Source organism: Hypanus sabinus, unplaced genomic scaffold, assembly GCF_030144855.1.
Source record: "Hypanus sabinus isolate sHypSab1 unplaced genomic scaffold, sHypSab1.hap1 scaffold_1269, whole genome shotgun sequence".
In the NCBI taxonomy this organism is placed as follows: Eukaryota; Metazoa; Chordata; class Chondrichthyes; order Myliobatiformes; family Dasyatidae; genus Hypanus; species Hypanus sabinus.
Window position 1 is genome coordinate 45778 of NW_026779335.1, and position 72089 is coordinate 117866.

Genomic DNA, 72089 nt, shown 5'->3' on the forward strand with positions numbered 1-72089 from the left:
CCTTACCTGCTGACTTCTGTTGGTCAGGAAGCTGTAAACCCAATCGCAGATGTCAAGTAGCACAGTGAGGTGAGATAATTTGGAGCAAAAAGTATGAGGGTATTATTCTTCAATAATACCGTGCAGTAGTTTACCCGCTACAGATGTAAGACTCCCTGGTCTATAAGTTCCAAAAACCACCCCTATTATCTTTCATGAACAATTGAATAACATTTTTCACCCTTCAATCATCTAGTTCTAATTCCGTGGCCAGCGAAGACACAGATATCCTGTCCAAAAGCGCAGCAATGTCTTCGCTCGCCTTGCAAATTACCTGGAATATACCCTTTCCGGGAGCGGGGAATCATCTATTACAATGGCTATATCCCTTCCGATATCCGGGAATCATCTATTCCCTGCGCTATATCCGTTCGGGCTTCGGGGAATCATCTATGACCTGCACTATATCCGTTCCGGTATCGGGGAATCATCTAAGACCTGCACTATATCCGTTCCGTATCGGGGAATCATCTATGACCTGCACTATATCCGTTCCGGTATCGGGGAATCATCTATGACCTGCACTATATCCGTTCCGTTAATCGGGGAATCATCTATGACCTGCACTATATCCGTTCCGGTAGCGGGGAATCATCTATGACCTGCACTATATCCGTTCCGGTATCGGGGAATCATCTATGACCTGCACTATATCCGTTCCGGTATCGGGGAATCATCTATGTCCTGCACTATATCCGTTCCGGTATCGGGAATCAGCTATGACCTGGAATATATCCGTTCCGGTATCGGGGAATCATCTATGACCTGCACTATACCCGTTCCGGTATCGGCGAATCATCTATGACCTGCACTATATCCGTTCCGGTATCGGGGAATCATCTATGACCTGCACTATATCCGTTCCGGTATCGGGGAATCATCTATGACCTGCACGGTATCCGTTCCGGTATCGGGAATCAGCTATGACCTGGAATATATCCGTTCCGGTATCGGGGATTCATCTATGACCTGCACTATATCCGTTCCGGTATCGGGAAATCATCTATGACCTGCACTATATCCGTTCCGATATCCGGGAATCATCTATTCCCTGCGCTATATCCGTTCGGGCTTCGGGGAATCATCTATGACCTGCACTATATCCGTTCCGGTATCGGGGAATCATCTAAGACCTGCACTATATCCGTTCCGTATCGGGGAATCATCTATGACCTGCACTATATCCGTTCCGGTATCGGGGAATCATCTATGACCTGCACTATATCCGTTCCGTTAATCGGGGAATCATCTATGACCTGCACTATATCCGTTCCGGTATCGGGGAATCATCTATGACCTGCACTATATCCGTTCCGGTATCGGGGAATCATCTATGACCTGCACTATATCCGTTCCGGTATCGGGGAATCATCTATGTCCTGCACTATATCCGTTCCGGTATCGGGAATCAGCTATGACCTGGAATATAACCGTTCCGGTATCGGGGAATCATCTATGATCTGCACTATACCCGTTCCGGTATCGGCGAATCATCTATGACCTGCACTAAATCCGTTCCGGTATCGGGGAATCATCTATGACCTGCACTATATCCGTTCCGGTATCGGGGAATCAACTATGACCTGCACTATATCCGTTCCGGTATCTGGGAATCATCTATGACCTGCACTATACCCGTTCCGGTATCGGGGAATCATCTATGACCTGCACGGTATCCGTTCCGGTATCGGGAATCAGCTATGACCTGGAATATATCCGTTCCGGTATCGGGGAATCATCTATGACCTGCACTATATCCGTTCCGGTATCGGGGAATCAACTATGACCTGCACTATATCCGTTCCGGTATCTGGGAATCATCTATGACCAGCACTATACCCGTTCCGGTATCGGGGAATCATCTATGACCTGCACGGTATCCGTTCCGGTATCGGGAATCAGCTATAACCTGGAATATATCCGTTCCGGTATCGGGACATCATCTATGACCTGCACTATATCCGCTCCGGTATCGGAGAATCATCTATGACCTGCACTATATCCGTTCCGCTATCGGGAAATCATCTATGACCTGCCCTATATCCGTTCCGTTATCGGGAAATCAACTATGACCTGCACTATATCCGTTCCGGTATCGGGAAATCATCTATGACCTGCACTATTTCCGTCCGGTACCGGGGAATCATCTATGACCTGCACTATATCCGTTGCGGTATCGGGAAATCATCTATGACCTCCACAATACCCGTTCCGGTATCGGGAAATCATCTATGACCTGCACTATATCCGTTCCGGTATCGGGAAATCACCTATGACCTCCACAATATCCGTTCCGGTATCGGGGAATCATCTATGACCTGCACTATATCCGTTCCGGTATCGGGGAATCATCTATGACCTGCACTATATCATTTCCGGTATCGGTAAATCATCTATGACCTGCACTATATCCGTTCCGGTATCGGGAATCATCTATGACCTGCACTATATCCGCTCCGGTATCGGGGAATCATCTATGACCTGCACTATTTCCGTCCGGTACCGGGGAATCATCTATGACCTGCACTATATCCGTTGCGGTATCGGGAAATCATCTATGACCTCCACAATATCCGTTCCGGTATCGGGAAATCATCTATGACCTGCACTATATCCGTTCCGGTATCGGGAAATCACCTATGACCTGCACAATATCCGTTCCGGTATCGGGGAATCATCTATGACCTGCACTATATCCGTTCCGGTATCGGGGAATCATCTATGACCTGCACTATATCATTTCCGGTATCGGTAAATCATCTGTGACCTGCACTATATCCGTTCCGGTATCGGGAATCATCTATGACCTGCACTATATCCGTTCCGGTATCGGGAAATCATCTATGACCTGCACTATTTCCGTCCGGTACCGGGGAATCATCTATGACCTGCACTATATCCGTTCCGCAATCGGGAAATCATCTATGACCTGCACTATATCCGTTACGTTATCGGGAAATCATCTATGACCTGCACTATATCCGTTCCGGTATCGGGAAATCATCTATGACCTGCACTATTTCCGTCCGGTACCGGGGAATCATCTATGACCTGCACTATATCCGTTGCGGTATCGGGAAATCATCTATGACCTCCACAATATCCGTTCCGGTATCGGGAAATCATCTATGACCTGCACTATATCCGTTCCGGTATCGGGAATCATCTATGACCTGCACTATATCCGTTCCGGTATCGGGGAATCATCTATGACCTGCACTATATCATTTCCGGTATCGGTAAATCATCTATGACCTGCACTATATCCGTTCCGCTATCGGGAAATCATCTATGACCTGCACTATATCCGTTCCGGTATCGGGAAATCATCTATGACCTGCACTATTTCCGTCCGGTACCGGGGAATCATCTATGACCTGCACTATATCCGTTGCGGTATCGTTAAATCATCTATGACCTCCACAATATCCGTTCCGGTATCGGGAAATCATCTATGACCTGCACTATATCCGTTCCGGTATCGGGAAATCACCTATGACCTGCACAATATCTGTTCCGGTATCGGGGAATCATCTATGATCTGCACTATATCCGTTCCGGTACCGGGGAATCATCTATGACCTGCACTATATAATTTCCGGTATCGGTAAATCATCTATGACCTGCACTATATCCGTTCCGGTATCGGGAATCATCTATGACCTGCACTATATCCGTTCCGGTATCGGGAATCATCTATGACCTGCACTATATCCGTTCCGGTATCGGGAAATCATCTATGACCTGCACTATTTCCGTCCGGTACCGGGGAATCATCTATGACCTGCACTATATCCGTTGCGGTATCGGGAAATCATCTATGACCTCCACAATATCCGTTTCGGTATCGGGAAATCATCTATGACCTGCACTATATCCGTTCCGGTATCGGGAAATCACCTATGACCTGCACAATATCCGTTCCGGTATCGGGGAATCATCTATGACCTGCACTATATCCGTTCCTGTATCGGGAATCATCTGCCCTATATCCGTTCCGGTATCTGGAAATCATCTATGACCTGCACTATTTCCGTCCGGTACCGGGGAATCATCTATGACCTGCACTATATCCGTTCCGGTATCGGGGAATCAACTATAACCTGCACTATATCCGTTCCGGTATCTGGGAATCATCTATGACCTGCACTATACCCGTTCCGGTATCGGGGAATCATCTATGACCTGCACGGTATCCGTTCCGGTATCGGGAATCAGCTATGACCTGGAATATATCCGTTCCGGTATCGGGACATCATCTATGACCTGCACTATATCCGCTCCGGTATCGGAGAATCATCTATGACCTGCACTATATCCGTTCCGCTATCGGGAAATCATCTATGACCTGCCCTATATCCGTTCCGTTATCGGGAAATCAACTATGACCTGCACTATATCCGTTCCGGTATCGGGAAATCATCTATGACCTGCACTATTTCCGTCCGGTACCGGGGAATCATCTATGACCTGCACTATATCCGTTGCGGTATCGGGAAATCATCTATGACCTCCACAATACCCGTTCCGGTATCGGGAAATCATCTATGACCTGCACTATATCCGTTCCGGTATCGGGAAATCACCTATGACCTGCACAATATCTGTTCCGGTATCGGGGAATCATCTATGATCTGCACTATATCCGTTCCGGTACCGGGGAATCATCTATGACCTGCACTATATAATTTCCGGTATCGGTAAATCATCTATGACCTGCACTATATCCGTTCCGGTATCGGGAATCATCTATGACCTGCACTATATCCGTTCCGGTATCGGGAAATCATCTATGACCTGCACTATTTCCGTCCGGTACCGGGGAATCATCTATGACCTGCACTATATCCGTTGCGGTATCGGGAAATCATCTATGACCTCCACAATATCCGTTTCGGTATCGGGAAATCATCTATGACCTGCACTATATCCGTTCCGGTATCGGGAAATCACCTATGACCTGCACAATATCCGTTCCGGTATCGGGGAATCATCTATGACCTGCACTATATCCGTTCCTGTATCGGGAATCATCTGCCCTATATCCGTTCCGGTATCTGGAAATCATCTATGACCTGCACTATTTCCGTCCGGTACCGGGGAATCATCTATGACCTGCACTATATCCGTTCCGGTATCGGGGAATCAACTATAACCTGCACTATATCCGTTCCGGTATCTGGGAATCATCTATGACCTGCACTATACCCGTTCCGGTATCGGGGAATCATCTATGACCTGCACGGTATCCGTTCCGGTATCGGGAATCAGCTATGACCTGGAATATATCCGTTCCGGTATCGGGACATCATCTATGACCTGCACTATATCCGCTCCGGTATCGGAGAATCATCTATGACCTGCACTATATCCGTTCCGCTATCGGGAAATCATCTATGACCTGCCCTATATCCGTTCCGTTATCGGGAAATCAACTATGACCTGCACTATATCCGTTCCGGTATCGGGAAATCATCTATGACCTGCACTATTTCCGTCCGGTACCGGGGAATCATCTATGACCTGCACTATATCCGTTGCGGTATCGGGAAATCATCTATGACCTCCACAATACCCGTTCCGGTATCGGGAAATCATCTATGACCTGCACTATATCCGTTCCGGTATCGGGAAATCACCTATGACCTCCACAATATCCGTTCCGGTATCGGGGAATCATCTATGACCTGCACTATATCCGTTCCGGTATCGGGGAATCATCTATGACCTGCACTATATCATTTCCGGTATCGGTAAATCATCTATGACCTGCACTATATCCGTTCCGGTATCGGGAATCATCTATGACCTGCACTATATCCGCTCCGGTATCGGGGAATCATCTATGACCTGCACTATTTCCGTCCGGTACCGGGGAATCATCTATGACCTGCACTATATCCGTTGCGGTATCGGGAAATCATCTATGACCTCCACAATACCCGTTCCGGTATCGGGAAATCATCTATGACCTGCACTATATCCGTTCCGGTATCGGGAAATCACCTATGACCTCCACAATATCCGTTCCGGTATCGGGGAATCATCTATGACCTGCACTATATCCGTTCCGGTATCGGGGAATCATCTATGACCTGCACTATATCATTTCCGGTATCGGTAAATCATCTATGACCTGCACTATATCCGTTCCGGTATCGGGAATCATCTATGACCTGCACTATATCCGCTCCGGTATCGGGGAATCATCTATGACCTGCACTATTTCCGTCCGGTACCGGGGAATCATCTATGACCTGCACTATATCCGTTGCGGTATCGGGAAATCATCTATGACCTCCACAATATCCGTTCCGGTATCGGGAAATCATCTATGACCTGCACTATATCCGTTCCGGTATCGGGGAATCATCTATGACCTGCACTATATCCGTTCCGGTATCGGGAATCATCTATGACCTGCACTATATCCGTTCCGGTATCGGGAAATCATCTATGACCTGCACTATTTCCGTCCGGTACCGGGGAATCATCTATGACCTGCACTATATCCGTTCCGCAATCGGGAAATCATCTATGACCTGCACTATATCCGTTCCGTTATCGGGAAATCATCTATGACCTGCACTATATCCGTTCCGGTATCGGGAAATCATCTATGACCTGCACTATTTCCGTCCGGTACCGGGGAATCATCTATGACCTGCACTATATCCGTTGCGGTATCGGGAAATCATCTATGACCTCCACAATATCCGTTCCGGTATCGGGAAATCATCTATGACCTGCACTATATCCGTTCCGGTATCGGGAATCATCTATGACCTCCACTATATCCGTTCCGGTATCGGGGAATCATCTATGACCTGCACTATATCATTTCCGGTATCGGTAAATCATCTATGACCTGCACTATATCCGTTCCGCTATCGGGAAATCATCTATGACCTGCACTATATCCGTTCCGGTATCGGGAAATCATCTATGACCTGCACTATTTCCGTCCGGTACCGGGGAATCATCTATGACCTGCACTATATCCGTTGCGGTATCGTTAAATCATCTATGACCTCCACAATATCCGTTCCGGTATCGGGAAATCATCTATGACCTGCACTATATACGTTCCGGTATCGGGAAATCACCTATGACCTGCACAATATCTGTTCCGGTATCGGGGAATCATCTATGATCTGCACTATATCCGTTCCGGTACCGGGGAATCATCTATGACCTGCACTATATAATTTCCGGTATCGGTAAATCATCTATGACCTGCACTATATCCGTTCCGGTATCGGGAATCATCTATGACCTGCACTATATCCGTTCCGGTATCGGGAAATCATCTATGACCTGCACTATTTCCGTCCGGTACCGGGGAATCATCTATGACCTGCACTATATCCGTTGCGGTATCGGGAAATCATCTATGACCTCCACAATATCCGTTTCGGTATCGGGAAATCATCTATGACCTGCACTATATCCGTTCCGGTATCGGGAAATCACCTATGACCTGCACAATATCCGTTCCGGTATCGGGGAATCATCTATGACCTGCACTATATCCGTTCCGGTATCGGGAATCATCTGCCCTATATCCGTTCCGGTATCTGGAAATCATCTATGACCTGCACTATTTCCGTCCGGTACCGGGGAATCATCTATGACCTGCACAATATCCGTTCCGGTATCGGGGAATCATCTATGACCTGCACTATATCCGTTCCGTTATCGGGGAATCATCTATGACCTGCACTATATGATTTCCGGTATCGGTAAATCATCTGTGACCTGCACTATATCCGTTCCGGTATCGGGAATCATCTATGACCTGCACTATATCCGTTCCGGTATCGGTAAATCATCTATGACCTGCACTATATCCGTTCCGGTATCGGGAATCATCTATGACCTGCACTATTTCCGTCCGGTACCGGGGAATCATCTATGACCTGCACTATATCCGTTCCGCAATCGGGAAATCATCTATGACCTGCACTATATCCGTTCCGGTATCGGGAAATCATCTATGACCTGCACTATTTCCGTCCGGTACCGGGGAATCATCTATGACATGCACTATATCCGTTGCGGTATCGGGAAATCATCTATGACCTCCACAATATCCGTTCCGGTATCGGGAAATCATCTATGACCTGCACTATATCCGTTCCGGTATCGGGAATCATCTATGACCTGCACTATATCCGTACCGGTATCGGGGAATCATATGTGACCTGCACTATATCCGTTCCAAAATCGGGAAATCATCTATGACCTGCACTATATCATTTCCGGTATCGGTAAATCATCTATGACCTGCACTATATCCGTTCCGGTATCGGGAATCATCTATGACCTGCACTATATCCGTTCCGGTATCGGGAATCATCTATGACCTGCACTATATCCGCTCCGGTATCGGGGAATCATCTATGACCTGCACTATTTCCGTCCGGTACCGGGGAATCATCTATGACCTGCACTATATCCGTTGCGGTATCGGGAAATCATCTATGACCTCCACAATATCCGTTCCGGTATCGGGAAATCATCTATGACCTGCACTATATCCGTTCCGGTATCGGGAATCATCTATGACCTGCACTATATCCGTTCCGGTATCGGGAATCATCTATGACCTGCACTATATCCGTTCCGGTATCGGGAAATCATCTATGACCTGCACTATTTCCGTCCGGTACCGGGGAATCATCTATGACCTGCACTATATCCGTTCCGCAATCGGGAAATCATCTATGACCTGCACTATATCCGTTCCGTTATCGGGAAATCATCTATGACCTGCACTATATCCGTTCCGGTATCGGGAAATCATCTATGACCTGCACTATTTCCGTCCGGTACCGGGGAATCATCTATGACCTGCACTATATCCGTTGCGGTATCGGGAAATCATCTATGACCTCCACAATATCCGTTCCGGTATCGGGAAATCATCTATGACCTGCACTATATCCGTTCCGGTATCGGGAATCATCTATGACCTCCACTATATCCGTTCCGGTATCGGGGAATCATCTATGACCTGCACTATATCATTTCCGGTATCGGTAAATCATCTATGACCTGCACTATATCCGTTCCGCTATCGGGAAATCATCTATGACCTGCACTATATCCGTTCCGGTATCGGGAAATCATCTATGACCTGCACTATTTCCGTCCGGTACCGGGGAATCATCTATGACCTGCACTATATCCGTTGCGGTATCGTTAAATCATCTATGACCTCCACAATATCCGTTCCGGTATCGGGAAATCATCTATGACCTGCACTATATACGTTCCGGTATCGGGAAATCACCTATGACCTGCACAATATCTGTTCCGGTATCGGGGAATCATCTATGATCTGCACTATATCCGTTCCGGTACCGGGGAATCATCTATGACCTGCACTATATAATTTCCGGTATCGGTAAATCATCTATGACCTGCACTATATCCGTTCCGGTATCGGGAATCATCTATGACCTGCACTATATCCGTTCCGGTATCGGGAAATCATCTATGACCTGCACTATTTCCGTCCGGTACCGGGGAATCATCTATGACCTGCACTATATCCGTTGCGGTATCGGGAAATCATCTATGACCTCCACAATATCCGTTTCGGTATCGGGAAATCATCTATGACCTGCACTATATCCGTTCCGGTATCGGGAAATCACCTATGACCTGCACAATATCCGTTCCGGTATCGGGGAATCATCTATGACCTGCACTATATCCGTTCCGGTATCGGGAATCATCTGCCCTATATCCGTTCCGGTATCTGGAAATCATCTATGACCTGCACTATTTCCGTCCGGTACCGGGGAATCATCTATGACCTGCACAATATCCGTTCCGGTATCGGGGAATCATCTATGACCTGCACTATATCCGTTCCGTTATCGGGGAATCATCTATGACCTGCACTATATGATTTCCGGTATCGGTAAATCATCTGTGACCTGCACTATATCCGTTCCGGTATCGGGAATCATCTATGACCTGCACTATATCCGTTCCGGTATCGGTAAATCATCTATGACCTGCACTATATCCGTTCCGGTATCGGGAATCATCTATGACCTGCACTATTTCCGTCCGGTACCGGGGAATCATCTATGACCTGCACTATATCCGTTCCGCAATCGGGAAATCATCTATGACCTGCACTATATCCGTTCCGGTATCGGGAAATCATCTATGACCTGCACTATTTCCGTCCGGTACCGGGGAATCATCTATGACATGCACTATATCCGTTGCGGTATCGGGAAATCATCTATGACCTCCACAATATCCGTTCCGGTATCGGGAAATCATCTATGACCTGCACTATATCCGTTCCGGTATCGGGAATCATCTATGACCTGCACTATATCCGTTCCGGTATCGGGGAATCATCTGTGACCTGCACTATATCCGTTCCACAATCGGGAAATCATCTATGACCTGCACTATATCATTTCCGGTATCGGTAAATCATCTATGACCTGCACTATATCCGTTCCGGTATCGGGAATCATCTATGACCTGCACTATATCCGTTCCGGTATCGGGAAATCATCTATGACCTGCACTATTTCCGTCCGGTACCGGGGAATCATCTATGACCTGCACTATATCCGTTCCGTTATCGGGAAATCATCTATGACCTGCACTATATCCGTTCCGGTATCCGGAAATCATCTATGACCTGCACTATTTCCGTCCGGTACCGGGGAATCATCTATGACCTGCACTATATCCGTTGCGGTATCGGGAAATCATCTATGACCTCCACAATATCCGTTCCGGTATCGGGAAATCATCTATGACCTGCACTATATCCGTTCCGATATCGGGAATCATCTATGACCTGCACTATATCCGTTCCGGTATCGGGGAATCATCTATGATGCACTATATCATTTCCGGTATCGGTAAATCATCTATGACCTGCACTATATCCGTTCCGCTATCGGGAAATCATCTATGACCTGCACTATATCCGTTCCGGTATCGGGAAATCATCTATGACCTGCACTATTTCCGTCCGGTACCGGGGAATCATCAATGACCTGCACTATATCCGTGGCGGTATCGGGAAATCGTCTATGACCTCCACAATATCCGTTCCGGTATCGGGAAATCATCTATGACATGCACTATATCCGTTCCGGTATCGGGAAATCACCTATGACCTGCACAATATCTGTTCCGGTATCGGGGAATCATCTATGCTCTGCACTATATCCGTTCCGGTACCGGGGAATCATCTATGACCTGCACTATATCATTTCCGGTATCGGTAAATCATCTATGACCTGCACTATATCCGTTCCGGTATCGGGAATCATCTATGACCTGCTCTATATCCGTTACCGTATCGGGAAATCATCTATGACCTGCACTATTTCCGTCCGGTACCGGGGAATCAACTATGACCTGCACTATATCCGTTGCGGTATCGGGAAATCATCTATGACCTCCACAATATCCGTTTCGGTATCGGGAAATCATCTATGACCTGCACTATATCCGTTCCGGTATCGGGAAATCACCTATGACCTGCACAATATCCGTTCCGGTATCGGGGAATCATCTATGACCTGCACTATATCCGTTCCGGTATCGGGAATCATCTGCACTATATCCGTTCCGGTATCGGGAAATCACCTATGACCTGCACAATATCCGTTCCGGTATCGGGGAATCATCTATGACCTGCACTATAAACGTTCCGGTATCGGGAATCATCTGCACTATATCCGTTCCGCTATCGGGAAATCATCTATGACCTCCACAATATCCGTTCCGGTATCGGGAAATCATCTATGACCTGCACTATATCATTTCCGATATCGGGAAATCACCTATGACCTGCACAATATCCGTTCCGGTATCGGGGAATCATCTATGACCTGCACTATATCCGTTCCGGTATCGGGGAATCATCTATGACCTGCACGATATCATTTCCGGTATCGGTAAATCATCTATGACCTGCACTATATCCGTTCCGGTATCGGGAATCATCTATGACCTGCACTATATCTTTTCCGGTATCGGGAAATCATCTATGACCTGCACTATTTCCGACCGGTACCGGGGAATCATCTATGACCTGCACTATATCCGTTCCGCAATCGGGAAATCATCTATGACCTGCACTATATCCGTTCCGTTATCGGGAAATCATCTATGACCTGCACTATATCCGTTCCGGTATCGGGAAATCATCTATGACCTGCACTATATCCGTTCCGGTATCGGGAAATCACCTATGACCTGCACTATATCCGTTCCGGTATCGGGAATCATCTATGACCTGCACTATATCCGTTCCGGTATCGGGGAATCATCTATGACCTGCACTATATCATTTCCGGTATCGGTAAATCATCTATGACCTGCACTATATCCGTTCCGCTATCGGGAAATCATCTATGACCTGCACTATATCCGTTCCGGTATCGGGAAATCATCTATGACCTGCACTATTTCCGTCCGGTACCGGGGAATCATCAATGACCTGCACTATATCCGTGGCGGTATCGGGAAATCGTCTATGACCTCCACAATATCCGTTCCGGTATCGGGAAATCATCTATGACATGCACTATATCCGTTCCGGTATCGGGAAATCACCTATGACCTGCACAATATCTGTTCCGGTATCGGGGAATCATCTATGATCTGCACTATATCCGTTCCGGTACCGGGGAATCATCTATGACCTGCACTATATCATTTCCGGTATCGGTAAATCATCTATGACCTGCACTATATCCGTTCCGGTATCGGGAATCATCTATGACCTGCACTATATCCGTTACGGTATCGGGAAATCATCTAGGACCTGCACTATTTCCGTCCGGTACCGGGGAATCATCTATGACCTGCACTATATCCGTTGCGGTATCGGGAAATCATCTATGACCTCCACAATATCCGTTTCGGTATCGGGAAATCATCTATGACCTGCACTATATCCGTTCCGGTATCGGGAAATCACCTATGACCTGCACAATATCCGTTCCGGTATCGGGGAATCATCTATGACCTGCACTATATCCGTTCCGGTATCGGGAATCATCTGCACTATATCCGTTCCGGTATCGGGAAATCACCTATGACCTGCACAATATCCGTTCCGGTATCGGGGAATCATCTATGACCTGCACTATATCCGTTCCGGTATCGGGAATCATCTGCACTATATCCGTTCCGCTATCGGGAAATCATCTATGACCTCCACAATATCCGTTCCGGTATCGGGAAATCATCTATGACCTGCACTATATCATTTCCGATATCGGGAAATCACCTATGACCTGCACAATATCCGTTCCGGTATCGGGGAATCATATATGACCTGCACTATATCCGTTCCGGTATCGGGGAATCATCTATGACCTGCACGATATCATTTCCGGTATCGGTAAATCATCTATGACCTGCACTATATCCGTTCCGGTATCGGGAATCATCTATGACCTGCACTATATCTTTTCCGGTATCGGGAAATCATCTATGACCTGCACTATTTCCGACCGGTACCGGGGAATCAGCTATGACCTGCACTATATCCGTTCCGCAATCGGGAAATCATCTATGACCTGCACTATATCCGTTCCGTTATCGGGAAATCATCTATGACCTGCACTATATCCGTTCCGGTATCGGGAAATCATCTATGACCTGCACTATTTCCGTCCGGTACCGGGGAATCATCTATAACATGCACTATATCCGTTGCGGTATCGGGAAATCATCTATGACCTCCACAATATCCGTTCCGGTATCGGGAAATCATCTATGACCTGCACTATATCCGTTCCGTTATCGGGAAATCATCTATGACCTGCACTATATCCGTTCCGGTATCCGGAAATCATCTATGACCTGCACTATTTCCGTCCGGTACCGGGGAATCATCTATGACCTGCACTATATCCGTTGCGGTATCGGGAAATCATCTATGACCTCCACAATATCCGTTCCGGTATCGGGAAATCATCTATGACCTGCACTATATCCGTTCCGGTATCGGGAATCATCTATGACCTGCACTATATCCGTTCCGGTATCGGGGAATCATCTATGACCTGCACTATATCATTTCCGGTATAGGTAAATCATCTATGACCTGCGCTATATCCGTTCCGCTATCGGGAAATCATCTATGACCTGCACTATAACCGTTCCGGTATCGGGAAATCATCTATGAACTGCACTATTTCCGTCCGGTACCGGGGAATCATCAATGACCTGCACTATATCCGTTGCGGTATCGGGAAATCGTCTATGACCTCCACAATATCCGTTCCGGTATCGGGAAATCACCTATGACCTGCACAATATCTGTTCCGGTATCGGGGAATCATCTATGATCTGCACTATATCCGTTCCGGTACCGGGGAATCATCTATGACCTGCACTATATCATTTCCGGTATCGGTAAATCATCTATGACCTGCACTATATCCGTTCCGGTATCGGGAATCATCTATGACCTGCATTATATCCGTTCCGGTATCGGGAAATCATCTATGACCTGCACTATTTCCGTCCGGTACCGGGGAATCATCTATGACCTGCACTATATCCGTTGCGGTATCGGGGAATCATCTATGACCTCCACAATATCCGTTTCGGTATCGGGAAATCATCTATGACCTGCACTATATCCGTTACGGTATCGGGAAATCACCTATGACCTGCACAATATCCGTTCCGGTATCGGGGAATCATCTATGACCTGCACTATATCCGTTCCGGTATCGGGAATCATCTGCACTATATCCGTTCCGGTATCGGGAAATCACCTATGACCTGCACAATATCCGTTCCGGAATCGGGGAATCATCTATGACCTGCACTATATCCGTTCCGGTATCGGGAATCATCTGCACTATATCCGTTCCGCTATCGGGAAATCATCTATGACCTGCACTATATCCGCTCCGGTATCGGGGAATCATCTATGACCTGCACTATTTCCGTCCGGTACCGGGGAATCATCTATGACCTGCACTATATCCGTTGCGGTATCGGGAAATCATCTATGACCTCCACAATATCCGTTCCGGTATCGGGAAATCATCTATGACCTGCACTATATCCGTTCCGGTATCGGGAAATCACCTATGACCTGCACAATATCCGTTCCGGTATCGGGGAATCATCTATGACCTGCACTATATCCGTTCCGGTATCGGGGAATCATCTATGACCTGCACTATATCATTTCCGGTATCGGTAAATCATCTATGACCTGCACTATATCCGTCCGGTACCGGGGAATCATCTATGACCTGCACTATATCCGTTCCGCAATCGGGAAATCATCTATGACCTGCACTATATCCGTTCCGTTATCGGGAAATCATCTATGACCTGCACTATATCCGTTCCGGTATCGGGAAAGCATCTATGACATGCACTATTTCCGTCCGGTACCGGGGAATCATCTATGACATGCACTATTTCCGTTGCGGTATCGGGAAATCATCTATGACCTCCACAATATCCGTTCCGGTATCGGGAAATCATCTATGACCTGCACTATATCCGTTCCGGTATCGGGGAATCATCTATGACCTGCACTATATCATTTCCGGTATCGGTAAATCATCTATGACCTGCACTATATCCGTTCCGCTATCGGGAAATCATCTATGACCTGCACTATATCCGTTCCGGTATCGGGAAATCATCTATGACCTGCACTATTTCCGTCCGGTACCGGGGAATCATCTATGTCCTGCACTATATCCGTTCCGGTATCGGGAAATCATCTATGACCTGCACTATTTCCGTCCGGTACCGGGGAATCATTTATGACCTGCACTATATCCGTTGCGGTATCGGGAAATCATCTATGACCTCCACAATATCCGTTTCGGTATCGGGAAATCATCTATGACCTGCACTATATCCGTTCCGGTATCGGGAAATCACCTATGACCTGCACAATATCCGTTCCGGTATCGGGGAATCATCTATGACCTGCACTATATCCGTTCCGGTATCGGGAATCATCTGCACTATATCCGTTCCGGTATCGGGAAATCACCTATGACCTGCACAATATCCGTTCCGGTATCGGGGAATCATCTATGACCTGCACTATATCCGTTCCGGTATCGGGAATCATCTGCACTATATCCGTTCCGCTATCGGGAAATCATCTATGACCTGCACTATATCCGCTCCGGTATCGGGGAATCATCTATGACCTGCACTATTTCCGTCCGGTACCGGGGAATCATCTATGACCTGCACTATATCCGTTGCGGTATCGGGAAATCATCTATGACCTCCACAATATCCGTTCCGGTATCGGGAAATCATCTATGACCTGCACTATATCATTTCCGATATCGGGAAATCACCTATGACCTGCACAATATCCGTTCCGGTATCGGGGAATCATCTATGACCTGCACTATATCCGTTCCGGTATCAGGGAATCATCTATGACCTGCACGATATCATTTCCGGTATCGGTATATCATCTATGACCTGCACTATATCCGTTGCGGTATCGGGAATCATCTATGACCTGCACTATATCCGTTCCGGTATCGGGAAATCATCTATGACCTGCACTATTTCCGTCCGGTACCGGGGAATCATCTATGACCTGCACTATATCCGTTCCGCAATCGGGAAATAATCTATGACCTGCACTATATCCGTTCCGTTATCGGGAAATCATCTATGACCTGCACTATATCCGTTCCGGTAACGGGAAATCATTTATGACCTGCACTATTTCCGTCCGGTACCGGGGAATCATCTATGACATGCACTATATCCGTTGCGGTATCGGGAAATCATCTATGACCTCCACAATATCCGTTCCGGCATCGGGAAATCATCTATGACCTGCACGATATCCGTTCCGTTATCGGGAAATCATCTATGACCTGCACTATATCCGTTCCGGTATCCGGAAATCATCTATGACCTGCACTATTTCCGTCCGGTACCGGGGAATCATCTGTGACCTGCACTATATCCGTTGCGGTATCGGGAAATCGTCTATGACCTCCACAATATCCGTTCCGGTATCGGGAAATCATCTATGACATGCACTATATCCGTCCGGTACCGGGGAATCATCTATGACATGCACTATATCCGTTCCGGTATCGGGGAATCATCTGTGACCTGCACTATATCATTTCCGGTATCGGTAAATCATCTATGACCTGCACTATATCCGTTCCGGTATCGGGAATCATCTAAGACCTGCACTATATCCGTTCCGGAATCGGGAATTCATCTAAGACCTGCACTATTTCCGTCCGGTACCGGGGAATCATCTATGACCTGCACTATATCCGTTCCGCAATCGGGAAATCATCTATGACCTGCACTATATCCGTTCCGTTATCGGGAAATCATCTATGACCTGCACTATATCCGTTCCGGTATCGGGAAATCATCTATGACCTGCACTATTTCCGTCCGGTACCGGGGAATCATCTATGACATGCACTATTTCCGTTGCGGTATCGGGAAATCATCTATGACCTCCACAATATCCGTTCCGGTATCGGGAAATCATCTATGACCTGCACTATATCCGTTCCGGTATCGGGGAATCATCTATGACCTGCACTATATCATTTCCGGTATCGGTAAATCATCTATGACCTGCACTATATCCGTTCCGCTATCGGGAAATCATCTATGACCTGCACTATATCCGTTCCGGTATCGGGAAATCATCTATGACCTGCACTATTTCCGTCCGGTACCGGGGAATCATCTATGTCCTGCACTATATCCGTTCCTGTATCGGGAAATCATCTATGACCTGCACTATTTCCGTCCGGTACCGGGGAATCATCTATGACCTGCACTATATCCGTTGCGGTATCGGGAAATCATCTATGACCTCCACAATATCCGTTTCGGTATCGGGAAATCATCTATGACCTGCACTATATCCGTTCCGGTATCGGGAAATCACCTATGACCTGCACAATATCCGTTCCGGTATAGGGGAATCATCTATGACCTGCACTATATCCGTTCCGGTATCGGGAATCATCTGCACTATATCCGTTCCGGTATCGGGAAATCACCTATGACCTGCACAATATCCGTTCCGGTATCGGGGAATCATCTATGACCTGCACTATATCCGTTCCGGTATCGGGAATCATCTGCACTATATCCGTTCCGCTATCGGGAAATCATCTATGACCTGCACTATATCCGCTCCGGTATCGGGGAATCATCTATGACCTGCACTATTTCCGTCCGGTACCGGGGAATCATCTATGACCTGCACTATATCCGTTGCGGTATCGGGAAATCATCTATGACCTCCACAATATCCGTTCCGGTATCGGGAAATCATCTATGACCTGCACTATATCATTTCCGATATCGGGAAATCACCTATGACCTGCACAATATCCGTTCCGGTATCGGGGAATCATCTATGACCTGCACTATATCCGTTCCGGTATCGGGGAATCATCTATGACCTGCACGATATCATTTCCGGTATCGTTAAATCATCTATGACCTGCACTATATCCGTTCCGGTATCGGGAATCATCTATGACCTGCACTATATCCGTTCCGGTATCGGGAAATCATCTATGACCTGCACTATTTCCGTCCGGTACCGGGGAATCATCTATGACCTGCACTATATCCGTTCCGCAATCGGGAAATCATCTATGACCTGCACTATATCCGTTCCGTTATCGGGAAATCATCTATGACCTGCACTATATCCGTTCCGGTATCGGGAAATCATCTATGACCTGCACTATTTCCGTCCGGTACCGGGGAATCATCTATGACATGCACTATATCCGTTGCGGTATCGGGAAATCATCTATGACCTCCACAATATCCGTTCCGGCATCGGGAAATCATCTATGACCTGCACGATATCCGTTCCGTTATCGGGAAATCATCTATGACCTGCACTATATCCGTTCCGGTATCCGGAAATCATCTATGACCTGCACTATTTCCGTCCGGTACCGGGGAATCATCTGTGACCTGCACTATATCCGTTGCGGTATCGGGAAATCGTCTATGACCTCCACAATATCCGTTCCGGTATCGGGAAATCATCTATGACATGCACTATATCCGTTCCGGTATCGGGAAATCACCTATGACCTGCACAATATCTGTTCCGGTATCGGGGAATCATCTATGATCTGCACTATATCCGTTCCGGTACCGGGGAATCATCTATGACCTGCACTATATCATTTCCGGTATCGGTAAATCATCTATGACCTGCACTATATCCGTTCCGGTATCGGGAATCATCTATGACCTGCACTATATCCGTTCCGGTATCGGGAAATCATCTATGACCTGCACTATTTCCGTCCGGTACCGGGGAATCATCTATGACCTGCACTATATCCGTTGCGGTATCGGGAAATCATCTATGACCTCCACAATATCCGTTTCGGTATCGGGAAATCATCTATGACCTGCACTATATCCGTTCCGGTATCGGGAAATCACCTATGACCTGCACAATATCCGTTCCGGTATCGGGGAATCATCTATGACCTGCACTATATCCGTTCCGGTATCGGGAATCATCTGCACTATATCCGTTCCGGTATCGGGAAATCACCTATGACCTGCACAATATCCGTTCCGGTATCGGGGAATCATCTATGACCTGCACTATATCCGTTCCGGAATCGGGAATCATCTGCACTATATCCGTTCCGCTATCGGGAAATCATCTATGACCTGCACTATATCCGCTCCGGTATCGGGGAATCATCTATGACCTGCACTATTTCCGTCCGGTACCGGGGAATCATCTATGACCTGCACTATATCCGTTGCGGTATCGGGAAATCATCTATGACCTCCACAATATCCGTTCCGGTATCGGGAAATCATCTATGACCTGCACTATATCCGTTCCGGTATCGGGAAATCACCTATGACCTGCACAATATCCGTTCCGGTATCGGGGAATCATCTATGACCTGCACTATATCCGTTCCGGTATCGGGGAATCATCTATGACCTGCTCTATATCATTTCCGGTATCGGTAAATCATCTATGACCTGCACTATATCCGTTCCGGTATCGGGAATCATCTATGACCTGCACTATATCCGTTCCGGAATCGGGAATTCATCTATGACCTGCACTATTTCCGTCCGGTACCGGGGAATCATCTATGACCTGCACTATATCCGTTCCGCAATTGGGAAATCATCTATGACCTGCACTATATCCGTTCCGTTATCGGGAAATCATCTATGACCTGCACTATATCCGTTCCGGTATCGGTAAATCATCTATGACCTGCACTATTTCCGTCCGGTACCGGGGAATCATCTATGACATGCACTATATCCGTTGCGGTATCGGGAAATCATCTATGACCTCCACAATATCCGTTCCGGTATCGGGAAATCATCTATGACCTGCACTATATCATTTCCGGTATCGGTAAATCATCTATGACCAGCACTATATCCGTTCCGCTATCGGGAAATTATCTATGACCTGCACTATATCCGTTCCGGTATCTGGAAATCATCTATGACCTGCACTATTTCCGTCCGATACCGGGGAATCATCTATGACCTGCACTATATACGTTCCGGTATCGGGAAATCATCTATGACCTGCACTATATCCCTTCCGGTATCGGGAAATCACCTATGACCTGCACAATATCTGTTCCGGTATCGGGCAGTCATCTATGATCTGCACTATATCCGTTCCGGTACCGGGGAATCATCTATGACCTGCACTATATCATTTCCGGTATCGGTAAATCATCTATGACCTGCACTATATCCGTTCCGGTATCGGGAATCATCTATGACCTGCACTATATCCGTTCCGGTATCGGGAAATCATCTATGACCTGCAGTATTTCCGTCCGGTACCGGGGAATCATCTATGACCTGCACTATATCCGTTGCGGTATCGGGAAATCATCTATGACCTCCACAATATCCGTTTCGGTATCGGGAAATCATCTATGACCTGCAATATATCCGTTCCGGTATCGTGAAATCACCTATGACCTGCACAATATCCGTTCCGGTATCGGGTAATCATCTATGACCTGCACTATATCCGTTCCGGTATCGGGAATCATCTGCACTATATCCGTTCCGGTATCGGGAAATCATCTATGACCTGCACTATTTCCGTCCGGTACCGGGGAATCTTCTATGACCTGCACAATATCCGTTCCGGTATCGGAGAATCATCTATGACCTGCACTATATCCGTTCCATTATCGGGGAATCATCTATGACCTGCACTATATCATTTCCGGTATCGGTAAATCATCTATGACCTGCACTATTTCCGTTCCGGTATCGGGAATCATCTGCACTATATCCGTTCCGGTATCGGGAAATCATCTATGACCTGCACTATTTCCGTCCGGTACCGGGGAATCATCTATGACCTGCACAATATCCGTTCCGCAATCGGGAAATCATCTATGACCTGCACTATATCCGTTCCGTTATCGGGAAATCATCTATGACCTGCACTATATCCGTTCCGGTATCGGGAAATCATCTATGACCTGCACTATTTCCGTCCGGTACCGGGGAATCATCTATGACATGCACTATATCCGTTGCGATATCGGGAAATCATCTATGACCTCCACAATATCCGTTCCGGCATCGGGAAATCATCTATGACCTGCACGATATCCGTTCCGTTATCGGGAAATCATCTATGACCTGCACTATATCCGTTCCGGTATCCGGAAATCATCTATGACCTGCACTATTTCCGTCCGGTACCGGGGAATCATCTGTGACCTGCACTATATCCGTTGCGGTATCGGGAAATCGTCTATGACCTCCACAATATCCGTTCCGGTATCGGGAAATCATCTATGACATGCACTATATCCGTTCCGGTATCGGGAAATCACCTATGACCTGCACAATATCTGTTCCGGTATCGGGGAATCATCTATGATCTGCACTATATCCGTTCCGGTACCGGGGAATCATCTATGACCTGCACTATATCATTTCCGGTATCGGTAAATCATCTATGACCTGCACTATATCCGTTCCGGTATCGGGAATCATCTATGACCTGCACTATATCCGTTCCGGTATCGGGAAATCATCTATGACCTGCACTATTTCCGTCCGGTACCGGGGAATCATCTATGACCTGCACTATATCCGTTGCGGTATCGGGAAATCATCTATGACCTCCACAATATCCGTTTCGGTATCGGGAAATCATCTATGACCTGCACTATATCCGTTCCGGTATCGGGAAATCACCTATGACCTGCACAATATCCGTTCTGGTATCGGGGAATCATCTATGACCTGCACTATATCCGTTCCGGTATCGGGAATCATCTGCACTATATCCGTTCCGGTATCGGGAAATCACCTATGACCTGCACAATATCCGTTCCGGTATCGGGGAATCATCTATGACCTGCAATATATCCGTTCCGGTATCGGGAATCATCTGCACTATATCCGTTCCGCTATCGGGAAATCATCTATGACCTGCACTATATCCGCTCCGGTATCGGGGAATCATCTATGACCTGCACTATTTCCGTCCGGTACCGGGGAATCATCTATGACCTGCACTATATCCGTTGCGGTATCGGGAAATCATCTATGACCTCCACAATATCCGTTCCGGTATCGGGAAATCATCTATGACCTGCACTATATCCGTTCCGGTATCGGGAAATCACCTATGACCTGCACAATATCCGTTCCGGTATCGGGGAATCATCTATGACCTGCACTATATCCGTTCCGGTATCGGGGAATCATCTATGACCTGCTCTATATCATTTCTGGTATCGGTAAATCATCTATGACCTGCACTATATCCGTTCCGGTATCGGGAATCATCTATGACCTGCACTATATCCGTTCCGGAATCGGGAATTCATCTATGACCTGCACTATTTCCGTCCGGTACCGGGGAATCATCTATGACCTGCACTATATCCGTTCCGCAATTGGGAAATCATCTATGACCTGCACTATATCCGTTCCGTTATCGGGAAATCATCTATGACCTGCACTATATCCGTTCCGGTATCGGTAAATCATCTATGACCTGCACTATTTCCGTCCGGTACCGGGGAATCATCTATGACATGCACTATATCCGTTGCGGTATCGGGAAATCATCTATGACCTCCACAATATCCGTTCCGGTATCGGGAAATCATCTATGACCTGCACTATATCATTTCCGGTATCGGTAAATCATCTATGACCTGCACTATATCCGTTCCGCTATCGGGAAATCATCTATGACCTGCACTATATCCGTTCCGGTATCGGGAAATCATCTATGACCTGCACTATTTCCGTCCGATACCGGGGAATCATCTATGACCTGCACTATATACGTTGCGGTATCGGGAAATCATCTATGACCTCCACAATATCCGTTCCGGTATCGGGAAATCATCTATGACCTGCACTATATCCCTTCCGGTATCGGGAAATCACCTATGACCTGCACAATATCTGTTCCGGTATCGGGCAGTCATCTATGATCTGCACTATATCCGTTCCGGTACCGGGGAATCATCTATGACCTGCACTATATCATTTCCGGTATCGGTAAATCATCTATGACCTGCACTATATCCGTTCCGGTATCGGGAATCATCTATGACCTGCACTATATCCGTTCCGGTATCGGGAAATCATCTATGACCTGCAGTATTTCCGTCCGGTACCGGGGAATCATCTATGACCTGCACTATATCCGTTGCGGTATCGGGAAATCATCTATGACCTCCACAATATCCGTTTCGGTATCGGGAAATCATCTATGACCTGCAATATATCCGTTCCGGTATCGTGAAATCACCTATGACCTGCACAATATCCGTTCCGGTATCGGGGAATCATCTATGACCTGCACTATATCCATTCCGGTATCGGGAATCATCTGCACTATATCCGTTCCGGTATCGGGAAATCATCTATGACCTGCACTATTTCCGTCCGGTACCGGGGAATCTTCTATGACCTGCACAATATCCGTTCCGGTATCGGAGAATCATCTATGACCTGCACTATATCCGTTCCATTATCGGGGAATCATCTATGACCTGCACTATATCATTTCCGGTATCGGTAAATCATCTATGACCTGCACTATATCCGTTCCGGTATCGGGAATCATCTATGATCTGCACTATATCCATTCCGGTATCGGGGAATCATCTATGACCTGCACTATATCATTTCCGGTATCGGTAAATCATCTATGACCTGCACTATATCCGTTCCGCTATCGGGAAATCATTTATGACCTGCACTATATCCGTTCCGTTATCGCGAAATCATCTATGACCTGCACTATATCCGTTCCGGTATCGGGAAATCATCTATGACCTGCACTATTTCCGTCCGGTACCGGGGAATCATCTATGACCTGCACTATATCCGTTGCGGTATCGGGAAATCATCTATGACCTCCACAATATCCGTTCCGGTATCGGGAAATCATCTATGACCTGCACTGTATCCGTTCCGGTATCGGGAAATCACCTATGACCTGCACAATATCCGTTCCGGTATCGGGGAATCATCTATGACCTGCACTATATCCGTTCCGGTATCGGGGAATCATCTATGACCTGCACTATATAATTTCCGGTATCGGGAATCATCTATGACATGCACTATATCCGCTCCGGTATCGGGGAATCATCTATGACCTGCACTATATCATTTCCGGTATCGGTAAATCATCTATGACCTGCACTATATCCGTTCCGCTATCGGGAAATCATTTATGACCTGCACTATATCCGTTCCGTTATCGCGAAATCATCTATGACCTGCACTATATCCGTTCCGGTATCGGGAAATCATCTATGACCTGCACTATTTCCGTCCGGTACCGGGGAATCATCTATGACCTGCACTATATCCGTTGCGGTATCGGGAAATCATCTATGACCTCCACAATATCCGTTCCGGTATCGGGAAATCATCTATGACCTGCACTGTATCCGTTCCGGTATCGGGAAATCACCTATGACCTGCACAATATCCGTTCCGGTATCGGGGAATCATCTATGACCTGCACTATATCCGTTCCGGTATCGGGGAATCATCTATGACCTGCACTATATAATTTCCGGTATCGGGAATCATCTATGACATGCACTATATCCGCTCCGGTATCGGGGAATCATCTATGACATGCACTATTTCCGTTCCGGTATCGGGAAATCATCTATGACCTGCACTATATCCGTTCCGGTATCGGGAAATCACCTATGACCTGCACAATATCCGTTCCGGTATCGGGGAATCATCTATGACCTGCACTATATCCGTTCCGGTATCGGGGAATCATCTATGACCTGCACTATATCATTTCCGGTATCGGTAAATCATCTATGACCTGCACTATATCCGTTCCGGTATCGGGAATCATCTATGACCTGCACTATATCCGTTCCGGTATCGGGAAATCATCTATGACCTGCACTATTTCCGTCCGGTACCGGGGAATCATCTATGACCTGCACTATATCCGTTCCGCAATCGGGAAATCATCTATGACCTGCACTATATCCGTTCCGTTATCGGGAAATCATCTATGACCTGCACTATATCCGTTCCGGTATCGGGAAATCATCTATGACCTGCACTATTTCCGTCCGGTACCGGGGAATCATCTATGACCTGCACTATATCCGTTGCGGTATCGGGAAATCATCTATGACCTCCACAATATCCGTTCCGGTATCGGGAAATCATCTATGACCTGCACTATATCCGTTCCGCTATCGGGAGATCATCTATGACCTGCACTATATCCGTTCCGTTATCGGGAAATCATCTATGACCTGCACTATATCCGTTCCGGTATCGGGAAATCATCTATGACCTGCACTATTTCCGTCCGGTACCGGGGAATCATTTATTGCTGCACTATATCCGTTGCGGTATCGGGAAATCATCTATGACCTCCACAATATCCGTTCCGGTATCGGGAAATCACCTATGACCTGCACAATATCCGTTCCGGTATCGGGGAATCATCTATGATCTGCACTATATCCGTTCCGGTACCGGGGAATCATCTATGACCTGCACTATATCATTTCCGGTATCGGTAAATCATCTATGACCTGCACTATATCCGTTCCGGTATCGGGAATCATCTATGACCTGCACTATATCCGTTGCGGTATCGGGAAATCATCTATGACCTCCACAATATCCGTTCCGGTATCGGGAAATCATCTATGACCTGCACTATATCCGTTCCGGTATCTGGAAATCATCTATGACCTCCACAATATCCGTTCCGGTATCGGGAAATCATCTATGACCTGCACTATATCCGTTCCGGTATCGGTAAATCACCTATGACCTGCACAATATCCGTTCCGGTATCGGGGAATCATCTATGAACTGCACTATATCCGTTCCTGTATCGGGGAATCATCTATGACCTGCACTATATCCGTTGCGGTATCGGGAAATCATCTATGAACTCCACAATATCCGTTCCGTGATCGGGAATCATCTATGACCTGCACTATATCCGTTCCGGTATCGGGAAATCAACTATGACCTGCACTATTTCCGTCCGGTACCGGGGAATCATCTATGACCTGCACTATATCCGTTGCGGTATCGGGAAATCATCTATGACCTCCACAATATCCGTTCCGGTATCGGGAAATCATCTATGACCTGCACTATATCCGTTCCGGTATCGGGAAATCACCTATGACCTGCACTATATCATTTCCGGTATCGGTAAATCATCTATGACCTGCACTATATCCGTTGCGGTATCGGGAAATCATCTATGACCTCCACAATATCCGTTCCGGTATCGGGAAATCATCTATGACCTGCACTATATCCGTTCCGGTATCGGTAAATCATCTATGACCTGCACTATATCCGTTCCGCTATCGGGAGATCATCTATGACCTGCACTATATCCGTTCCGTTATCGGGAAATCATCTATGACCTGCACTATATCCGTTCCGGTATCGGGAAATCATCTATGACCTGCACTATTTCCGTCCGGTACCGGGGAATCATTTATTGCTGCACTATATCCGTTGCGGTATCGGGAAATCATCTATGACCTCCACAATATCCGTTCCGGTATCGGGAAATCACCTATGACCTGCACAATATCCGTTCCGGTATCGGGGAATCATCTATGATCTGCACTATATCCGTTCCGGTACCGGGGAATCATCTATGACCTGCACTATATCATTTCCGGTATCGGTAAATCATCTATGACCTGCACTATATCCGTTCCGGTATCGGGAATCATCTATGACCTGCACTATTTCCGTCCGGTACCGGGGAATCATCTATGACCTGAAGTATATCTGTTGCGGTATCGGGAAATCATCTATGATCTCCGCAATATCCGTTCCGGTATCGGGAAATCATCTATGACCTGCACTATATCCGTTCCGGTATCGTGAAATCACCTATGACCTGCACTATATCCGTTCCGGTATCGGGGAATCATCTATGACCTGCACTATATCATTTCCGGTATCGGTAAATCATCTATGACCTCCACAATATCCGTTCCGGTATCGGGAAATCATCTATGACCTGCACTATATCCGTTGCGGTATCGGGAAATCATCTATGACCTCCACAATATCCGTTCCGGTATCGGGAAATCATCTATGACCTGCACTATATCCGTTCCGGTATCTGGAAATCATCTATGACCTCCACAATATCCGTTCCGGTATCGGGAAATCATCTATGACCTGCACTATATCCGTTCCGGTATCGGGAAATCACCTATGACCTGCACAATATCCGTTCCGGTATCGGGGAATCATCTATGAACTGCACTATATCCGTTCCTGTATCGGGGAATCATCTATGACCTGCACTATATCCGTTGCGGTATCGGGAAATCATCTATGAACTCCACAATATCCGTTCCGTGATCGGGAATCATCTATGACCTGCACTATATCCGTTCCGGTATCGGGAAATCAACTATGACCTGCACTATTTCCGTCCGGTACCGGGGAATCATCTATGACCTGCACTATATCCGTTGCGGTATCGGGAAATCATCTATGACCTCCACAATATCCGTTCCGGTATCGGGAAATCATCTATGACCTGCACTATATCCGTTCCGGTATCGGGAAATCACCTATGACCTGCACAATATCCGTTCCGGTATCGGGGAATCATCTATGACCTGCACTATATCCGTTCCGGTATCGGTAAATCATCTATGACCTGCACTATATCCGTTCCGGTATCGGGAATCATCTATGACCTGCACTATATCCGTTCCGGTATCGGGAAATCATCTATGACCTGCACTATTTCCGTCCGGTACCGGGGAATCATCTATGACCTGCACTATATCCGTTCCGCAATCGGGAAATCATCTATGACCTGCACTATATCCGTTCCGTTATCGGGAAATCATCTATGACCTGCACTATATCCGTTCCGGTATCGGGAAATCATCTATGACCTGCACTATTTCCGTCCGGTACCGGGGAATCATCTATGACCTGCACTATATCCGTTGCGGTATCGGGAAATCATCTATGACCTCCACAATATCCGTTCCGGTATCGGGAAATCATCTATGACCTGCACTATATCCGTTCCGGTATCGGGAATCATCTATGACCTGCACTATATCATTTCCGGTATCGGTAAATCATCTATGACCTGCACTATATCCGTTCCGCTATCGGGAAATCATCTATGACCTGCACTATATCCGTTCCTGTATCGGGAAATCATCTATGACCTGCACTATTTCCGTCCGGTACCGGGGAATCATCTATGACCTGCACTATATCCGTTGCGGTATCGTTAAATCATCTATGACCTCCACAATATCCGTTCCGGTATCGGGAAATCATCTATGACCTGCACTATATACGTTCCGGTATCGGGAAATCACCTATGACCTGCACAATATCTGTTCCGGTATCGGGGAATCATCTATGATCTGCACTATATCCGTTCCGGTACCGGGGAATCATCTATGACCTGCACTATATAATTTCCGGTATCGGTAAATCATCTATGACCTGCACTATATCCGTTCCGGTATCGGGAATCATCTATGACCTGCACTATATCCGTTCCGGTATCGGGAAATCATCTATGACCTGCACTATTTCCGTCCGGTACCGGGGAATCATCTATGACCTGCACTATATCCGTTGCGGTATCGGGAAATCATCTATGACCTCCACAATATCCGTTTCGGTATCGGGAAATCATCTATGACCTGCACTATATCCGTTCCGGTATCGGGAAATCACCTATGACCTGCACAATATCCGTTCCGGTATCGGGGAATCATCTATGACCTGCACTATATTCGTTCCGGTATCGGGAATCATCTGCCCTATATCCGTTCCGGTATCTGGAAATCATCTATGACCTGCACTATTTCCGTCCGGTACCGGGGAATCATCTATGACCTGCACAATATCCGTTCCGGTATCGGGGAATCATCTATGACCTGCACTATATCCGTTCCGTTATCGGGGAATCATCTATGACCTGCACTATATGATTTCCGGTATCGGTAAATCATCTGTGACCTGCACTATATCCGTTCCGGTATCGGGAATCATCTATGACCTGCACTATATCCGTTCCGGTATCGGTAAATCATCTATGACCTGCACTATATCCGTTCCGGTATCGGGAATCATCTATGACCTGCACTATTTCCGTCCGGTACCGGGGAATCATCTATGACCTGCACTATATCCGTTCCGCAATCGGGAAATCATCTATGACCTGCACTATATCCGTTCCGTTATCGGGAAATCATCTATGACCTGCACTATATCCGTTCCGGTATCGGGAAATCATCTATGACCTGCACTATTTCCGTCCGGTACCGGGGAATCATCTATGACATGCACTATATCCGTTGCGGTATCGGGAAATCATCTATGACCTCCACAATATCCGTTCCGGTATCGGGAAATCATCTATGACCTGCACTATATCCGTTCCGGTATCGGGAATCATCTATGACCTGCACTATATCCGTACCGGTATCGGGGAATCATCTGTGACCTGCACTATATCCGTTCCACAATCGGGAAATCATCTATGACCTGCACTATATCCGTTCCGTTATCGGGAAATCATCTATGACCTGCACTATATCCGTTCCGGTATCCGGAAATCATCTATGACCTGCACTATTTCCGTCCGGTACCGGGGAATCATCTATGACCTGCACTATATCCGTTGCGGTATCGGGAAATCATCTATGACCTCCACAATATCCGTTCCGGTATCGGGAAATCATCTATGACCTGCACTATATCCGTTCCGGTATCGGGAATCATCTATGACCTGCACTATATCCGTTCCGGTATCGGGGAATCATCTATGACCTGCACTATATCATTTCCGGTATCGGTAAATCATCTATGACCTGCACTATATCCGTTCCGCTATCGGGAAATCATCTATGACCTGCACTATATCCGTTCCGGTATCGGGAAATCATCTATGACCTGCACTATTTCCGTCCGGTACCGGGGAATCATCAATGACCTGCACTATATCCGTGGCGGTATCGGGAAATCGTCTATGACCTCCACAATATCCGTTCCGGTATCGGGAAATCATCTATGACATGCACTATATCCGTTCCGGTATCGGGAAATCACCTATGACCTGCACAATATCTGTTCCGGAATCGGGGAATCATCTATGATCTGCACTATATCCGTTCCGGTACCGGGGAATCATCTATGACCTGCACTATATCATTTCCGGTATCGGTAAATCATCTATGACCTGCACTATATCCGTTCCGGTATCGGGAATCATCTATGACCTGCACTATATCCGTTCCGGTATCGGGAAATCATCTATGACCTGCACTATTTCCGTCCGGTACCGGGGAATCATCTATGACCTGCACTATATCCGTTGCGGTATCGGGAAATCATCTATGACCTCCACAATATCCGTTTCGGTATCGGGAAATCATCTATGACCTGCACTATATCCGTTCCGGTATCGGGAAATCACCTATGACCTGCACAATATCCGTTCCGGTATCGGGGAATCATCTATGACCTGCACTATATCCGTTCCGGTATCGGGAATCATCTGCACTATATCCGTTCCGGTATCGGGAAATCACCTATGACATGCACAATATCCGTTCCGGTATCGGGGAATCATCTATGACCTGCACTATATCCGTTCCGGTATCGGGAATCATCTGCACTATATCCGTTCCGCTATCGGGAAATCATCTATGACCTCCACAATATCCGTTCCGGTATCGGGAAATCATCTATGACCTGCACTATATCATTTCCGATATCGGGAAATCACCTATGACCTGCACAATATCCGTTCCGGTATCGGGGAATCATCTATGACCTGCACTATATCCGTTCCGGTATCGGGGAATCATCTATGACCTGCACGATATCATTTCCGGTATCGGTAAATCATCTATGACCTGCACTATATCCGTTCCGGTATCGGGAATCATCTATGACCTGCACTATATCCGTTCCGGTATCGGGAAATCATCTATGACCTGCACTATTTCCGACCGGTACCGGGGAATCATCTATGACCTGCACTATATCCGTTCCGCAATCGGGAAATCATCTATGACCTGCACTATATCCGTTCCGTTATCGGGAAATCATCTATGACCTGCACTATATCCGTTCCGGTATCGGGAAATCATCTATGACCTGCACTATTTCCGTCCGGTACCGGGGAATCATCTATGACATGCACTATATCCGTTGCGGTATCGGGAAATCATCTATGACTTCCACAATATCCGTTCCGGTATCGGGAAATCATCTATGACCTGCACTATATCCGTTCCGTTATCGGGAAATCATCGATGACCTGCACTATATCCGTTCCGGTATCCGGAAATCATCTATGACCTGCACTATTTCCGTCCGGTACCGGGGAATCATCTATGACCTGCACTATATCCGTTGCGGTATCGGGAAATCATCTATGACCTCCACAATATCCGTTCCGGTATCGGGAAATCATCTATGACCTGCACTATATCCGTTCCGGTATCGGGAATCATCTATGACCTGCACTATATCCGTTCCGGTATCGGGGAATCATCTATGACCTGCACTATATCATTTCCGGTATAGGTAAATCATCTATGACCTGCGCTATATCCGTTCCGCTATCGGGAAATCATCTATGACCTGCACTATATCCGTTCCGGTATCGGGGAATCATCTATGACATGCACTATATCCGTTGCGGTATCGGGAAATCATCTTTGACCTCCACAATATCCGTTCCGGTATCGGGGAATCATCTATGACCTGCACTATATCATTTCCGGTATCGGTAAATCATCTATGACCTGCACTATATCCGTTCCGCTATCGGGAAATCATCTATGACCTGCACTATATCCGTTCCGGTATCGGGAAATCATCTATGACCTGCACTATTTCCGTCCGGTACCGGGGAATCATCTATGACCTGCACTATATCCGTTGCGGTATCGTTAAATCATCTATGACCTCCACAATATCCGTTCCGGTATCGGGAAATCATCTATGACCTGCACTATATACGTTCCGGTATCGGGAAATCACCTATGACCTGCACAATATCTGTTCCGGTATCGGGGAATCATCTATGATCTGCACTATATCCGTTCCGGTACCGGGGAATCATCTATGACCTGCACTATATAATTTCCGGTATCGGTAAATCATCTATGACCTGCACTATATCCGTTCCGGTATCGGGAATCATCTATGACCTGCACTATATCCGTTCCGGTATCGGGAAATCATCTATGACCTGCACTATTTCCGTCCGGTACCGGGGAATCATCTATGACCTGCACTATATCCGTTGCGGTATTTGGAAATCATCTATGACCTCCACAATATCCGTTTCGGTATCGGGAAATCATCTATGACCTGCACTATATCCGTTCCGGTATCGGGAAATCACCTATGACCTGCACAATATCCGTTCCGGTATCGGGGAATCATCTATGACCTGCACTATATTCGTTCCGGTATCGGGAATCATCTGCCCTATATCCGTTCCGGTATCTGGAAATCATCTATGACCTGCACTATTTCCGTCCGGTACCGGGGAATCATCTATGACCTGCACAATATCCGCTCCGGTATCGGGGAATCATCTATGACCTGCACTATATCCGTTCCGTTATCGGGGAATCATCTATGACCTGCACTATATGATTTCCGGTATCGGTAAATCATCTGTGACCTGCACTATATCCGTTCCGGTATCGGGAATCATCTATGACCTGCACTATATCCGTTCCGGTATCGGTAAATCATCTATGACCTGCACTATATCCGTTCCGGTATCGGGAATCATCTATGACCTGCACTATTTCCGTCCGGTACCGGGGAATCATCTATGACCTGCACTATATCCGTTCCGCAATCGGGAAATCATCTATGACCTGCACTATATCCGTTCCGTTATCGGGAAATCATCTATGACCTGCACTATATCCGTTCCGGTATCGGGAAATCATCTATGACCTGCACTATTTCCGTCCGGTACCGGGGAATCATCTATGACATGCACTATATCCGTTGCGGTATCGGGAAATCATCTATGACCTCCACAATATCCGTTCCGGTATCGGGAAATAATCTATGACCTGCACTATATCCGTTCCGGTATCGGGAATCATCTATGACCTGCACTATATCCGTACCGGTATCGGGGAATCATCTGTGACCTGCACTATATCCGTTCCACAATCGGGAAATCATCTATGACCTGCACTATATCCGTTCCGTTATCGGGAAATCATCTATGACCTGCACTATATCCGTTCCGGTATCCGGAAATCATCTATGACCTGCACTATTTCCGTCCGGTACCGGGGAATCATCTATGACCTGCACTATACCCGTTGCGGTATCGGGAAATCATCTATGACCTCCACAATATCCGTTCCGGTATCGGGAAATCATCTATGACCTGCACTATATCCGTTCCGGTATCGGGAATCATCTATGACCTGCACTATATCCGTTCCGGTATCGGGGAATCATCTATGACCTGCACTATATCATTTCCGGTATCGGTAAATCATCTATGACCTGCACTATATCCGTTCCGCTATCGGGAAATCATCTATGACCTGCACTATATCCGTTCCGGTATCGGGAAATCATCTATGACCTGCACTATTTCCGTCCGGTACCGGGGAATCATCAATGACCTGCACTATATCCGTGGCGGTATCGGGAAATCGTCTATGACCTCCACAATATCCGTTCCGGTATCGGGAAATCATCTATGACATGCACTATATCCGTTCCGGTATCGGGAAATCACCTATGACCTGCACAATATCTGTTCCGGAATCGGGGAATCATCTATGATCTGCACTATATCCGTTCCGGTACCGGGGAATCATCTATGACCTGCACTATATCATTTCCGGTATCGGTAAATCATCTATGACCTGCACTATATCCGTTCCGGTATCGGGAATCATCTATGACCTGCACTATATCCGTTCCGGTATCGGGAAATCATCTATGACCTGCACTATTTCCGTCCGGTACCGGGGAATCATCTATGACCTGCACTATATCCGTTGCGGTATCGGGAAATCATCTATGACCTCCACAATATCCGTTTCGGTATCGGGAAATCATCTATGACCTGCACTATATCCGTTCCGGTATCGGGAAATCACCTATGACCTGCACAATATCCGTTCCGGTATCGGGGAATCATCTATGACCTGCACTATATCCGTTCCGGTATCGGGAATCATCTGCACTATATCCGTTCCGGTATCGGGAAATCACCTATGACCTGCACAATATCCGTTCCGGTATCGGGGAATCATCTATGACCTGCACTATATCCGTTCCGGTATCGGGAATCATCTGCACTATATCCGTTCCGCTATCGGGAAATCATCTATGACCTCCACAATATCCGTTCCGGTATCGGGAAATCATCTATGACCTGCACTATATCATTTCCGATATCGGGAAATCACCTATGACCTGCACAATATCCGTTCCGGTATCGGGGAATCATCTATGACCTGCACTATATCCGTTCCGGTATCGGGGAATCATCTATGACCTGCACGATATCATTTCCGGTATCGGTAAATCATCTATGACCTGCACTATATCCGTTCCGGTATCGGGAATCATCTATGACCTGCACTATATCCGTTCCGGTATCGGGAAATCATCTATGACCTGCACTATTTCCGACCGGTACCGGGGAATCATCTATGACCTGCACTATATCCGTTCCGCAATCGGGAAATCATCTATGACCTGCACTATATCCGTTCCGTTATCGGGAAATCATCTATGACCTGCACTATATCCGTTCCGGTATCGGGAAATCATCTATGACCTGCACTATTTCCGTCCGGTACCGGGGAATCATCTATGACATGCACTATATCCGTTGCGGTATCGGGAAATCATCTATGACCTCCACAATATCCGTTCCGGTATCGGGAAATCATCTATGACCTGCACTATATCCGTTCCGTTATCGGGAAATCATCTATGACCTGCACTATATCCGTTCCGGTATCCGGAAATCATCTATGACCTGCACTATTTCCGTCCGGTACCGGGGAATCATCTATGACCTGCACTATATCCGTTGCGGTATCGGGAAATCATCTATGACCTCCACAATATCCGTTCCGGTATCGGGAAATCATCTATGACCTGCACTATATCCGTTCCGGTATCGGGAATCATCTATGACCTGCACTATATCCGTTCCGGTATCGGGGAATCATCTATGACCTGCACTATATCATTTCCGGTATAGGTAAATCATCTATGACCTGCGCTATATCCGTTCCGCTATCGGGAAATCATCTATGACCTGCACTATATCCGTTCCGGTATCGGGAAATCATCTATGACCTGCACTATTTCCGTCCGGTACCGGGGAATCATCAATGACCTGCACTATATCCGTTGCGGTATCGGGAAATCGTCTATGACCTCCACAATATCCGTTCCGGTATCGGGAAATCATCTATGACATGCACTATATCCGTTCCGGTATCGGGAAATCACCTATGACCTGCACAATATCTGTTCCGGTATCGGGGAATCATCTATGATCTGCACTATATCCGTTCCGGTACCGGGGAATCATCTATGACCTGCACTATATCATTTCCGGTATCGGTAAATCATCTATGACCTGCACTATATCCGTTCCGGTATCGGGAATCATCTATGACCTGCACTATATCCGTTCCGGTATCGGGAAATCATCTATGACCTGCACTATTTCCGTCCGGTACCGGGGAATCATCTATGACCTGCACTATATCCGTTGCGGTATCGGGAAATCATCTATGACCTCCACAATATCCGTTTCGGTATCGGGAAATCATCTATGACCTGCACTATATCCGTTCCGGTATCGGGAAATCACCTATGACCTGCACAATATCCGTTCCGGTATCGGGGAATCATCTATGACCTGCACTATATCCGTTCCGGTATCGGGAATCATCTGCACTATATCCGTTCCGGTATCGGGAAATCACCTATGACCTGCACAATATCCGTTCCGGTATCGGGGAATCATCTATGACCTGCACTATATCCGTTCCGGTATCGGGAATCATCTGCACTATATCCGTTCCGCTATCGGGAAATCATCTATGACCTGCACTATATCCGCTCCGGTATCGGGGAATCATCTATGACCTGCACTATTTCCGTCCGGTTCCGGGGAATCATCTATGACCTGCACTATATCCGTTGCGGTATCGGGAAATCATCTATGACCTCCACAATATCCGTTCCGGTATCGGGAAATCATCTATGACCTGCACTATATCCGTTCCGGTATCGGGAAATCACCTATGACCTGCACAATATCCGTTCCGGTATCGGGGAATCATCTATGACCTGCACTATATCCGTTCCGGTATCGGGGAATCATCTATGACCTGCACTATATCATTTCCGGTATCGGTAAATCATCTATGACCTGCACTATATCCGTTCCGGTATCGGGAATCATCTATGACCTGCACTATATACGTTCCGGAATCGGGAATTCATCTATGACCAGCACTATTTCCGTCCGGTAGCGGGGAATCATCTATGACCTGCACTATATCCGTTCCGCAATCGGGAAATCATCTATGACCTGCACTATATCCGTTCCGTTATCGGGAAATCATCTATGACCTGCACTATATCCGTTCCGGTATCGGGAAATCATCTATGACCTGCACTATTTCCGTCCGGTACCGGGGAATCATCTATGACATGCACTATTTCCGTTGCGGTATCGGGAAATCATCTATGACCTCCACAATATCCGTTCCGGTATCGGGAAATCATCTATGACCTGCACTATATCCGTTCCGGTATCGGGGAATCATCTATGACCTGCACTATAACATTTCCGGTATCGGTAAATCATCTATGACCTGCACTATATCCGTTCCGCTATCGGGAAATCATCTATGACCTGCACTATATCCGTTCCGGTATCGGGAAATCATCTATGACCTGCACTATTTCCGTCCGGTACCGGGGAATCATCTATGACCTGCACTATATCCGTTGCGGTATCGGGAAATCATCTATGACCTCCACAATATCCGTTTCGGTATCGGGAAATCATCTATGACCTGCACTATATCCGTTCCGGTATCGGGAAATCACCTATGACCTGCACAATATCCGTTCCGGTATCGGGGAATCATCTATGACCTGCACTATATCCGTTCCGGTATCGGGAATCATCTGCACTATATCCGTTCCGGTATCGGGAAATCACCTATGACCTGCACAATATCCGTTCCGGTATCGGGGAATCATCTATGACCTGCACTATATCCGTTCCGGTATCGGGAATCATCTGCACTATATCCGTTCCGCTATCGGGAAATCATCTATGACCTGCACTATATCCGCTCCGGTATCGGGGAATCATCTATGACCTGCACTATTTCCGTCCGGTACCGGGGAATCATCTATGACCTGCACTATATCCGTTGCGGTATCGGGAAATCATCTATGACCTCCACAATATCCGTTCCGGTATCGGGAAATCATCTATGACCTGCACTATATCATTTCCGATATCGGGAAATCACCTATGACCTGCACAATATCCGTTCCGGTATCGGGGAATCATCTATGACCTGCACTATATCCGTTCCGGTATCGGGGAATCATCTATGACCTGCACGATATCATTTCCGGTATCGGTAAATCATCTATGACCTGCACTATATCCGTTCCGGTATCGGGAATCATCTATGACCTGCACTATATCCGTTCCGGTATCGGGAAATCATCTATGACCTGCACTATTTCCGTCCGGTACCGGGGAATCATCTATGACCTGCACTATATCCGTTCCGCAATCGGGAAATCATCTATGACCTGCACTATATCCGTTCCGTTATCGGTAAATCATCTATGACCTGCACTATATCCGTTCCGGTATCGGGAAATCATCTATGACCTCCACTATTTCCGTCCGGTACCGGGGAATCATCTATGACATGCACTATATCCTTTGCGGTATCGGGAAATCATCTATGACCTCCACAATATCCGTTCCGGCATCGGGAAATCATCTATGACCTGCACGATATCCGTTCCGTTATCGGGAAATCATCTATGACCTGCACTATATCCGTTCCGGTATCCGGAAATCATCTATGACCTGCACTATTTCCGTCCGGTACCGGGGAATCATCTGTGACCTGCACTATATCCGTTGCGGTATCGGGAAATCGTCTATGACCTCCACAATATCCGTTCCGGTATCGGGAAAGCATCTATGACATGCACTATATCCGTCCGGTACCGGGGAATCATCTATGACATGCACTATATCCGTTCCGGTATCGGGGAATCATCTATGACCTGCACTATATCATTTCCGGTATCGGTAAATCATCTATGACCTGCACTATATCCGTTCCGGTATCGGGAATCATCTAAGACCTGCACTATATCCGTTCCGGAATCGGGAATTCATCTATGACCTGCACTATTTCCGTCCGGTACCGGGGAATCATCTATGACCTGCACTATATCCGTTCCGCAATCGGGAAATCATCTATGACCTGCACTATATCCGTTCCGTTATCGGGAAATCATCTATGACCTGCACTATATCCGTTCCGGTATCGGGAAATCATCTATGACCTGCACTATTTCCGTCCGGTACCGGGGAATCATCTATGACATGCACTATTTCCGTTGCGGTATCGGGAAATCATCTATGACCTCCACAATATCCGTTCCGGTATCGGGAAATCATCTATGACCTGCACTATATCCGTTCCGGTATCGGGGAATCATCTATGACCTGCACTATATCATTTCCGGTATCGGTAAATCATCTATGACCTGCACTATATCCGTTCCGCTATCGGGAAATCATCTATGACCTGCACTATATCCGTTCCGGTATCGGGAAATCATCTATGACCTGCACTATTTCCGTCCGGTACCGGGGAATCATCTATGTCCTGCACTATATCCGTTCCGGTATCGGGAAATCATCTATGACCTGCACTATTTCCGTCCGGTACCGGGGAATCATCTATGACCTGCACTATATCCGTTGCGGTATCGGGAAATCATCTATGACCTCCACAATATCCGTTTCGGTATCGGGAAATCATCTATGACCTGCACTATATCCGTTCCGGTATCGGGAAATCACCTATGACCTGCACAATATCCGTTCCGGTATCGGGGAATCATCTATGACCTGCACTATATCCGTTCCGGTATCGGGAATCATCTGCACTATATCCGTTCCGGTATCGGGAAATCACCTATGACCTGCACAATATCCGTTCCGGTATCGGGGAATCATCTATGACCTGCACTATATCCGTTCCGGTATCGGGAATCATCTGCACTATATCCGTTCCGCTATCGGGAAATCATCTATGACCTGCACTATATCCGCTCCGGTATCGGGGAATCATCTATGACCTGCACTATTTCCGTCCGGTACCGGGGAATCATCTATGACCTGCACTATATCCGTTGCGGTATCGGGAAATCATCTATGACCTCCACAATATCCGTTCCGGTATCGGGAAATCATCTATGACCTGCACTATATCATTTCCGATATCGGGAAATCACCTATGACCTGCACAATATCCGTTCCGTTATCGGGGAATCATCTATGACCTGCACTATATCCGTTCCGGTATCGGGGAATCATCTATGACCTGCACGATATCATTTCCGGTATCGTTAAATCATCTATGACCTGCACTATATCCGTTCCGGTATCGGGAATCATCTATGACCTGCACTATATCCGTTCCGGTATCGGGAAATCATCTATGACCTGCACTATTTCCGTCCGGTACCGGGGAATCATCTATGACCTGCACTATATCCGTTCCGCAATCGGGAAATCATCTATGACCTGCACTATATCCGTTCCGATATCGGGAAATCATCTATGACCTGCACTATATCCGTTCCGGTATCGGGAAATCATCTATGACCTGCACTATTTCCGTCCGGTACCGGGGAATCATCTATGACATGCACTATATCCGTTGCGGTATCGGGAAATCATCTATGACCTCCACAATATCCGTTCCGGCATCGGGAAATCATCTATGACCTGCACGATATCCGTTCCGTTATCGGGAAATCATCTATGACCTGCACTATATCCGTTCCGGTATCCGGAAATCATCTATGACCTGCACTATTTCCGTCCGGTACCGGGGAATCATCTGTGACCTGCACTATATCCGTTGCGGTATCGGGAAATCGTCTATGACCTCCACAATATCCGTTCCGGTATCGGGAAATCATCTATGACATGCACTATATCCGTTCCGGTATCGGGAAATCACCTATGACCTGCACAATATCTGTTCCGGTATCGGGGAATCATCTATGATCTGCACTATATCCGTTCCGGTACCGGGGAATCATCTATGACCTGCACTATATCATTTCCGGTATCGGTAAATCATCTATGACCTGCACTATATCCGTTCCGGTATCGGGAATCATCTATGACCTGCACTATATCCGTTCCGGTATCGGGAAATCATCTATGACCTGCACTATTTCCGTCCGGTACCGGGGAATCATCTATGACCTGCATTATATCCGTTGCGGTATCGGGAAATCATCTATGACCTCCACAATATCCGTTTCGGTATCGGGAAATCATCTATGACCTGCACTATATCCGTTCCGGTATCGGGAAATCACCTATGACCTGCACAATATCCGTTCCGGTATCGGGGAATCATCTATGACCTGCACTATATCCGTTCCGGTATCGGGAATCATCTGCACTATATCCGTTCCGGTATCGGGAAATCACCTATGACCTGCACAATATCCGTTCCGGTATCGGGGAATCATCTATGACCTGCACTATATCCGTTCCGGTATCGGGAATCATCTGCACTATATCCGTTCCGCTATCGGGAAATCATCTATGACCTGCACTATATCCGCTCCGGTATCGGGGAATCATCTATGACCTGCACTATTTCCGTCCGGTACCGGGGAATCATCTATGACCTGCACTATATCCGTTGCGGTATCGGGAAATCATCTATGACCTCCACAATATCCGTTCCGGTATCGGGAAATCATCTATGACCTGCACTATATCCGTTCCGGTATCGGGAAATCACCTATGAGCTGCACAATATCCGTTCCGGTATCGGGGAATCATCTATGACCTGCACTATATCCGTTCCGGTATCGGGGAATCATCTATGACCTGCACTATATCATTTCCGGTATCGGTAAATCATCTATGACCTGCACTATATCCGTTCCGGTATCGGGAATCATCTATGACCTGCACTATATCCGTTCCGGAATCGGGAATTCATCTATGACCTGCACTATTTCCGTCCGGTACCGGGGAATCATCTATGACCTGCACTATATCCGTTCCGCAATTGGGAAATCATCTATGACCTGCACTATATCCGTTCCGTTATCGGGAAATCATCTATGACCTGCACTATATCCGTTCCGGTATCGGGAAATCATCTATGACCTGCACTATTTCCGTCCGGTACCGGGGAATCATCTATGACATGCATTATATCCGTTGCGGTATCGGGAAATCATCTATGACCTCCACAATATCCGTTCCGGTATCGGGAAATCATCTATGACCTGCACTTTATCATTTCCGGTATCGGTAAATCATCTATGACCTGCACTATATCCGTTCCGCTATCGGGAAATCATCTATGACCTGCACTATATCCGTTCCGGTATCGGGAAATCATCTATGACCTGCACTATTTCCGTCCGATACCGGGGAATCATCTATGACCTGCACTATATACGTTGCGGTATCGGGAAATCATCTATGACATCCACAATATCCGTTCCGGTATCGGGAAATCATCTATGACCTGCACTATATCCGTTCCGGTATCGGGAAATCACCTATGACCTGCACAATATCTGTTCCGGTATCGGGCAGTCATCTATGATCTGCACTATATCCGTTCCGGTACCGGGGAATCATCGATGACCTGCACTATATCCGTTCCGGTATCGGGAATCATCTATGACCTGCACTATATCCGTTCCGGTATCGGGAAATCATCTATGACCTGCAGTATTTCCGTCCGGTAACGGGGAATCATCTATGACCTGCACTATATCCGTTGCGTTATCGGGAAATCATCTATGACCTCCACAATATCCGTTTCGGTATCGGGAAATCATCTATGACCTGCACTATATCCGTTCCGGTATCGTGAAATCACCTATGACCTGCACAATATCCGTTCCGGTATCGGGGAATCATCTATGACCTGCACTATATCCGTTCCGGTATCGGGAATCATCTGCACTATATCCGTTCCGGTATCGGGAAATCATCTATGACCTGCACTATTTCCGGCCGGTACCGGGGAATCTTCTATGACCTGCACAATATCCGTTCCGGTATCGGAGAATCATCTATGACCTGCACTATATCCGTTCCATTATCGGGGAATCATCTATGACCTGCACTATATCATTTCCGGTATCGGTAAATCATCCATGACCTGCACTATATCCGTTCCGGTATCGGGAATCATCTATGACCTGCACTATATCCATTCCGGTATCGGGGAATCATCTATGACCTGCACTATATCATTTCCGGTATCGGTAAATCATCTATGACCTGCACTATATCCGTTCCGCTATCGGGAAATCATTTATGACCTGCACTATATCCGTTCCGTTATCGCGAAATCATCTATGACCTGCACTATATCCGTTCCGGTATCGGGAAATCATCTATGACCTGCACTATTTCCGTCCGGTACCGGGGAATGATCTATGACCTGCACTATATCCGTTGCGGTATCGGGAAATCATCTATGACCTCCACAATATCCGTTCCGGTATCGGGAAATCATCTATGACCTGCACTGTATCCGTTCCGGTATCGGGAAATCACCTATGACCTCCACAATATCCGTTCCGGTATCGGGGAATCATCTATGACCTGCACTATATCCGTTCCGGTATCGGGGAATCATCTATGACCTGCACTATATAATTTCCGGTATCGGGAATCATCTATGACATGCACTATATCCGCTCCGGTATCGGGGAATCATCTATGACATGCACTATTTCCGTCCGGTACCGGGGAATCATCTATGACCTGCACTACATCCGTTGCGGTATCGGGAAATCATCTATGACCTCCACAATATCCGTTCCGGTATCGGGAAATCATCTATGACCTGCACTATATCCGTTCCGGTATCGGGAAATCACCTATGACCTGCACAATATCCGTTCCGGTATCGGGGAATCATCTATGACCTGCACTATATCCGTTCCGGTATCGGGGAATCATCTATGACCTGCACTATATCATTTCCGGTATCGGTAAATCATCTATGACCTGCACTATATCCGTTCCGGTATCGGGAATCATCTATGACCTGCACTATATCCGTTCCGGTATCGGGAAATCATCTATGACCTGCACTATTTCCGTCCGGTACCGGGGAATCATCTATGAGCTGCACTATATCCGTTCCGCAATCGGGAAATCATCTATGACCTGCACTATATCCGTTCCGTTATCGGGAAATCATCTATGACCTGCACTATATCCGTTCCGGTATCGGGAAATCATCTATGACCTGCACTATTTCCGTCCGGTACCGGGGAATCATCTATGACCTGCACTATATCCGTTGCGGTATCGGGAAATCATCTATGACCTCCACAATATCCGTTCCGGTATCGGGAAATCATCTATGACCTGCACTATATCCGTTCCGCTATCGGGAGATCATCTATGACCTGCACTATATCCGTTCCGTTATCGGGAAATCATCTATGACCTGCACTATATCCGTTCCGGTATCGGGAAATCATCTATGACCTGCACTATTTCCGTCCGGTACCGGGGAATCATTTATTGCTGCACTATATCCGTTGCGGTATCGGGAAATCATCTATGACCTCCACAATATCCGTTCCGGTATCGGGAATTCACCTATGACCTGCACAATATCCGTTCCGGTATCGGGGAATCATCTATGATCTGCACTATATCCGTTCCGGTACCGGGGAATCATCTATGACCTGCACTATATCATTTCCGGTATCGGTAAATCATCTATGACCTGCACTATATCCGTTCCGGTATCGGGAATCATCTATGACCTGCACTATATACGCTCCGGTATCGGGGAATCATCTATGACCTGCACTATTTCCGTCCGGTACCGGGGAATCATCTATGACCTGAACTATATCCGTTGCGGTATCGGGAAATGATCTATGATCTCCGCAATATCCATTCCGGTATCGGGAAATCATCTATGACCTGCACTATATCCGTTCCGGTATCGTGAAATCACCTATGACCTGCACTATATCCGTTCCGGTATCGGGGAATCATCTATGACCTGCACTATATCATTTCCGGTATCGGTAAATCATCTATGACCACCACAATATCCGTTCCGGTATCGGGAAATCATCTATGACCTGCACTATATCCGTTGCGGTATCGGGAAATCATCTATGACCTCCACAATATCCGTTCCGGTATCGGGAAATCATCTATGACCTGCACTATATCCGTTCCGGTATCTGGAAATCATCTATGACCTCCACAATATCCGTTCCGGTATCGGGAAATCATCTATGACCTGCACTATATCCGTTCCGGTATCGGGAAATCACCTATGACCTGCACAATATCCGTTCCGGTATCGGGGAATCATCTATGACCTGCACTATATCCGTTCCGGTATCGGGGAATCATCTATGACCTGCACTATATCCGTTGCGGTATCGGGAAATCATCTATGAACTCCACAATATCCGTTCCGTGATCGGGAATCATCTATGACCTGCACTATATCCGTTCCGGTATCGGGAAATCAACTATGACCTGCACTATTTCCGTCCGGTACCGGGGAATCATCTATGACCTGCACTATATCCGTTGCGGTATCGGGAAATCATCTATGACCTCCACAATATCCGTTCCGGTATCGGGAAATCATCTATGACCAGCACTATATCCGTTCCGGTATCGGGAAATCACCTATGACCTGCACAATATCCGTTCCGGTATCGGGGAATCATCTGTGACCTGCACTATATCCGTTCGGGTATCGGGGAATCATCTATGACCTGCACTATATCATTTCCGGTATCGGTAAATCATCTATGACCTGCACTATATCCGTTCCGGTATCGGGAATCATCTATGACCTGCACTATATCCGCTCCGGTATCGGGGAATCATCTATGACCTGCACTATTTCCGTCCGGTACCGGGGAATCATCTATGACCTGCACTATATCCGTTGCGTGTCGGGAAATCATCTATGACCTCCACAATATCCGTTCCGGTATCGGGAAATCATCTATGACCTGCACTATATCCGTTCCGGTATCGGGAAATCACCTATGACCTGCACAATATCCGTTCCGGTATCGGGGAATTTTCTATGACCTGCACTATATCCGTTCCGGTATCGGGGAATCATCTATGACCTGCACTATATCATTTCCTGTATCGGTAAATCATCTATGACCTGCGCTATATCCGTTGCGGTATCGGGAATCATCTGTGACCTGCACTATATCCGTTCCGGTATCGGGAAATCATCTATGACCTGCACTATTTCCGTCCGGTACCGGGGAATCATCTATGACCTGCACAATATCCGTTCCGGTATCGGGGAATCATCTATGACCTGCACTATATCCGTTCCGTTATCGGGGAATCATCTATGACCTGCACTATATCATTTCCGGTATCGGTAAATCATCTATGACCTGCACTATATCCGTTCCGGTATCGGGAATCATCTATGACCTGCACTATATCCGTTCCGGTATCGGGGAATCATCTATGACCTGCACTGTATCATTTCCGGTATCGGTAAATCATCTATGACCTGCACTATATCCGTTCCGCTATCGGGAAATCACCTATGACCTGCACAATATCCGTTCCGGTATCGGGAATCATCTATGACCTGTACTATATACGCTCCGGTATCGGGGAATCATATATGACCTGCACTATTTCCGTCCGGTACCGGGGAATCATCTATGACCTGAACTATATCCGTTGCGGTATCGGGAAATCATCTATGATCTCCGCAATATCCGTTCCGGTATCGGGAAATCATCTATGACCTGCACTATATCCGTTCCTGTATCGTGAAATCACCTATGACCTGCACTATATCCGTTCCGGTATCGGGGAATCATCTATGACCTGCACTATATCATTTCCGGTATCGGTAAATCATCTATGACCTCCACAATATCCGTTCCGGTATCGGGAAATCATCTATGACCTGCACTATATCCGTTGCGGTATCGGGAAATCATCTATGACCTCCACAATATCCGTTCCGGTATCGGGAAATCATCTATGACCTGCACTATATCCGTTCCGGTATCTGGAAATCATCTATGACCTCCACAATATCCGTTCGGGTATCGGGAAATCATCTATGACCTGCACTATATCCGTTCCGGTATCGGGAAATCACCTATGACCTGCACAATATCCGTTCCGGTATCGGGGAATCATCTATGACCTGCACTATATCCGTTCCGGTATCGGGGAATCATCTATGACCTGCACTATATCCGTTGCGGTATCGGGAAATCATCTATGAACTCCACAATATCCGTTCCGTGATCGGGAATCATCTATGACCTGCACTATATCCGTTCCGGTATCGGGAAATCAACTATGACCTGCACTATTTCCGTCCGGTACCGGGGAATCATCTATGACCTGCACTATATCCGTTGCGGTATCGGGAAATCATCTATGACCTCCACAATATCCGTTCCGGTATCGGGAAATCATCTATGACCTGCACTATATCCGTTCCGGTATCGGGAAATCACCTATGACCTGCACAATATCCGTTCCGGTATCGGGGAATCATCTATGACCTGCACTATATCCGTTCGGGTATCGGGGAATCATCTATGACCTGCACTATATCATTTCCGGTATCGGTAAATCATCTATGACCTGCAATATATCCGTTCCGGTATCGGGAATCATCTATGACCTGCACTATATCCGCTCCGGTATCGGGGAATCATCTATGACCTGCACTATTTCCGTCCGGTACCGGGGAATCATCTATGACCTGCACTATATCCGTTGCGTGTCGGGAAATCATCTATGACCTCCACAATATCCTTTCCGGTATCGGGAAATCATCTATGACCTGCACTATATCCGTTCCGGTATCGGGAAATCACCTATGACCTGCACAATATCCGTTCCGGTATCGGGGAATCATCTATGACCTGCACTATAACCGTTCCGGTATCGGGAAATCATCTATGACCTGCACTATACAAGTTCCGGTATCGGGAATCATCTATGACCTGCACTAAATCAGTTCCGGTATCGGGAATCATCTGTGACCTGCACTATATCCGTTCCGGTATCGGGTAATCATCTATGACATGCACTATATCCATTCCGGTATCGGGAATCAGCTATGACCTGCACTATATCCGTTCCGGTATCGGGGTATCATCTATGACCTGCACTATATCCGTTCCGTTATCGGGGAATCATCTATGACCTGCACTATATCATTTCCGGTATCGGTAAATCATCTATGACCTGCACTATATCCGTTCCGGTATCGGGAATCATCTATGACCTGCACTATATCCGTTCCGGTATCGGGGAATCATCTATGACCTGCACTGTATCATTTCCGGTATCGGTAAATCATCTATGACCTGCACTATATCCGTTCCGCTATCGGGAAATCATCTATGACCTGCACTATATCCGTGCCGTTATCGGGAAATCATCTATGACCTGCACTATATCCGTTCCGGTATCGGGAAATCATCTATGACCTGCACTATTTCCGTCCGGTACCGGGGAATCATCTATGACCTGCACTATATCCGTTCGGGTATCGGGAAATCACCTATGACCTGCACAATATCCGTTCCGGTATCGGGGAATCATCTATGACCTGCACTATATCCGTTCCGGTATCGGGGAATCATCTATGACCTGCACTATATCATTTCCGGTATCGGTAAATCATCTATGATCTGCACTATACCCGTTCCGGTATCGGGAATCATCTATGACCTGAACTATATCCGCTCCGGTATCGGGGAATCATCTATGACCTGCACTATTTCCGTCCGGTACCGGGGAATCATCTATGACCTGCACTATATCCGCTGCGGTATCGGGAAATCATCTATGACCTGCACAATATCCGTTCCGGTATCGGGAAATCATCTATGACCTGCACTATATCCGTTCCGGTATCGGGAAATCACCTATGACCTGCACAATATCCGTTCCGGTATCGGGGAATCATCTATGACCTGCACTATATCCGTTCCGGTATCGGGGAATCATCTATGACCTGCACTATATCATTTCCGGTATCGGTAAATCATCTATGACCTGCACTATATCCGTTCCGGTATCGGGAATCATCTATGACCTGCACTATATCCGTTCCGGTATCGGGAAATCATCTATGACCTGCACTATTTCCGTCCGGTACCGGGGAATCATCTATGACCTGCACTATATCCGTTGCGGCATCGGGAAATCACCTATGACCTGCACAATATCCGTTCCGGTATCGGGGAATCATCTATGACCTGCACTATATCCGTTCCGGTATCGGGGAATCATCTATGACCTGCACTATATCATTTCCGGTATCGGTAAATCATCTATGACCTGCACTATATCGGTTCCGGTATCGGGAATCATCTATGACCTGCACTATATCCGTTCCGGTATCGGGAAATCATCTATGACCTGCACTATTTCCGTCCGGTACCGGGGAATCATCTCTGACCTGCACTATATCCGTTGCGGTATCGGGAAATCATCTATGACCTCCACAATATCCGTTCCGGTATCGGGAAATCATCTATGACCTGCACTATATCCGTTCCGGTATCGGGAAATCACCTATGACCTCCTCAATATCCGTTCCGGTATCGGGGAATCATCTATGACCTGCACTATATCCGTTCCGGTATCGGGGAATCATCTATGACCTGCACTATATCATTTCCGGCATCGGTAAATCATCTATGACCTGCACTATATCCGTTCCGGTATCGGAAATCATCTATGACCTGCACTATATCCGCTCCGGTATCGGGGAATCATCTATGACCTGCACTATTTCCGTTGCGGTATCGGGAAATCATCTATGACCTCCACAATATCCGTTCCGGTATCGGGAAATCATCTATGACCTGCACTATATCCGTTCCGGTATCGGGAAATCACCTATGACCTGCACAATATCCGTTCCGGTATCGGGGAATCATCTATGACCTGCACTATATTCGTTCCGGTATCGGGGAATCATCTATGACCTGCACTATATCATTTCCGGTATCGGTAAATCATCTATGACCTGCACTATATCCGTTCCGGTATCGGGAATCATCTATGACCTGCACTATATGCGTTCCGGTATCGGGAAATCATCTATGACCTGCACTATTTCCGTCCGGTACCGGGGAATCATCTATGACCTGCACTATATCCGTTCCGCTATCGGGAAATCATCTATGACCTGCACTATATCCGTTCCGTTATCGGGAAATCATCTATGACCTGCACTATATCCGTTCCGGTATCGGGAAATCATCTACGACCTGCACTATTTCCGTCCGGTACCGGGGAATCATCTATGACCTGCACTATATCCGTTGCGGTATCGGGAAATCATCTATGACCTCCACAATATCCGTTCCGGTATCGGGAAATCATCTATGACCTGCACTATCTGCGTTCCGGTATCGGGAAATCATCTATCACCTGCACTGTATCCGTTCCGGTATCGGGAATCAGCTATGACCTGGAATATATCCGTTCCGGTATCGGGGAATCATCTATGACCTGCACTATAACCGTTCCGGTATCGGGAAATCATCTATGACCTGCACTATACAAGTTCCGGTATCGGGAATCATCTATGACCTGCACTAAATCCGTTCCGGTATCGGGAATCATCTGTGACCTGCACTATATCCGTTCCGGTATCGGGTAATCATCTATGACATGCACTATATCCATTCCGGTATCGGGAATCAGCTATGACCTGCACTATATCCGTTCCGGTATCGGGGAATCATCTATGACCTGCACTATATCCGTTCCGGTATCGGGAAATCATCTATGACCTGCACTATATCCGTTCCGGTATCGGGAATCATCTATGACCTGGACTATATCCGTCCCGGTATCGGGGAATCATCTATGACCTGCACTATATCCGTTCCGGTATCGGGAATCAGCTATGACCTGCACTATATCCGTTCCGGTATCGGTGAATCATCTATGACCTGCACTATATCCGTTCCGGTATCGGGGAATCATCTATGACCAGCACTATATCCGTTCCGGTATCCGGGTATCATCTATGACCTGCACTATATCCGTTCCGGTATCGGGGAATCATCTATGACCAGCACTATATCCGTTCCGGTATCCGGGTATCATCTATGACCTGCACTATATCCGTTCCGGTATCGGGGAATCATCTATGACCTACACTATATCCGTTCCGGTATCGGGAATCAGCTATGACCTGCACTATATCCGTTCCGGTATTCGGGAATCATCTCTGACCTGCACTATATCCGTTTCGGTATCGGGGAATCATCTATGACCAGCACTATATCCGTTCCGGTATCGGGGAATCATCTATGACCAGCACTATATCCGTTCCGGTATCGGGGTATCATCTATGACCTGCACTATATCCGTTCCGGTACCGGGGAATCATCTATCATAAAGCTTTCCAAGTTCCCAGCGCATCCTTTTTCCCAGCGTCGGCTTGATCGAGCATATCTGCCTTTTGCCGCTCTGTTCACATTGATCAACTTATTCAGTGAGGAGCCTCACCGCCTCCTTGGACTCTAGATAAAGGTTTTCCTCTTTTACCTCTGATCTGCCCACATTCTCTCTAGTGATCCTTCTGTTCTTCTCTTATCTTAGTGCATCTCTAATCTCCTTCTGTCTTTGAAGTCCACTGTAAAATTATTTTTCTGTCTACATGGTGACTCGCCAAAATCCTAACTGATCCGTTCTTCCTAAACCTTAAGTCTCTTCCTTTCTTCCTCTCGACGAGCGGTTCCATATTTCATGTCAGCAAGGGTTACTTTACGCAATCATCATTTGCCTGCCTCAATGAGACAAGCTTATACTGAAAACCATGTACGTGTTTTCTGAACAATCTCCACATATCGCATTTCCTTGAGTACATCATTTCCTTATTTAACTTCCCAAGTTTTGGCCAGAAAGCACAACACATCGCAGATCTCCAGTTAAATACATCCCATGCTCCTCGGTCATATCCACGTGTAAGGTAAATAGAGTGGAGTTCTGTCCTATCGTTCTGAACTGCTTACCCGCGGAGAGATCTGTCACCTGATCCGTTCTCTTTTCTAATATTAGATCCGGTCTGGACTGTTCGCTAGACTGCCTTTCTTTTTTATATTGAAATGAATCCTTCCGGCACACAACTGAGAGATTATGCCAGAACCTTTACCCTGGGAAGGTGCCAAAGAGTATTGTGGAAGTTTCACTTACCTGTGACAATAACATTGCTAGTGTCCAAGATCCGCTTCCCGACCGGTTCCTCACCGTTCCCGTTGCAGATATTGATTTCTTTGGGGGGGTAAACAGATCGGCGGCTATACAGAATACTCTAACTGGGGTCATTGCGCCCTTCACGTCTCTGCGCTCGTCGCCCAGTGTATGAACAAACGAACGCTCCACGTTTTCCTCCCTTTCTGCAGCTGCGATACTATCCCTGGTTTCCCATCGCACTCCCTGTCGATTTTAAACGTCTAAAACCCGTTAAGTCCTGAAACCGTCCCTGCCCTTTGTGACAGTCGAGTGTCTGTGATAGTTTGGAACAATCTTCAAGTAAAGTGACAATCCTGCCAGCAGCGATGAGCGTTTGTATTGCTACCTGCCTGAACTATATGAAGTCAGCAGTCTTCCGCAAATTCTGCAATTTCCGGGCGACCAGGCATATGATTGTTTGGATTTATGACATATTTGCCGAAACTGTTCATTGTAAAACGGCTTTATTTGAAAACTCCGCTGAATTTTCATTAGACACGGGCGTTATCTGCACAGATGGCCATTTAATGTAAACACATACTTCATTCCATTCCACAGCTCTTCTCTGAATTTCCTCTGTGTCAGTGTATAGATACAAGTGTTGGTGCACATGCTGAGAATTTGTAACATGAACCCAAATTGTTGCAGGATGTATACTGGGGAACTCAAATATCTGTCCTCATAAAAATAGTTTTGCACTTGCCATTTTAAAGAACGGGCTACATAGGGCATCCACAATAATATGAAATTAGCTGAAATAGAAAACAGCAAAATCATTGATTTTCTGCGTTTTTCCACCACGGCATCTTTCTGATTGTCGCTACTGTGCTGAAGCCTTCTGCGGACTCTATTTGACACAACGATATGTCTTACGGTTAACACGTTAAACACCAGGATTAAGCCGATTGGTATCAATGGTGTTAAAATGCTCTCCAGTAATTCATATCCTCTCCACACGGGTGAAGTAGCGTATTCATATGTGACGGTGCACCGCCACGGCGTGTTGTCAATGATGACGTAAGGTTCAATGGCAAAGAATAACGGGACACATTTCCCGCAGCTCACTATAACCACGGTCACCATAATCACCGTTGCTGATCTCTCGGTGCAGTATCGCTCCCGCAGCTTTCGGCAACATATTGCGATGAAGCGATCGAAGGTAAAACTGACCGTGAACCAAACAGAGCAGTCCTGCGTCACAGCCGCAAATACAAGTGTCAGAGCGCATACAGGAGTGATGAGCAGGGATCTGGAATAAATGTAGATACTGTTGGTCTGATCCACTAAAGCAACAACGATAACCACCATCAGATCCGCTGCTGCCATTCCAACCAGGTAACGGGTGATGCATTTGGAGAGTCCGCATTTTCCCCGAGAAAGGATCACAATCGCCGTTAAATTAACTGCAAGAAATTTGGAAAACAAAATAGAAATATGGTCAGCTCCCTGAATGTCCCCATTCTACCGATCCTACGCAGGGTATGGTCTGTTTGGAACTGGAAAGCGGGAATCCAGTGTGAGCGGTCTCGGTCGCTGCACTCCGGCTGGAGGACAATGACGGATGTGAGTGTCAGTGGATTGGCGACCTTCCCACAGTTTAGAGCGAGGCGGCATCCGAGTTCCACGACTCACGTACCGGTGAGCAGTCGATCGCTCCTGTAAACACCATTTCCATTGTTAGAGGCGAAATAACTGAAGCGATTGTTTGTAGCGGCGACAAAGTGCAGTCAAGAAGATATAAAGCACGAGTTCTCATTTACTGACTTACAGAAGAACAGACCTACGTGTCGAACATAGACTGGACAGTCATTTAAATAAGCTGCCACGTTGTTACAAGATCGGAGTGTCTGCACTGATAGAGACTCGGACCTAGAAAAGCAGAGACCAGCGTCACTTCAGAAAGCCCAGCGAGGTGAAATTATGAAACAGTGATGATATCGGTACCAACTTAATTGACAAAAGAGGAAAACACTTCCATCAAAATATGAAAAATGGAAATAAAAACATGAGATGCCTGAATTCTACATTCCGGGTACACGTTTCAGTTGACGGTAGCCTCTGTGCTTAGAAACAGTGCGGATACCGCAGCAGAGAAACGACGGCACCATACATAAAGTAACCAGCTCCGGCATCTTACCGAGGACACCAACCGCTACAAGTGTGGGATAGAAAATTCCCGCGATGTAATAAATCGCCGGATATCCCATACTCTGTCAGAAGCAGCGTTCAGTTGTACGAAACGTTTCAGCTGCTCAGATGGACTGGTGATCGGTTTAGCAGACTTTTACTGAGGAGAGAGCAATTCCATTGAGGCAATTAGCGTGGTGATCACGTCAGGGACATTAGTGACAACCAACTGCACAAACACTTACGTTAAACTATTTTTATTCACTCTATCCACTTGTCATGAATTTGACTCCTCAAGGGAGTCTATTAATTTAAAGCAAAATATGATGTGCTTTTTTTTTCCCTGTTATTTCCCATGATACCTGTCTTCAGCTATTTAATTCGCATATTTTATATCATTGTTGCTTTAAAACAGGCATTCATATTGAAGTCGAGTCATTTTGTAATATTTGACCGTGCACCTTCGCTTCTGAAATTGAGGGAAGGAGTTTGTTCTGGCGGGTGAAATGGAGAACAATTCTTTATTAAAGGGGAGCATTCGTTCATTCTTTTGTTTCGTACGTTCCAGTCATTCCGGGGGATCACAGTGACAGCTGACATGGGTTACAGTAAAACACACTGCCCATATTCCTCCAAACACTTTGAAAGTACAACAGCGATATTCCAGAGACCTTTGATCAAAAAGGGAGCGTTTCTTCAGGAAATTAGCGAGGGCTGTCGACAGTTTGAAGAGCAGGTTTTCCAGCACACACATGGGGCTTTTGGGATGAACCTGACCTCTGCCAGTGAAGGACTTGACACCCCACACCCGTGACGTGCCATGCAGTCCATTTAACTTTAATGTTAATCTAAAAACCAGCCATAATTCTGCCACTATTTCTCCATCCATTCGGTCTTTGAACAAAAGTAGCAAGTGAAATCAGTAAACTATCCGCAGGTTCCTAAGCTGTTCTATTATTTGTAACGAAGTTGTATTTTTCCCCCTGATTTACTGTCAGGTATATTGCCTTTCGAGCGTCACTATCAGTATGTGCAGAACAGCGGCAGTGTCCAAGCTCACCTGTCAATCACACTTCCTTCTGCTCCTGTAGTGCACCGCTCTGTGCTGATTGTGGTTCTCGTACTGATGAGCGGCCCTCGGCTTATTGGAGAGAGTCTCATCACTCTGTTTCCATTATGGAACTCGTACTAATGTGAGGCCCTCGGTTGGCTCGAGAAAGTATCACAACTGCCCAGGTGTCCCGCGTCTTGCCCAGGTCCAGTTCATGCCTGGGACTCGGCCCTGCCAAGCAATTCTGCGGTCCGCTCAGCGGGTTGTCTGCCCTGCATTCCTTGTCCCAAAGACCCATCCTCTAGCCTAGCAAAGACCCTGCCTTCCCATGATCTCCAAGACCCTGCCTTGCCATGAACTCACTCTAAACCCCAGGATCACCTTTGAATGCCACGTCCTTCACTCCACGGTCACCTTACCATGTTCTATCCTTTAGTCGTCCCCGTCATGACCCTAATACTTCAGTGCCTGCGTCATGCATTTGGGTCCATTCCAGGTCCCTTATGACATCCGGGTTGAGCACCATCTGTAACATCTTATCGCTGCTCTGTGTCCTGTCACTGTCCTGTTGTAAACTCTGACTCTCTTCTACACTATCCATAATTCCACCAACTTCAACATCATTAAAAGTACAAAAACTCACCATTCCACTTCCTTATTCACATCATTTTAAATCCGGGGATCACAGAACAGATCGCACAGGACACCACTGGCACCAGCATCCAAGGGGAAAACACTCAATCCACATTTATTCTCTGCCTTCTTGGGCGTCAGTCCTGAATCCACAAGCCAACTTTTCCAGGATACCAAGCCTTCTGAAAGGTCGTAGCATGGGTAACCGAAGGATGATCGTCAGATCCTCACAGAATTGACCCTGGGACGTGAGAGATGATCTGCCCCTCAAAACGCCACACTGATACTCGCAAATCTAACTGTAAACTGCTTCAGGAAATTCCCTTAAATCCTGTTTCTAAGAATGTTCTCCAATAATTAGCCCGTCACTGAAAACTACACTTTCACACTGTACCAGAGACTGACAGATGCAGAATTAACCCCACACTCTCACACTGTAACAGAGACTAACAGATACAGAATGAAAAACACACTCTCGTATTGTAACAGAGACTGACTGATACAGAATGAAACCCACACTCTCGCATTGAAACAGAGACTGACTGATACAGAATGAAACCCACACTCTCACACTGTAACAGAGACTGACAGATACAGAATTGAACCCATTCTCTCACACTGTAGCAGAGACTGACAGATATAGAATGAAACGCAGACTCTCACGCTGTGACAGAGACAGACAAATACACAATGAAACCCACACTCACACACTGTAACAGAGTCTGGCATTTAAAGAATGAAACTCACACTCTCACACTGTAACAGAGACTGACAGATACAGAATGAAACCTACACTCTGACACTGTAACAGTGACTGAAAGATACAGAATGAAACACACACTCTCACACTGTAACAGACTGACAGATACAGAATGAAACCCACACTCTCACGCTGTAATAGAGACTGACAGATACAGAATGAAACCCACACTCTCACACTGTAACAGAGACGGACAGATACAGAATGATACCCACACTCTCACAATATAACAGAGACTGGCATTTACAGAATGAAACCCACACTCTCGCACTGTAACAGAGACTGACAGATACAGACTGAAACCCACACTCTCACACTGTAACAAAGACTGACAGATACAGATTGAAACCCACACTCTCACGCTGAGATAGAGAACGTGTTTGTGTGTGTGTGTGTGTGAGTGTGTGTGTGTGTGTGTGTGTGTATGTGTGTGTGTGTGTGTGTGGATGTGTGTGTGTGTGTGTGTGTCTGTGTGTGTGTGTACTGAGTGTGTGTGTGTGTGTGTGTGTGTGTGTGTGTGTGTGGATGTGTGTGTGTGTGTGTGTGTGTACTGTGTGTGTGTGTGTGTGTGTGTGTGTGTGTGTGTGTGTGTGTGTGTGTGTGTGTGTGTGTGTGTGTGTGTGTGTGGATGTGTGTGTGTGTCTGTCTGCTAATAATGGCTTTTAATATGTCTTTATGTGATCGTGTGTCCCTATTTGTCAGTCCTGCATTTATTTCCGCACGGCACTGCGAAGGTAATGCCAAGAACACGGGCATTTTTACGTTCAACCATGAGAAGAATCGGGTTGGAATCTATAGATGGCTGAACGTAGTTTGTTAAATTATGCCCGTATTCACACCAGGGATGGATGGTTGTGCTCGTACCCCACAGGGCAGTGAATGGCAGCCTTATCAGCTCACTGTAGTCCTACAGCGAATTGCGCGCCGCAGAAGTTCAGCATCTCACTGTTCCTCGGGTGGATTCATCATCGGCTTTGTCCGTTACTTCACAGTTTCAAAATCCAGAGAACGAGTGGGAAATTTTATACAGATACGTTTTAAGATATATTGGAGGTACACACTTATATACGTAACTTTAGCCGCTTAATACGCACTTTTTCCCTCAAACAATCTCCTTCTGAAATCCAACGTGGTGACTCTGTAATATCGTTATTGGTACTTATTTGCATTAAAACCGGTGTTGACACAATATGTTCTGTTTTCTCTCTCTCTGGTACAGCAGCGGATAATGTCTGTAATGCTGGTGTCATTTGTTTACATTTCGCGCCGCATACTTGCCAACATCTGTGTTTGTGACTGACTCTGTAACAATGAAAACAGTGAGGGTTTGCGGCAAAAAACAAAACATTAATGTCAATGTGTCATATCCGGGAAAAAGTCACCGGAGCAATGTAAGTGAATCATAGGCTACGTCCACATTATACTGGATAATTTTGAAAACGCCTTTTTCGCGTAAAAACGATAGGCGTCCACACCAGGTGTTTTTGAAAGTACCTCCGTCCACACTAAAATAATTATTTGGGCGAATCTCCTCCTACTGGGCATGCGCAGGCCACATTTACCGAAATCAAGCGACATGTTTGGTGCCGAACCTCGCCGTGAAGGATTTGGTGCGCGTTGGTCCGACTAGAAAAACCTAAAAGGAAATTGCCAAACGACGGCAGCTCTTGGCTCTCGCGCAGGAGGACTTAAAAAACAAACACTGGAGTGTATGGAGGCAACCGACAGGGAGTTCACGGATAGTATGACCCGACTGATGACGAACATTGAACAACTGACTAACTCTGTTGCAGAGGGATCTGCAATGATGAGTAATATGATGGCTCACCCCGAGTACTTTTCACCGCCACAATACCAGCTTCATAGCCACTACAATAGCAACACATACGGACACACGGACCACCGGGTGGCCCCAATGCACCACTGCACAACATCTTCCCCACTCCCACAGACAGATGACGCTGGAAACAGTTCCTACATCCACTGTGTCTTCACCGATGAAAGGGACGATAGCTACAACGAAATGCAATAAGGCTTGTTACTGGGCAAAAGTGAAATTTACTGTTACCTCATTTTGTTTGCCTTTACTTTTGCCACGTCTTTCTGTATATTTTGGTGTATTTAATATGTGCGTTACTGGGCAAAGGTGATGTGGTCCCAGCGTTAGCCGTCCCTTGAGACTACAAGACTGGTGTTGTTTTCAGTTCAATGAAATAAGGCGTATTATTTCCCCATTGGCATTACGATTCGCCAAAACAGAGAAATAATGGTTAATTAGTAACAATTATTAGTAGTAAATAGTAGCAATGTACAAGTTGTTTTCTTCATTAGTAACCTATTATTCTATAAAAGAATGTCATTCTGTGCTTCAGCTACATTGAGGACGGAAACATCCAGACGCGGTGGACTCTCAACAACATGTGATCGGTGAAGAGTTTTACTCCGCAGGCGTAAAAGAAATTTCCTCTCTGGGCGTTGTTATAGCTGTTTGAGTTTACTTAGTGGCTATTTACAACTTTTATGATATTTAGAAATTGGAAATATTCCGAAAAGAATTGCAAATACTAACAGCCTTGGATTAACAATGCTTGAAGAGAGAGCTATTTGTTACACAGTGATTATAATTGTCGGTATCCCGGGTAAGTGCCTTTCGTTACTTATACAGAAACAGAGACCTCCCGCCTCTCTCAGCTACTGCTGATTTGATTTTAATCGGTGTTTAATAAAAATCCCTAAAATGCTGTCTCGTTCCTCTCAATCTCCTGTCCTGTTAATATTTTAACCTGGTTCGTGCAGTCTTGTCACTGTAACTGCCTGTAGTCTTCTGATTTGTGACGTGAGACCTCGAACTGTACAGACACAACACAAACAACCCATGTCCAGCAAAGCCTCCCGTCATTAGCGGACCTCATTCATTCCAACCCTGTCACGTGAGCAGTGGATTAAAGTTTACACTGGCAGTAAATATCTTTGATTTCAAATTGTGAAATTCTGTTCCCTTTTCTGGTTCAAGTTCACGGGAAGTGAGCATCACAGGCAATTCTGATATTATTACCGTCTCTCTAATTTTCCCTATCAAAGGATGATTAACGGAACAATCCACCGCAATCTTGGGTCTACAGTCACATAAGATCCAGATAAAGGCGAGTATTCTCCATCCCTAAAGGACATTTGTGAAACAAATGAGGCTTTACAGCAAATCAGTAGTGTCGTGTGCTTCGTCTCCGAGGCCGGCTTGTTAGGGAAGGCTGAAAAAGACTCGTCTAAAGACAGGGATTCCGTGCGGTGGGATTCCATTTCACCATAAACGATGCGCCGCCACGGCTGTGATCCAGAGACTCTTGTCGCTCCTCAAACACTCCCGCACGCATCTTCCAGCGGCTGAGCGCCCAGTTTCAAATCTACCAATTTCCACCAAAAATCTCTCTTCCATCTTTCTGAAACGTAAACTCATTTCCCCCTTCTATTTTCCCCTCCCAGCGCTGTTCAATTAAAGGACGCTCCATTTTCTACTCTTTGACAATTCCCAAGTTTTTCCAGTCTCAAATTCTGATCTATGTCCCTCGGTATCAGCACTGTTCCCTCGCAGATGCGCGTGTACGCAGCTGCGCCAGAACTGAAATGGGTCACTCTGTAAATATTATTTTGAAATCATTGTTGATGTAATTATGAAATACCGTGAAATTAACTGTATTACTGAATATGATCTATAAATGTCCTAAATACTAAATGTAACACATTTACATCGGAACATTTTAGAGCTTCAACCTATTTGCGTTGTCATTATTTCAGGTTGCAACACTGTCAAAAATGGTCACAATAAAGACAGAAACCACCAACGCCGTTCAGTCAGAACATTTCACGTTGGCATACCCCCTGTCAGAGGTGACTGCCTGACAGCCTTTACCTGTGTTGTGTTGTGTTTTATCATTGTTTGACATGGATATTACATATAAAACAAACATTACAAGTGCCGAGCACTTTTCGAACCGGGTAACTATGTTCTGCTCAGAGAAATGGTTTGTCCCTGAATCAATAAAATAAAACAGAGGTTGCTAGGGTGCGAGATTTTGGTTTCAGAATCTGACCTTGCAATCGAATAATTGCAGTTCAATTACACTACACCTCTCCTTGGAGATACCGCGCTTGTAGTTCTGTGAACAGTCTTGGTCGCCCTGTTATAGGAAAGGCAGATGTACGCTGAACGGTATGTAAAAATATTTACAAAGATGCTGCTGGAACTCCAGGGCTTGAGTTACAGGGAAAGGTTCGGCAGAAGGCATTTTATTCCTTGAGGCACGCAATTCGCGGATGGCTTAATAATTCTGCATAAAGCCATGATAATGTATAGATACAGTCATTCATCTCCACGTGGTTGGGTAATCGTGAACAAGAGGGGGTAGACTTAAGATCAGAGGGCAGAAATGCAGCTGGATTCCGAGCGACGTTTTCTCAAACAGAAGTCACTCTGTGTGTTGAAGAGCCTGAGAAAGGAAATGGCCGATACAGAGTCGTTAACAATATTTAAAATACACGTGGACAGTTTGAGAAATGCGGAAGCCTCAGAGAGATGTGATCCAAAAGCGAACGAACGCGAGCAGCTCAGATGGTCGGCATGGAGATATGGGCCGAAGGGAGCGTTTCTGTGATCTATCGTTCTTGGACTCTACTCATCGCTACTGCATCGGTGAACGTGAGGAGACAAAGCAGCAGGTGCTCCTGTAAAGCGCTTTGTGCTGCGGTCAGGCTTTCAAACAAACCGCAAAAACACAGGTATTCTTTACTTCCACTGATAATGTCCAGCAGAGATGAGCAACAGATTTTACTTCAAGCGAACAGATCATGGCTGTATCTCCACGCAAAATGTGTTTGATTTCTTTTTAATTCTTTTTTTGGTCTTTTTTGTCACTGCAGTTAACCTTGTGGCGATCATCATTCTCAGCCGGGGAAACTGTGGTCTTTCCAAATGCGTCTCGCGGTACCTGGTGGCGATGGCCGCGGCGGATCTAATGGTGGTGATTATCGAAGTCCTGTTCTACCAGATGGGTCGAGCATACCGATTTAATTACGGAGTCCTGGACAACGCTCCGTTCTGCCTTGTCCACTACGCCCTGTGTCACGTGGCCGTTGACTGTTCCGTGTGGTTTACTGTCGCTTTCACTTTCGATCGCTTTGTGTTCATTTGCTCGCCTACTTTTAAACCAAAATACTGCACCCCCAGAATTGCGGGTTTGGTGATGGGCGCACTATCTCTCGGCTTCTTTTTTAAAAACATACCATTTTATTTCATGTATATGGAAAGAATAGCGTTGTTGGTGAGGGGTAATTGGACTTGTTTCAGTAGACCTGTAGTGCCTTTCTCGCCATCGTTTGAGGGGTTTTATTGGGTGGACCGTCTGTTGAATCCGCTACTTCCTTTCTTCCTCATTTTGACCCTCAATGCTCTGACCGTCAGACAGATACTGGCGGCGAGCAGGGTCCGCAAGGGGCTGAAGGGACGGGGAAATTGCGGGAAACAGCGAGATCCGGAGATGGAGAGTCGGAGACAATCCATCATTCTGCTATTCAGCCTGTCGGCGAGTTTCCTTCTCTGTTGGGCGACAACCACTCTGGTCTTCATTCTCATGCGATGCCTCTACACAGACCTGGAAACGTCCATTCGGCTTTTTCAAGCACAGTTTTGGGGTTCTGTGATTCAGAATTTCAGCAGCTGCACGAATACATTTATCTACGGTGTGACCCAGACAAAATTCAGAGAGCAGGTGAAAGTTCTTATGTTTTCCCCAGCTGTGTTAATTTTGAAATATTTTAGAAGCCTGTACCGCTCAGTTGAAAGGGTCAAATAATTAATCAATTCAGAAATATAATCAGATCTGCTCTACAAGCATATTGATGAATTGAACTCCCTGAAAACGTTACTTCTCCCAGCAGTTCTGTCCTTCAGTTATTTCAGAAGAAAAACATTCATTTTTCTATTATAGATTAGATTGCTCGGGTAATTTCTTTTCTGTAAAATGTATTTTACCTTCCACATTTAAATCACCCTAATATCCGGTCTTACAAACACAGAGATCCATTGTGGAAGTGCCCATTATCTAAACTTTTGGAGTGACCTGGCCGAGTCTGCCAATCCCTACATCCATTCTCATTCTCTCATCTTTGGAGATTTCTGTTCAGTTACTTTTCCGCTTTGCCGACTGTATCAGCACGTTGCTGGTAGACTTATTGTCTCTATTGTTCTGTCTGGCTGAAGCTACCAAGTTTCAGCAAACACCGAAGCCCCAGTCTACCGATCAGATATGATTTTGGTCGGCTCTACTTGTCTAAAATTTGACACACTTTTGGGGTTCTGTGATTCAGAATTTCAGCATCTGCACGAATACATTTATCTACGGAGTGACCCAGACCAGATTCAGAGAGCAGATGAAAGCTCTTCTGTTCTCCCCCGCTATTTCAGTTTTGAAACATTTTAGAGATCTATGCCGCTCAGTTGAAAGGGTCAAATAGTTTTCCCATTCCGAAAATAAATTCAAACCTGCTCTACAAGCGCATGAATAAATTGAACTTCCTGAAAACGTTGTTGTTCCCAGCAGTTCTGCCTTTCAAATATATTCAATTCAATTCAGTTAACTTTTCTTAAGGCTATCTACCCAGTAGTAACTCACAATTAAAGTGACGCGCTGACAGTGAACAGTGCCCACTTAAACGGACAATTAAATGTCATTCCAAATCACTTTGCACACACATCCCAATCAGTAGAGCAGCAGATTATGAATCGAGCCCCAACGGTAAAATTACCCCTTGGTTTAATTCGGCGTTTCTGGAAACATACTGTACAATACAGAGTTGCTACCTCACTTCAGAAACATTGAACTAGTAACCAGACGTTCGCAATTTCCTGAATAGGAAACTTATCTCGAAATTCCTCAATATGCCGTGCCACTTTGCTTCACGTTGCCCTCTCCAAAAACAAAGCTGCAGAAAGTTCAGATTAGCTGGAATTTCAGTTCAGTTATCGCTAGTATGCTTTTAACTTGAGCTGTAGTGAAATCAGGAATTCACCTCTAATATTCGACGCGATCAGATCTTGATAATTGCTTTAAAATTCAGGCATATCAATTTTCGTTCAGACAAATCTACCTGACGGAAGCCCAGCGACAGCGCTCAGACATCTTGTCCAGCTTACTCCTCCACAGGACCCCACCGCGGAGCACCAGGCCATTGTCCGCCACACCAGCACTGACCTTATTCACTCTGGGGATCAACTTCCACTGCAACGCCTTCATAGTTCCCGCACCCGGCGTCTCCAGTTTCTAACTCGTACTCAAGACCCACAATCCTGCCTGTTCAGGTAGACCCATTGTTACAGCTAGTTCTGCCCCGCTGATCTCATATCTGTATACACTGACTCAGTTTCATCCCCGTAGTTCATTCCCTTCCTATACACATCCATGACAGCTCACACGCTTTGGATCAACTCAATGTTGTCTGGTGCACTGACCCATATCATATTATCGATGCCCAGTCCCTATACACCCCCATCCCTCACAAGGAAGTTCCCAAAGCTCTCCATTTCTATTTGGACACCAGACCAACGAGTTGCATTCCACCATCACTCTCCTCCGTCTGGCGGAGCTTGTCCTCACTCTCAATCATTTCTCCTTTAGATCCTCCCACTTCCTTACAACAAAAGGTGTACCCATGAGCACTCGCAGCTATGTCTGCCTTCTTGTCGGCTCCGTGGCGGTGCGGGTAAATAAATTCGGACAGATATACCAAACACCAGAAAGTCTGCAGATGCTGGAAATCCAAAGCAACGCACGCAAAATGCTAGAGTAACTAAGCAGGTCAGGCAGCATCTACGGAAAAGAGTGAACAATCATTGTTTTTCGGGCTGAGACCCTTCATCGGTACCGGAAAGGAAGGGGAGGAGTCAGATTAAAACACTGCGGCAGGGGAGGAAAAAGTTAACGTGGCACTTGATAGATGCAAGAGGAAGAGAGGGAGTGGTGAAACAAAGAGCTGGGAAGTTGATTGGTGAAAGAAATAAATGTCTGGAGAAGGTTGAATCAGAAGGAAGTCCATAGAAAAAAGGGAAGAGTGTGTGGGGGGGGAGGTAGGTGGGATTGTTTAGGGGTGAGCACCAGAGGGTGGGGATGATCAGGTGAGAAGAGAAGCTGTGAAAGGGAGACATGAATGCGGAATGGGGAAGAGGTTGTGGGGTTGAGTGTGGGCAATGACCAGCCATTAGAGAAATCGATATTCATGCCAGGATATTGGAGGCTACCCTGACGGAATACAAGGTGTCAGTACTAGAACCTGTGTGTCGCCGCCTTGGCTGTAGAGGAGGACACGGACTGACATGTCAGAATGGGAACCGGAAGTAGAATCGAAAGGGGAGGCCACCGCTTTTCGTGGCAGGTGCTCGACGAGGGGGAGTGGTCTTCCGATCTTCGTTGGGTCTCACTGATATATAGGAGCTCTCAACGACCGGATACAGTAGATGACCCCAACAGACCCGCAGGTGAGGTGTCGCCACACCTGGAAGAACTGTTTGGGCCCTGAGGGAGGGGGTGTAAGGGCAGATGTTGCGCTTGTTCTAATTGCAATGATAATTGTCAGGAGGAAGATCAGGACAAGGAAGTCACATTCGGTGTCATCCCTGCAGAAAGCAGAAATGGTCGGGAGTTGTATGAGGATGGAAAGATGTGCTCGGCGGTGGGATCCTGTTGGAGGTGGTGGAAGCTACGTGCAATTATCTGTAGAATGCGGCTAGCGGTGTGATAAGTGAGAAAAAGAGGAACTCTATACGTTATGGGGCGGCGGGAGGGTGGTGTAAGGGCAGATGTTCGTGAAATGGAAGAGATGCGGGTGAGGCAGCGTTCATGTTGTGGGAGAGGAAGCACCTTTCTTTGAAGAAGAAGGACATCTCAGTTTCTCTGGAATGAAAAGCCTCGGCCTGAGAGCAGATACAGAGGGGACGGAGGAGCTGAAAGAAGGGGTGGCATTATTCACAAGTAACAGGGTGGAAAGAGGTACCGTCCGGACAGCTGTGAGTCTGTAGATTTATTAAATATACCGGTGAATAGACTGTCCTCCGAGGTGGAGGCAGAGATGGAGAAGGGAAGCGAGGAGTCGGAAGTGGACCGGGTAGGTTTGAGAGCAGGGTGGATGTCGGAGGCAAAGTTAAATAAATCGACGAGCTCTGCACGAGTGCGGGAAGCAGCAAATGTGCAATCGTCGATGTGGCGTTGGTTGATTTCGGGAGCGTTGCTGCTGTCGGCTTTTAACAAGAGCCGGAGGCTTCTCCAACTTGATGCTTAACAAATGCTCCAGCACATCCATTTCCTTAATATATACATACTCAGAGTTCTCAGTCCGCTATAGGTTATCCATCCAATCGCCAAGATCCTTATTTCGTTGTGAATACTGAAGCAAACTACTCATCAAGTACCCTCCGCTATCTCCCCCGGTTCTATGCACTCTTTTCCACTGTCACACTTGTTTGGTCCTATTCTCTCACTTCCTATCCCCTCCCCCTTCACATACTTGTAGAATGCCTTGGGGTTTTCCTTAATCCTGTCCATCAAGACCTTCTCATGGCTCCTTCCGGCTCTCCTAATTTCGTTCTTGAGCTCCTTCCTCCCAGCCTTAGGAGGCGCCTCCTCAAGAAAGCAACGTCGTCATCACAGGTCCCGTCATTCGGGTCATTCCGTCTGTCACAGCTGCAGTCAGACAGGACCCGGATGCGTGTCACGTGCTTTTGTCGTCATGTGGTAACCATGCATTCCATTACAGAATAACACAGCTATAAATTACAACAACTAGAGTGTGTACAGAAATAAATTATATATATCGTGCAGAGCGAAAGAGAAAAATACAGAGGAAGATTTCATCAGCGGATCGATCTCCATTCTCAAATCCTATTGCGGATGGAAGAAGCTGCTCCTGAAACGCTGAGTGCGTGTGGTCGGGCCCCTGTGCCCTCTCGGCGAGCGAGGGGAGTGGGGTGAGCTCTAAACTGATGGATACAGAATTTGAGGCATCGTCTTTTGAAGGTGTCTAGGGTGCTTGGGAGGTTAGTGCCGATAATGCAGCATTCTGAGAAAACATCTTCCAGCAGACTGTTCTGATCCTGTGCAGTGGCCCCTCCATGGCCGACGGTAATGCTTTCAGTTAGAATGCTCTCCACGGTACATCTGTCGAATTGTGCGAGAGTCCTGCGTGACAGACCGATTCCTCTCAAACTCTGAATGAAATACAGCCGCAGTCGTGCTCCCTTTGAGATTGCATCAATATACTGGGCCCGGGATGGATCCTCAAACAGGTTAACACCGATGAAATTGAAACTGCTGACTCCTTCCACCTCCGGTCTGCCAATGAGAGGACTGTTGGATGGTCCCTCGACCTCGCCTTCCTGAGCACAGAGGCTGGGGGAGATCTGGCAGAAGGTGGTAGAGTTATGAGAGGCCTAGAAGGTGAATTATTGTGGCCAAGTGTTTTGGAAAAATCTGAGGAGCAACAGATAGAATAAATCAGGCGGACTCAGAGAATTGTGTCAGACTAAAGGATATGATGGAGAGCCTCCTTCCACCTAAAAGCGGTGCTTAGAGACTCTACTTATCTTGCAGACCCAATTTATTATATAGATACAGCGTAGGTGACTAGAAACACTTAAGAATATCATTGCTTGTCTGTGAACTCAGGACTAGATTTTAACAAACATCCTGACTTTGAACTTCGGACTAATTTTCAACAAGCAAGATCATGACGTAAATATGGTGCCAGAGCATTCATTCTTGTTTACACTTTAGCAAGGACTGGATTCTAAGATTTGCAACTCAGAGCTCAGCTAACGTTCAAGAGCATTCAAAAGCGATTAGGTTAACCCCTGCATATCCAAGGAGTCTTAAGTTCTTTCACACCGAAGTACCTAAATCAAGTGGGCAGTGAATGAATGGAGATGGGTCATGTACAGTCAACAGAGTTTAGTCTCATTCGGTATCTTGTTCAGCGCAGGAGCAGTGAATCACAGGGATTGTTCCTGCTCTCCGCTGTTCCGTGATCCCAACATGTCCAAGTGATGTGTTCACATTGTGACATCAGTTTGTTCATCATCTTAGATCCATTCATCCCCATTCGTCTCGGTCATCTGCACTGATGGGTGTAACATAGGACACTGTGTCCTGCAACATAGGAGTAACTCTTCCGCCCATCATGTCCCTGATGGAGGGAACATTCCCGGCTGCGCAGTGACGTAATCAGTGACTCAATCAATTTATCAGGATTCTTCCATCAACCGCGTGCTGCAGTGTGTAGATTTGGATGACTCCAAATGTGAAACCTGAGCTTCCCTCGCATTCCCACTCACAAACTCCCTCAGTGCTGCACGGAACAAGGCTGTCACAATTTTATCAATGAAAAATGCATGGCATATTGCAGAGCAGTCTGAAGCTGTCATGAGTATATCGAAATGAGTATTATATTATTTGTGAGCGGGAAATAACTAGTTAATTCATGGACAGGTGCACATTGAGGAATATGTGACAGAATAGGCGAAAATAAGAGTGCAGAATACACGGTGAAGGGCGCGTTTAGAACTGTGAGAGAAACGTCTACACCAGGGGGGTGATTGATAAGTTCGTGGCCTGAGGTAGACGGTCAACATTGGAAAACTAGTGCATTTATTTTTCAATGAGTTATGATGAGTTATTAACTTCAAACTTTCTACATAATCACTCAAAGTGCTGAAATGCACTTGCATGTAACGTGAAATGTATAATTCATCTCCTTCGAACTTATCAATCACCCGTGCTGTGGACCAATTCTGGAGTCCAAGACGGCGACTTCTACAATGAAGGAATCCGTACGCTTCACGACCGCTGGACTAAGTGTGTAAATGTAGGAGGGGACCATGTCGAAAAAAATGGTCCTTAACAAAATGGGTTCTACATAACCCACAAACTTAACAATCGCCGCTAGTAAATCCTGCTCAAATATGAAACTCGGTGCCTCTATGGGTTTTATTTCGATCAGTTTATTACTTTAGTTATGCACTTATCTGATTAAATTAATTAAAACATTTATTTTCCTTATTTTCATTCAACATTTCAGAGATCGTTTTGTCAAACCGCAGAAATTTTACAGATCGTGTACTGTTCTATTGGCTCTATGTGTTAACAAGAGACACAAGCAGAATAATGCCGGGCCGAATGGTCGGTTTGCCGCATGACTCTATTAAACAGGATGTACTGCATCATACAGCCGTCATTATTCATCAGTGCACTGTCTCTCTCACAATTTTAACATAAATCGACTGCAAGAGACTTTTGTTCTAAAAATAGTTCAGGGAATAAAGAATCTATTTTCAGAGTAGTTTCTGAATTTGGGGAACGGCGGGAAAAATGAGGAAGATAGACCCGCTCACACTGAATCAGAGACTCAGAGGTACAGGACTGAGACGACACACGTAATGCTCGAGAGGAGACGAACAGATAAAGAATGAAACCGAAAATCCCCACTTTCACACTGCAGTAGAGACGGACAGATACAGAATGAAATGTACTATCTCATACTGAACCAGAGAGTGATACATACAGAAGCCCACACTCTCAATCTAGAAAATGAACCCCATACTCTCACATTGCACTAGAGCCAGGTGGATATAAGATGAACCACACTTCACCGGCGACAATCAAGGATAAATTTAAACCAACACTTTCAAAGACGAGAACATCGATGTTCTCCATGTCTGATGAAGACCTGGACAGGGTGTCTCTGTACACAACGCGTATGTTTTACATCTGCTGGCACATTATGGGGCGGGGTGGGGTGGGTTTGGTGTCTGATGGGAAAATGGACAGAGTGTCTCTGTACACAGCTGGAATGTTTTATATCTAATGGCACAAAGTGGGACGGTGGGAGTGTTTGGTGTCTGATGGGGAACTGGACAGGGTGTCTCTGTACACAGCGGGTATGTTTTATATCTGATGACACATAGTGGGACTGGGTGGGGAGGGTTTGGTGTCTGATGGGGAACTGGACAGGGTGTCTCTGTACACAGCGGGTATGTTTTATATCTGATGGCACATAGTGGGACGGCGTGGGGTGGGTTTGGTGTCTGATGGGGAACTGGACAGGGTGTCTCTGTACACAACGGGTAAACCGGGTGAACGGACAAAGTGGAGCTGCTGTGTAAAACTAAAATGAAAGTCTGCAGGAAGAGACTGGGAGGGGTTTTCATGTGTCCCTGGATCCGAACTGAGTGGAAACCGGATCTAACCGTAGATGAAATTTCAGGCCTGACCGTGAAAATTGCTGAAAATGCTGGAAGCATCGATTCCGGAATGCTTGTGGAAAGAGAATCTGAGTGAAAGTTTCAATTTGGAAAATGGGGACAGTCGTGACCGCTGTCAATACAACTGTGGAGTGTTGGAAATAGAGCCGCTCATTGCTCACTTACTGGTCTCATTACACATTTTGCTCCAATTACACAGAGGGATCTGACTGAGGTTATGCCAATAATACTGACGTGTTAATGTCACATTACCACAGCATTTTCACCTGAGACACTGCCGGTGATGTAATTTGTTTGTTCAGTAACAATGGTCAGAGGTGGGACCTTGTCACTGGAGATCGATCCCCTGCATAAATCAGAGCCTGTTTCTGTACGTCAGCCCAGAGTGTCTTGCCGAGCTGTGGAATTCAGAGCAATCACGTTCACTGCGTCAGTCAAATGGGATATCCAGTAATCTTGCGGATAGAAGACATTTACTACCCTGTTATTTCAGCCGTTGGAATTCCCGGTAAGCCGCTGTCACTCCTGCAAACGGCAGAAACTGAGAGTTAATTCCGATGTTCTGAAGTATTTCTCTCGCTACTTGTTTCCGCAGCCACCCGCCCGGTCCTGCATTTCGGTCATGGGCGGAAGGTGCTGACAGTATTAATACCATTGCTTTCGGAGCAGACAGAGCTCCATATTTGAGCCGAGATGCTGCCTTTGACTGATATCCTTTCCGCTGTCTCGATGTCCTGTAAAAATTGTGACGTCAAAAGTCGACACATGAGGACACAGGGCTGCACAGCATCTCCGTATAAATCGACTGTGAATAGCCTGACTGGGTGATGGAACAACTCGAATGGCTCATTTATGTTAGAAATATGAGCAGAGGGAACCGCCGATGTGGATATCATTTCATTCCTGTGCGGCTCAGACCAGTGACGTTGGTATATCAAACCCAATCCTTTTTGCGGCCAGGAAACATTTAACCAGCTGTCGTCTGGTCGGTTTGGGAATTCACCCAGTTTGAACCCATTTACAAAACTCGCGGAGAGTTCTCTGTCACGCCGATATTGCACACTGTCAACGGGGTCATATGTTCTTGGTCCAGTTTCCACCATTTGAAGCAGAATATAAAAGCAAGATGAAGTTTAATAGTAATAATTTTTATCTATTGCCCTGCCAGGTCAGTAACTTCACTGTTTTGCTTTCCCCTTTCTTTTGCAGTTAACCTGGTGGCGATTGTTATCCTATCCCGAGGAAAGTGCGGTCTCTCCAAATGCATCACTCGGTACCTGCTGGGAATGGCAGCGGCCGATCTCCTGGTCGTTATCTCTGACCCTCTGCTGAAATGGACTGTTTTCATATACTTCAGGTCTTCCTTCCTCTATAGTACTCCCGCTTGTAGGGTTGTTCGTTGCCTGCTGTTAGCAAGCACCGGGGTCTCTGTCTGGCTGACAGTCGCGTTCACCTGTGACAGATTTGTGGCCATTTGTTGTGAAAAGCTGAAAACTAAATATTGTACCGAAAGAACGGCGGCTGTGGTTATCGGGACAGTGAGTGTTCTGGGCTGTTCAGAAAGTGTCCCTTTCTACTTTACATTGGAGCCTTTGGTGATAATTGATGGAGTTTTCTATGGCTGTGTCACCAAAGAGAGTTTCTATACGTCTCCCTCGTGGGCCGCACTTCTTGTGATTCATCGCATTTTCATGCCTTGTCTCCCGTTTGTTCTGATTTTATTGCTTAATGCTCTGACAGTTAGACGGATTTTTTCCGCTAATGAAGTCCGGATGGGGCTCCGGGGCCGCAGTAACGGAAAGAATGACAAGGACCCGGAGATGGAGAACCGAAGGAAATCGGTGGTTCTACTATTCAGTATAACCGGTAGTTTTATATTTCTGTGGTTAACTCTGCTGGTTTTTGATCTCTACGTACTGATTGCAAACATCCCTCGTTACACGGGCACGGATCCGATTTATATCGC